The 52,598-nt window shown below is 39.0% G+C and overlaps 3 protein-coding genes across 3 annotated transcripts; 2 read left to right on the top strand and 1 right to left on the bottom strand.

The window, feature by feature from the left end:
• The first annotated feature begins 2,616 nt into the window (after positions 1-2,616).
• EFCAB14 (EF-hand calcium binding domain 14) lies at positions 2,617-29,148 on the top strand. The gene is made up of 11 exons (XM_072997596.2): positions 2,617-3,017; positions 5,519-5,667; positions 6,250-6,395; positions 10,239-10,337; positions 11,658-11,768; positions 12,345-12,446; positions 13,258-13,452; positions 14,657-14,737; positions 15,757-15,865; positions 22,833-22,961; positions 24,570-29,148. The coding sequence occupies exons 1-11, from the start codon at positions 2,770-2,772 to the stop codon at positions 24,743-24,745; spliced, it is 1,545 nt and encodes a 514-aa protein (XP_072853697.2). The 5' UTR covers positions 2,617-2,769; the 3' UTR covers positions 24,746-29,148.
• TEX38 (testis expressed 38) lies at positions 27,230-31,518 on the bottom strand. Its single transcript, XM_020807508.3, has 2 exons — positions 31,385-31,518; positions 27,230-29,879 (listed from the first exon to the last, which is right to left on the bottom strand). The coding sequence occupies exons 1-2, from the start codon at positions 31,398-31,400 to the stop codon at positions 29,380-29,382; spliced, it is 516 nt and encodes a 171-aa protein (XP_020663167.3). The 5' UTR covers positions 31,401-31,518; the 3' UTR covers positions 27,230-29,379.
• A 1,707-nt stretch (positions 31,519-33,225) lies between these two features.
• ATPAF1 (ATP synthase mitochondrial F1 complex assembly factor 1) lies at positions 33,226-50,613 on the top strand. The gene is made up of 9 exons (XM_020807506.3): positions 33,226-34,001; positions 34,837-34,945; positions 39,404-39,445; positions 40,067-40,129; positions 41,010-41,060; positions 42,279-42,326; positions 44,224-44,319; positions 46,597-46,704; positions 48,261-50,613. The coding sequence occupies exons 1-9, from the start codon at positions 33,640-33,642 to the stop codon at positions 48,459-48,461; spliced, it is 1,080 nt and encodes a 359-aa protein (XP_020663165.3). The 5' UTR covers positions 33,226-33,639; the 3' UTR covers positions 48,462-50,613.
• The last annotated feature ends 1,985 nt before the right edge of the window (positions 50,614-52,598 follow it).

The following is a 52,598-nucleotide window of genomic DNA, read 5'->3' as shown; positions in this document are numbered from 1 at the left end:
CATTTCAGCCCTTGCACTCCATTTCACTCTTGACACTTTTTCCTTCTTCTACTGGGATGCTTGAAATTGCTGGGTAATGTGAGAACACTCCTCAGGCTGAGAAGTAGCTTGTTTCACCTATACTCCATCTTGGGAGAAGTCTTTTATCTACTGAGCCTGACTCAGGTCTATTTAAGCTCCTAAAGCAACAGGTAAAGAAGCAGAACCTGCAGAACAGGTGTTATGATAGTCGCAGTGCCCATATCCAGTACTAACCTTCCAGGTAGACCAGGTACGTCTCTGAACATCCCTCATGGGCCTTTCATCCTCTTTTTGTTTTACACTCTCTCCTCCTTTTCCTTCTTTAGGCAAGGGGTGGGGGGGAGAGATAACGTTTGTGGGTGCAAGTGCTCAACAAACCAATCAGGAACAACATATTTAATAAAACAAGAAGAACATGATAAGTAAAATGAAAATTATCAACAAGAAACAAGATTGCCAAACCATCAATGCTAGTCTTCCTAAGATAAATTTGTCAGGGTCCTCTCGCAGGAGTTCTGATTGATGTCAACCTGAGTGGAGAGGATGACATCAAAGAGGACATTTTGCCAAGTTCAAAGAAGCTTATGATTAAGAATGGATGTAACTGAGGCATAAAATAAGTAAAGAAAATAAATTTCAAATTTAAAAATAATTTTAAAATGTACGAATACAAGAAAGAACTGGGCATGTTCAGCCTTGAGAAAAGAAACCTGAGGGGAGTAAAAATAGCACTTTTCAAGTGCATGAAAGATAAATCATACAATGGAGCGGCAGGATCTGTTCTTGATCATCCCAGACTGCAGGACACATAATAATGGGCTCAAGTTACAGAAAGACAGATTTCAGTTGAAGATGAGAGAAAACTTTCTAACTGTTAAAGCAGTATGGCAATGAATCCTTAAATGCCTGAGGCATTCAAGAGAAAATTGGGCAACCATCATCAGAGCTGCTTTGATTTGGATTCCTGCATTGAGCCGGGGATTCGACAATGGCCTTATAGGCACCTGTCAACTCAGTTATTCTATAACTGCATGGAAAGACTGCATCCATACAATTTAAATCGTCTTCTGGAGCAAAAAAGGAGGGAGGGAGGGAGGGAGAGAACCATCACAAAGCCTGGCAATCCAAATGTAGGTAAATTCCTCAGTGCAGTGGTCCCCAACCTTGGGCCTCCAGATGTTCTTGGACTTCAACTCCCAGAAATACTGGCCAGCAGAGGTGATGGTGAAGGCTTCTGGGACTTGTAGTCCAAGAACATCTGTAGGCCAAGGTTGGGGAACACTGCCTCAGTGGGACTAAACTTCACTTTGCTCTGTGGATCAGCACCATTTGCAGGGCATCTTGAAATACCAGAGTATTTCTTGCTTGGCTTAAAGCAATGGTCCCCAACCTTGGGCCTCCAGATGTTCTTGGACTTCAACTCCCAGAAATCCTGGCCAGCAGAGGTGGTGGTGAAGGCTTCTGGGAGTTGTAGTCGAAGAAGGAAGGCGGCACATCTGTGGCAGAGTAGTTTGGATGGCTGAATAAACTTAGAAATGCAGAGCCAGAAGGGACCCTATGGGTGATCGGGTCCAGTCCCTGTCCAGGAGGCACAGCAGTGCCCTCCTCCTCCTCCTCCTCCTCCTTGGCAGCTGCAGCTCCCGCGGTGCCAAAATGAGGACCCTAAAGGGGAAATCTCTCCGGGTTCTTCTTTCCTGAGCTGCCTCCGCTCTGGAAAGAAACCTCTGCCCCTCGGAATCGCCAACCTCGCCAGACTGGAGGAGGATCGTTGAGGCAGTTGACGGAGAAACTGCCGAGCGGCTTAAAGCCGCCTTAAAAGCCGGGGTCACCTCCCAAGATTGCTATCTTTCCTCAACGGTGTCTTCCTGTTCTCACAATAATCCCCGGGTCTTATCCTACCCAAATGGGATTGACTTCCCATTCCAAACTGCCATGCAAAGAATATTTAATTAAAGACGGTTTAGCCGCAGCAGGCACATCAGCAACGAGTCCCATCCGGGCAGCTCGTTTCTATAGTCGGCTTCCCTGGAAGTTTGTTTGTTTATTTGATGTGATTTGTATCCCGCCCATCTGGTCTATGCGACCACTCTGTTAAGACCCCGTGCTCTCCATCAGACAGGAGGGCTTGCCGTGCGCTGGTCCATGGGGGTCACGAAGAGTCGGACACGACTGAACGACAAAACGACAACACTCTCCATCATGGCCTAGGAAGGCACCCTGGCCCTTTAATGTTTTTTCCGCGACCGGGCTACGCGCCGGAACAGAAAGATCCACCAACACACGAGCCGGCAGCCAATTGAAAATAAAGTGTCGGTGTCTTTAAGGGAGAAGGTGGGGGGATGCGGGGGGGTGAGAGTAGTGCTTTTTTTATCCTATAGCAGTGGTCGATACTCGTAGGCCACAGCCAACCGCGTAAGGGCAAAAAAAGCCGTCTAGCCGGTTTCCTCTATGTCGCCAGCCAATGACAGCGGCCTACGTTGGTCGGAGGGCGCTGAGGGCAAGAGGAAGCGATGTTCCCATAGCTGTCATGGCTCGGGCAGCTGTGGCAAGTGTCGCGGCCGGTAGGAAGCAGCAACGACGGCCCCACCGGCGCCTGAGAGTGTCTGGCCGGCCGAGTTGAGACCCCAGGGCTGACGCTGAAGCCCCGAAACGCCGAAGCTGGCGAGCCGGGGCCCGGAGTTAGGAGCCCCTCCCGCGTCGCGGGGCTCGGCCGCCCCGAATCCTGCCCGGACCCAGCAACAGAAGAGGATGAAGAAGCGAAAGGAGCTCAACGCCCTCATCGGCCTGGGCGGCGGGAGCGGCGACCGGGGGAGCGGCGGCGGCGGCGGCGGTGGCGGCGGGGGGTCGCGCAAAAAGAGGCATCCGAGGAAAGGCTCCGCCTCGGGCCACCGGCTTCTCCGCACCGAGTCCGCCGAGAGCAGCAGCAGCAGCAGCTCCTCGGACTTGGGTTACGGGAACGCCTTTGGCTTGTCAGGCACCCGCTCCCGCTTTTCGAAGTGAGGCCCGGGAGAGGAAACCGGGGCGCGGGGCATGTGTGTGTGTGTGTTCGCCGAGGAAGCCGGGGGGGGGGTTGGCTCGCTGGGGCTGGGCGAAGCGCTCGCTGGGCGCCGTCCACGAAGTTACGTCGAGGCCAAAGGCCAGAAGAGCAGAGGGCGAGGAGGGCCCCTCGCACTGGCGGGGTCGTCGTTCGTTTTCAAGCAGGGGTTTATCATGAGTGAGAAAAGCGTTTCCGAGGGTCGCTTGCGGGTCTGAGACGGATGGGATATGAGGGGGCCCCTGAGGGAAGGGGTCCGATTCCTAGTACGCATACAAGTGTTTGCATGGCATTGTGTTTATAAGATAGCAATCTCTCATGTCCTGGTGCCCTCCATGCCTTTTTTTTTTTTTGTCTACAACACGACTCCAGACAACACTGGTGGCTGGGGTGATGAAAGTTGTAGTCCTGGAGATGGTAATAGGTACCCGGTGGGGAAAGCTGCAGGGCAGCTGAGAGGCAGGTGGGTGTGGGATGGACAATGGACCTGACCCAGACAGGACTGGTGCTATAGTTAAGGAAGCAGAAGTGGAAAAACTGTAGCAGGAAGGTGCCTTTGTGAGTTGTTAGGTCTGTTACAGATGCACAGCACATATTTGGGTTTTGTCTTTCTGGGAGGGTCAGTCAGCATTGACAGGTGAACACACTGGGTGTGTTTTCTGGTATAACTTGTCCTGCTGTTGCATGTGTCCTAACCATAATATTGCACTCTGACTGTTAGTGTCATTTTTTCTGAGTCTTGTTGTCTATGTTTGGTTTAGGACTCTGGCTGTGGAGTCAGAGGTTAGGAGTTCAATTCCCCACGAGGACTCATTGACACGGGCTGGACTCGATAATCCATAGGCTCCCTTCAAGTTCTGCGGTTCAAAGATTAGTCTGCATATCTGTGCTAGGATTCCTGTTTGATAATAACGGTTAACTTAATGATAGATGCACGTTCTGTATTTCAGTTGCCCCACATTTGCCAAGTACCCAAGCCTGAATGTAAATATCTGCCACCTAAGGCAGCACTCTGGTGAACTGGACTTTATGTCAATTTGAGATAGGCTTGATTGAAACAAATTATTCTGAATTCTGGCCAAGCACATTTCTAAAAGACGGAATCCTTGATAAGATGGGTTCCTAAAGTTAACTATAAGTAACTTGATTAATTAATTGAGCATTAATTAGTGTTTGCTTTTTTAAGATGAGGGAATTTTTTTAGGCTTTGCAAAACCAAAGTACTTCTAATATATAAATGTGTAGTTTTGTATACATAGTCTTGTTAGTATTTGAAGATAATACTGTAACATGTCTAATTTAGTAGATAACTCATGAAGATTGTCAATTTGACGAATGCAATTATAGTACTGGTGTTTCTAACCTGTGTTCAGTCACAATATATGTGGATTAAAATGATGTGGAAGAGGCAATTTCTACCTTCTTTGAAACATCTAGGACATCATTGGAGTGGGGCTATACAGTGGAGTGGCCAGCTTTGACCGTCCAGACTACAGTTCCCCGCATCCTTCACCACTTGCTGTTCTGGTTAAGTCTACAAGACTTCCAGCTGAAGAAATTCTGTATAGCCACATGTTACCTTCATCAGGTTATTAAAAATTATCCAGTCAGTGTTTTTAAGTTTTGTAGAGAGCTCCTTGAAGAAAATTTAGAAGTGTGCAGAGGCTAGGATTTAAGAACGAATATTACATCATTCAGAGAATATAGAAAGCTAGATTTAAGATACTATGGCCACAATTTTGTTTGTCTGGGTGTAGTGTAACATTACACTGTTGTAAATGTGCTGTCTAGGCAATGACAATAGCACAGTTTGATTGCACAATTGGTCACATACCCTAAGAGCCCTATAGAAATTTGTAGACCTCTAGGGAAAAACCAGAAGCCTGTGTTCATCACAGCTAGCATTTTATCTCAATTAAAGGTTAATTCCAGAATGAAACCTGACAGTTGTATCAAAATTCATCTGGGTATTATGGTATGAGTCTTCTCATTGTTACAGTGATTCCAGGTAACCTTAATTTGTCTAATTTGACAAGCCTTATTTATCTGCATTGCTTCTTTGTTCCCTAAATGCAAACTACTTCAAAAAGTAAGAAGTTAACATGTATTGAATACATACTTGCTATTGAGAGAAAAACTGTAAACACAATTGTTTGAATGAATGAATGAATGAATGAATAAGCTTTATTATGAACACTGACCAGCACACATGTCCAATGTAACTATAACACAAAAAATGTTTGGAAATATATGAAAACTCAGTGATAATGTTGAATGCTTCTGACTATACTCTTTCTTGGAGCATAGTTGTAAAATTTTTAGGAGTTGCTTTGCATCTGCCAGGTTTCACAGTGAGAGAATAACATTTAATTTCATTTTGAATTTAATTAAGTGCTAGTTTTATGTGGTACTTGCAAGTTAAAAGTTGGCAAATGAAGAATGACTTATTTTTATTATTTTTAGGGGTGACTACCTGCGATGTTGCAAACTCTGCTATCCATTATGTGCTTTTGTAATTCTGGCTGCTTGTGTAGTAGCTTGTGTCGGCTTGGTGTGGATGCAGATTGCTCTCAAGGAAGACCTAGATGAGTTAAAGGAAAGGTTACGAACCAGTAAGTACTGATCCTAAGCATTTGTCTTCTTTATAATGAGTGACAGCAGAAAATTGCAGTCCTGTATAGAGAATTAGTGCAGGGAAATCACAGCTGTGATACAAGGATATCTGCAAGTGGGATATCTGCAAGCGATCTGAAGGCTTTAGGAATGGACCTCAACAGATGGGAAACCTTGACATCTGACCATTCACCCTGGAGGCAGGCGCTGCATCATGGCCTCTCCCATTTTGAAGAGACACGTGTCCAGCAGGCCAAGGCAAAGAGACAGTCCCGGAACAAGCAAAATCAGGGAACTGGACAGGGGAAAGATTGTATTTGTTTCAGTGTGGAAGGAATTGTCACTTTTGAATTGGCCTTCTCAGCCACACTAGACACTGTTCCAAGTCCTCCATACAGAGCACGTTACCATAGTTTCTTGAGACTGAAGGATGCCTAAATCACACTTTGAAAATTTTAGTAAAATCAGTGGAATTTATGAAAACAATGTAGATATCTTTAAGTGGGAGAAGGCAATACTCTACATACAGTTTCAAATCTTATTATTATTGGCTAAGTTTGGCTTCACATTTTCTTTTTCAGTGGAGTCTAATCAAAAATCCTCATTTCAAGAAATTCCTCAATTGACTGAAGATATGCTTAATAAAGAAAAGGAACTGGAAAAAATTAAGGATGGAGAAATGGGACTGAATAAAATTTGGGTAAACATCACTGAAATAAGCAAACAGGTAAAATGATCAAGCATATATTCAAGGAAAGTTGTACTTAAAGCAGTCAGTTGCTATTAATAGTAAACTTGTGCATGAATATTGCTAAGTACACAAAATCAATCTTGTTTTACCAAATAGATTTTAAGACATAATGCTAGAAGTGGGTCTCTGTGGAACTGTAGCTAACTCCTTATTGATACTTTGTTCCACCTTTCTCTTTGTTCATTTGTTGTCGCAAAATAAATGAATATTTGTCTAATATGTTCATCTTCACAACTGTGGTTTCTAAAGAAATAATAAGGAGAACATGAATAAAGTATATGCTTCTAATAGAGAGGTGGACAATCTGGCCAGTACACAATCCAGTTTTCTATCCCAAGGACCCTCTGGGAATATAATAGACTGACAAATGCAAAAAAAAGGTAGAAAGTGAAATCAAAAGTAGCTAGAAGTCCAGTCTTCTACTTTGAAAAAGTGGTATGCTAGTGAGTTAAAGGTGGGGCTGAGGGACTGTGAGCAATTTAAATTTAATTACTATCCCTAGAAACTTCCATAAGCTGGAGATCCCCTCCATTTTGTGGGAGGGGGGCTAGAAAAAGGCAGCTGGAAGAGGGCTGGGGGCAGCAAAACCAGCCAAGTTGTTGGCATATCGCCCTATGATTATAATTTGCTGATAACTCTTCTGAAGCCACATCGAATGTCACACAAATGTGATACTTGAGTATTGGGTGCTTGTTTTGTAGTTATAGATTGTCTTAAAAGGACTGTATGTGAAAGTGGAGCACTTCCACATCATGTGTGTTTCTTGTTGCTTGTATAAAGATTTAGAATGTCTACTGCTAATTGATTGTTGTTTGTGTGGGTAATTTGGCTGCAATAAACTTTAAATGAATTAATTGCTTGCTCAAAAATATAAACTGTTTTTGTGAGCTGAAAAGGATTTTGTGGTATTATCAGTGAATTGTGCTTGGAATTGTTCTGAAGATTGCCTTACTGCTCTCCTTCATCTTGAATCAAAACAATTTGTTCATCAAGAACAGCTAGTTGCATTTAAAGTTAGTGTGGGTGCACTTCATAATTATACAGAACTTTCTATGAGAGCAGATTGGGAGATTTTCTATATATTTTATGTTATCAGACACCAGATGTAGGAACCTTATACAGCTTTCTTAAGTCATAACATTGTGGTGCCTTCAGTAAATCTTATCTTGATATGCAATTGTTGACTCTTCTGTTCACTTTATCTTAGCAAATGGTAGCTATGCAACTTGCATAAACTATAGGGTTGCCAGTTGATTAAGGCTTTTCATTTCCAAGTAGTCTGACATTTGACAGAACAATGATTTAGACTCAATATTTACCTATTGCAAAATGTCAGTGAAAGTGCTTTCTGAGGCTATTGAACTGTTTTTATAAGAACAGATTTCCAGTTAAGCAAAACAAAAGGTATATTCTGGGAGATGGAAGATCATCTTCAATATTTTTATGCAAAGTCTGAGACGAGATTATTTGAAGTGTCACAATGGGGAGCAAATTGCTTGCATTAGGCAACTCAAGTTCCTAGAGTAGAATCCTCATGTTTAAAACATGTTGGCCAAATCGTACTTGTGTAACTTATGCCAGCATTGGGGAAATTATGTCTTTGGGATAAGCTCAGTGAGTTGGATATTGGGCAAGTACACAATCAGAGGGCATCCCCAGAAGAAGGTAGCAGTAAATAAGTTCTGAGTACTCTCTACCTAGAAAACCCTGGGAAGGGTCACCATAAGTCAGAATTGACTTGATGACATGTAATTATTATTAGCAGTAGATCCCCACTAATTAGTTCCTCATCTGATTCTCCTTACATTCAAATTGCGTGAGAACTGGCTTGGATTCTGAGTTGGGTGCAGTTAGGAATCCCATGAGAAATAGTAATCAAGGACATAAATTTGTGATATTTTGCTGTTGCAGTGGTATCATTAACTCAACACAAGTATGGGATCATAGAGTAATGGAGGGGCCTATAAGGTCAGCAAGTCCAACCTGCTCAATGCAGGAATCCAAAAGAAAGTATATGTGGTGATGGTTGTCTAGTCTTCTCTTAAATGTCTCCAGTGTTGGAGCGTTCACCACCTCCTGAGGTAATTGGTCCCATTGGTCCCATACTGCTTTAACAGTTTCAAAGTTTTTTCCTGATTTTCAGCTGAAATACAGCTTCCTGTAACTTGAGCCTATTATTATGTGTCCTGCACTCTAGGATGGCCAAGAACAGATCCTGCACCTCTGTGTGAACCTTTCAAGTATTTGAAGAGTGCTATTATATCACCTCCTCAGACTTCTTTTCTTAAGGCTAAACATACTCAATTCTTTCAGTCTTTCCACATAGGGCTTTGTTTCGTCCCCTGATCATCCTTGTTGCCCTCCTCTAAATTTGTTTCAGTTTATTGGCTTTCTTCTTGAAGTGTGGTGTCCAATTATATATAGATACCAGAGACTGTGTGGTTTATGGTCCTCTTTCCTTCATACATTCTAATGAAGCCTATTATTGGGCCTCACTAGAGCTATTTGCTCTGTTCCTGTTATTATGCATAAGCCTTCATCAATCTTTACCTCTCAGTTTGCATCTCCCTCCCCCTTCCACTTCAATTTAAAGTTCTCCTGATGAAGTTTTTCATGCTGTGGCCAAATATATTCTTCCAAGTCCTTGTGAGGTGCAATCTATCACTGCCAACAGGCCATCTGCCAGAAAATGTAGCCCATGGCCCCAAAATCAAAGACCCTTATGTTAATACTGTATGTTCGTGGCCATTGAGATGGATTATTTTCTTTTCCCTTTCTATTCCTCCTCCTGTGGGATGGATGAGGAGACTATAGTAGCTGTCCCACTAAAGGAAGATTTCTGTTTGCCAGCCCGCATAATGGTGTGCTAGTTGTAGAAGCTGTACTTTTCACTTGTTCTGAACTTTTCTGATTAATTGGAAGCAAATTCTTTTCTCTGATAAACCTACATTTTGTATATCTAACAAATTGTAGCTTAGACAAATATGATGACTTATCTGTACTGCAGTAAAGTAGAGATGGGATATTCATATTTCTCTCCCACAGAGACAAAAATAAATACCGTCAACACAGGTAGCTGGTCTGATTGGACCCTTCTCCCCAGAACTGGGCCATCCAGACAGCCCGGTTCTGGGGAGAGGGTCCAATCGGCCCAGCCATCTGTGGTGGTGATGTTCATTTTTGTCTCCCCCAGGAGACAAATAGAATATCCCATCACTAGAGTAAGCTATAGAACATATTGAATTTTCTTTGTATTTAATTTGTGTGGGTTATCATAGGCAGGTGTGTCAGTAGTATATTTTTGTTGTTGCTGCTAAATTCAGATGGAGATGTGCTTAAACTTGTTAAGGATGACATGTCTCTAAAAGCTGCATGATACAGGAAGAGTGAATGTATTGATTTTTTTTGCATACTTAATGCATTTCTGTGGTTGAAATATGTGCAATATCTAATGATAGCTGTTGAAAATCTTTAGCATTAAAAAAGCTGCCAGTTTTTACCTATAGCAAGACATGACTATGTATGATTTTCTGTGAATCTGCAGATAGACTAAGATCAGATTTTTACCATGGAGAGAAAGATCCCAAGGGATAGAGAAATTTCACACAAATTATTGCTAGCTCAAAAAAAATCAAAAATATTAAAGAAAAGTTTGTGTATTGGCTAAAGATGTTTTGTTTGTGTCATTTTAGATGTTACTTAATATGAGTTGTCTTATTTGCATTCCAGTTATTTATCTGGAATGTCTCCTAAGAATGAAGACATATAAAATAAGCTATGACCCTGTTCATTAATGCATTTGCTTGTTTTGGGTTTCAGATATCTTTGCTGATGGGGGCAGTAAATCATCTGAAAGCGAACATTAAATCTGCTTCTGATTTGATTAACCTTCCTGTTACAGTGGAAGATCTTCAGAAAGTATGTACCACATTGAATGTCTTATCTAAAGTCATAACTTTATATGTTTCTACCATTTAGATGTTTTTAGATATACTTATCACTACTTTTCATGACTCATTCTGTTTGCAAACAATATTTATTTCTGTAAAATATTTTTACTGCACCCTTCAACTGTATTCTGAAATGTATCAGGATGTGTAAGTTTGCACTTGCTAAAACTTGAAAAGATGCTTCCCATTTAATGGGAATAGCCCCTGAAAAATGCTGCCTTCTACAGTATCGTAAACCATTTTAAAGTGTATATGCAGGTAGTGCTTGGCTCAATTACATTGCAGTGTCAGAACTTGCAAGCAAGTGGTTGGATTTATTGGATGTGTTTGCTATAGTTCTCCCATGTTTTAGGTAAGTGTTTCCCAACCATGTTCTTGGACTAAAATTCTCAGAAGCCTTCAGCACTAGCTGTCCTGTCTAGGATTTCTGGGAGTTGCAGTCCAAGAACATCTGAAGGCGCAAGGTTCTAAGTAGTGAAGTTAAATGGCAATATGGCTTGGATAGCAGCCAAAATGGATTTATGCTGATCTTCCTAGAAGCCAGTTCCTGGCTCCCAATGAGGTATTTATGTTTCTAAGATTTCATACTTTCCCCCCTTCCTAAAACTGTATCTGTAATCTTTCTAGGAAGGCAGCATCAATATCAAAATCTTTATTGGTTTGTTTGCTTTGGGTAAAATTAATGTAAGCATTTATATCCAGTAACCTGCTCTTCTTTGGCATACACTTCTCACTGTATTGAAGGAAATGAAGAAAACTCAGAAGGTGTATGTATGTGTGGGAGTGTATAATCCAGCCTATAAAGTACCTTCCGGCCTTCCCAGTTGAACAAACAGTATTGCCAAGTTTGCAACTCTAAAATCTCTTTCTTTAGTGGCCTTCAGGTGTTGTTCCTTAAAGGAAACTGTAACACATCTTGCTTTCATATTTGCATTCAGAGTGAAAATGCAATTAACTGTAGCTATACAAGTTGTTTGAACTTCTTATATGTAATTGTGTGCACACAGAGTATAGCTTCTTTTCTTATGCTCTGGTGGTATCTGTGTAGGAAACAGTGTCCTTGGAAGTAATCCTCAGTTGCTTCTGATTATTGTATTCTATATGTGTGTTTAGCACTGGTTAATAGAATGTCTGACTATCAACAAAATTTTTACATAGATATAAGTTGTTTAGGTGCCTTTTCTGTTTAATGCATACAGCTCTTCTTTAGAATTAATGCATTTGAATCTCAAGTATTTAGTCCATCAGTGAGTATTACAATATTATTACTAATGTGTTTTTCCTCCAGAGTGTTGCCACGATAGGTAGCACTGTAACCAGTGTTCATCATGATGTTGAGACGATGCAGGCAGCAATTGAAGAACATAAGAAAACTATAGAAACACTCCAAAATGAAATGGTAAGAATAGGTACAGATTTGATAGAATCACATTGTGTGACAAGTTTGCCTGTACTCATATTTGCTTTGTAATTCGAAGATGGCAAAAAAGTCCTTTTAAATGGTGCCTGTTGTGGAAGTAGTTATTTTTCAGTTATTGTTTCAGAACTCTGCATCTGTTAAACTTCAACTTCTGTGGAGGAGGAAAATGTGAACACTAACAAGCAATTTTAAGCAAGAAATAAATATCCAGTCACTCAGGATTTTCTAATCCCACCTTTCTTCATAAACCCCTTGTGTTGTAAATAAGAAAGCTTAGGACAATAGTAATAAATTGAGCAAGGCAGGTCAATTTGAACCTTTATGATGGTAAGATTTTCTGAGCATGTGCTTAGGGAGAATTACACTACATTGTTGTTTCTTGGCTCCCATCCTGCTACATTTTCCTCTGTGTGAAGCATTTAAATACATTGACATTTAGAGCCAATATACTTGCATCTCTTGAATTTCGTATGGCTTTGATCATCTCCCTAGTTCAGTATTCATGTATGTTTAATTCTTTTATTTGGAATTTAACAGGATGACATTATATTTCAGAGTGAACATGTAGAAGATATTAGAGGAAAGCAACTGCCTTCACTTTCTTCTTCCCCTGTTCCCCAAGTAAATGAGAAGAATCTGACATACAGTTGTAAGCAGGTGATTTGTTTGATGCCTTACAGATCAGTATTACAGTATCATATCTTAAAACAAAGTTTTCTAGTATCACACACCTTGATGTTGCTATTTGGAGCAGAACTGTATTGCATTTGTGCATAGTGCACCTGTCCTGAAGAAAGAAATAATCCAGAGAAGGGGAGTTAAATATCACATCTCAATCTGAAATAAGAAAAGACTGCAATTGATTTGAAATAAGCCCTGCTCTAAATACAATACAATTCTTTAAAAGGTTCTCCTAGCTTTTTTGCTATCTATTCAACCTTGAAATAGTTCTCCTAGCCCCATTTGAACACAAGAAGCTGCCACACCTACTTGTCAAGCTTCTTCACTAGACACACACATTACAGGCTGGTTTACTATAAAATGTAAGCCCTACCCTTCAATATAGTTGCTAAGTGGTTGTAAAACATATCTCATAAAAATACTGTGGCATTTAAGGACAGATAAGTAAAGAAATTATTTTCTTGATGTGTTGGGCTAGAATTGGTGAGCATTTCATATGGAAATTCCTCATGATGATCACAAGGCTATGTTTGTTATCGATGTTGAATCTACTTGCAGGTTTCAGAAAATGAACATGAACATATTTTCTTTTTTCAGTTCTATTCTGGCTCCCATTTCATGACAACTGGAGCAAGTCCAGTTGAACTCAGGGAAGCTTAATTCTGGACAAAACAGTTTTAGGGTAGTGAAATGTTCCTGGAATGACAAAAATAGTTGCACTGATAGTACAAACTGTGTATCCTTAGCTGAGCAATATAATTAAAGGTTTTGTATGTGTCTTAAACAGGAAAGTCAATATCTACATACCTCTATAGAGGAGGTAAACTCTACCCTGATGTTGTACCAGAAACTGAATGATTTGAAATTTTTAAGTTTGGATTTCACTATCAGCAATATAAGCTGGAGAGTTACTTCATTAGAAAATCATATGACTTTACATGTGAATACACTGGAAAAGAGAGAAAACATCACCACTGGTGTGGTAAGTGTCCAAGTGTTTGGGAAATTAATCTTTCAAAGCAGAGATGTGTGCCATGTGCTAGGTAAATTACATACGGCAAACAGTGGGTCAGTACTTGTGAAAACGTTTGTTGCAAAAGGTGCTGCAAGTCACATTTGTCTTGGTAAACTGTAAAATCAAGGGTGGGAACAGTGTGATTTGTCTAGATGTTTGTTGAACTTATAAGTGCCATCATTCATTCATACCACATTTGGAAATCTGTTTGGTTGGCTTCCAGACTTAATAGGGTTTCAAGTGTTTTCGCAATGCATTTTGTTATGCTACAGATGCATGTACTTAAATATGTATAATTCAAGCCAGAAATTGTAATACAGGACTTATACGACTCAACTTCTTTTTATTTTTCATAAGCTTTTGTGTATCTAAACACATTTCTTCAAATGGTCATGTGAGCAGAATAGAAAACTCTTGGTAGTTTAAAATCATAGATAGCAGTTCTAAGTTGTCAACAGTTTAAAACTAGATATTTAATAGACAATAGGAATTTATAAATTCTATCACAATGGTGGTGATTAGGTTTGATGGGATTACAAAGGTTTAGATAATTAGATTAGAATATATGAAACCCTTGTTAAGGCCTAAAGAGAGCATGCTCAACTTTCTGATGCATTCCTGCTCAGTAGCCTCTCCTTGGAATCTGCCCCTGAAGTATTATTTGTTCAAATACTGTAGCACTGAGACCCGAAAAGAGTGTTGAGGAAGGATGAAGTGTTTCCCTGCTGGTTTCTGTATATTTCTATTCTTGATGTCTGCTTTATGTTCATTTACTCTGTTATGTACAGCTTGGCTTTTTCGTCTTATACATAATACAGTAGGGCATTGCTGACAAAAGATGGCATAAATCATATTAGACGAGGAGCAAATGCATGAGCCCCTCGTATTATGAATTATGTTGTTTGGTCCTCTGATGGTGTTTTCTATTTAAATATATGGACAAAGCTGGGTTTGTTTCTTTTATCAGTGCCTCTGGTTGACAGTCAATATGAGTTAGAATTCTCTTTAGATTGGGTCGCTGTCTGTATACCAGAATAAGTTGCCCACCTAGGCTTGCTAGAGATTTGTCATTAGCTCAAATAGGCTGGAGGTCTCTGATGTGCTTGAGTGGTTTCAACTGAGAACTGTCTGCCACTACTAGTAAACTTTATACATGTACTGTCATTCACAGGTGAGTGATGTGGCTACCTCAGCAAATGTAGAACATGAAGCAAAGAATGAAACTGCTGCTGAAATTGTAGAAAATATTGAGGTAATTTGAGGGGAAAGGACCCATGACATTTTTGGTCAACATGCTGAGTACTTTGCAATTTTCTCCATTCTTCTTCTCCTTCTCCTTCTCCATTCTTCTTCTTTGTTCTCCTCCTCCTCTTTCCTCCTCCTCCTCCTTCAGAATGTTGGCATCTTAAATGCTGACATGGTGAATAAGTTCCCTATAAACATTGTTTATTGTTTGCTGTTTTCAAACAATAAACACAGGCACAATGAGGTATTTTAATTTACAATTTTAAAAAAAATTGGAGAGTAAGATAACTAGAATAGTTGGGACTCACATTCTTAAAGTATGCAGTCTCTGGGTGTAGTTTGTCAGTATAGCTTCCTGAATAACATGAAAATGCAGTAATGCTGGGAAATGTTAAAGGCAGCAGGAAAAGAGGAAGACCAAACATGAGGTAGGCTCTAGAAATACCATATTTTTCCATTTATAACACCATGCCCCCCACTTTTCTAACCCCAAAATTAAGAAAAGGTAGCTTTGAGTATTCAGCTTCTGGGCTCAGAATGTCAGACATTATGTCTGAGCCTACAGGTTCCACCTCCAATGAGGTGTGTTCCAGTTGGTTCAGCATCAGCTGACATCAGTTCCATTATGCTTGTGATTGGAGGAAGCTAAGTCTCCTGACTGTAGGAAGCTAAACCTTGTGGCTGAAGGAAGCCTGTTTGCAGAGACAAGGTACGGTCCGTTTTGTTCTCTCCTCAGATACAGTTTTTGTGTGTGGATAGCCTAAAACAGCTCAACATCTTCTCATGATGGGTTTAGCAGCATTTGAGTTTTGATTATATTTGCAACTTTCTCTTTTTTTCATATTTACCTTGCATAATCGGCCAACATCTTAGTAACAGCAGTAGTCCCATACAACAAGTTAATAATATATAAAATAACATTATTTGACTTCTGAATTTGTAGTATATTAAGAGCTTATTGTTACAGCCAGCAGTGAATTAAGCAAGATTTGTTTATTCTTTTTTAAAATGTTGATATTTGTACAGAAAATAGAAGATGTAGAGTCTCAGGTATCCAAATTAAGAGAGAAGCTGCAACAGATCAGTCGTCTGTCAGTCAAATCAGAAAATGACCCATTGGAATCAATGAAAAAAGGTGAACATTCCATACCATTATAGTTTTATTTAGTATTACATTACAATGGTCTTTCACTTTTGCTACATTAATTTTCATTCTTCTCCTGTAACAGTGATTTTGTTTAATACTGCAGTTGCACTATAGTGTCAGAATGTATAAGAATATATTTTGTTGTTGACTTCACATTTGATCTAAGCCTTAAATTTCATCCTTGAGTATTTGTCTCCAAGGAGATAAATAGCAATTTAAAAGCTCTTAAAATGTGTAGTCTAGAATTTATTAGTAGGGCAACATTCTTAATAGGATGGTGTGAATTTGATTTCCTGTTTGCTTATATTCTTAGGAAAAAAATTCATAATTTTTATTGAGTACAATTTTCTTTTTAGTTCAATATTTTCTGAAAGAGTATGATAGTGCAAGTTAGAATTGTAGTACAATACTGTCATATTGCTTACACAGTCTATCAGCACATTATCTTTCTTTACACATCTACTAGTTCATAGTTTAACATACTTGATTAATTCTTTTACATCCCAGCAATCCAAATTACTTCCCATTTTACATTCTTCTTTTCTTAAGCTAATTCCATATGTTAATAATGGTTGCCAGGTTTTCATAAATTTATCTTGCTTTATTTCCCCTCTATATATTTTAATTTGATTGGTCAACTTTTCCATTTATACATTTGCCAAATTCTGTTCCCAGTTTTTGTACTGAAAGATCTTGAACATGTCTTGAGTTTTGTGCAATTTCAGATCTTTCTTTCTTGCTACACAATGATATGCAATTAAGGTAAAGGTTCCCCTTGACATTTAGTCCAGTTGTGTCCGACTCTAGTGGTACTCATCCAGGCCATGGAGCCAGTGTTTGTCTGTAGACAGTTTCCGTGGTCACATGGCCGCGCAACTAGGCACGGAATGCCGTTACATTCCCACCATGGTGGTACCTATTTATCTACTTGCATTTACATGCTTTTGAACTGCTAGGTTGGCAGGAGCTGGGACAAGCGATGGGAGCTCCCTCCATTGCGTGGATTCGATCTTAGAACTGCTGGTCTTCTGACCTTGCAGCACCACCACGTCAATATGCAATTAGATCTTTATTAAATAATGTTTCATTTCCATCCTTAAATATTGAAAATAATAATAAAGCTTCATTTTTAATTGTTTTTTTTTTATTCAACAGTGTTTCTATGCATTTAATTATTTCCCACCAATATGCTTCCACTTTGGGGCAAGAGATCCACATGTATTCTAGTGTGCCTTTATTTCCACAGTTTCTCTAGCACCTGCCTGAGATTTCTCCATTAATTTTGTGTAATTTTGTGGGGTGCCAATACCATATATGAACTACCTTCAAAACCATTTCTTTCATTTTAACTGATATTGATTTTTATAGATATGTGGTCCATATTTCCATCCATTTTTTCTCTGATATATTGATATTTAAATTTGTTTTCTGTCATTTTAGATCTCATAACCCTGGGAAATGCTTTCTCAACCAAATGTTTATATATTATTGAAGTTATTCTCTTCCTTTTATTTCGATCTTTTTCTATACTATATTGTTCTAGTTCCGTCAGCATTCTTATAGGTCCAGAACTGTGGTATAAATGAATTGAAAAATTTCTTACCTGTCTTAATTGTAGCCAATTAGTTTTTATTTCCTTTGTTTTGTCCTCTGTCTAATTGTTATTGTTATTGGTTACCTTGCATCAAATAGGTCTTTCATTCTATAAATTCCAATTCTATTCCAATTTCTGAATTGTACATATTTCTTGATTTAAATTTCAGATAATTCAGCAAGGAGCATAGAGAGGATATAGGCAGAGCAAATAATCTCATGTATTTACACCATATTTTCAATGCCTCCCATGTGTAAGGATTTTGTACTTGCTCTTTCCTTCTAGTTTGTTCCATTATGTAAATACAAGTGTTAATTACACCAATATCCTCATCTCTTTCCATTTCAATCCAATCTGGGATTTCTTCTGTCCGTATAAACTTTATTAAATTTATACATTTATTACATTACATTTTATATTATGTAAACCAGTGGTCCCGAACCTTGGGCTTCCAGATGTTCTTGGACTACAACTTCCAGAAGCCTTCACCACTACCTCTGTTGGCCAGAATTTCTGGGATTTGAAGTCCAAAAATATCTGGAGCCCCAAGGTTGGGGACCACTGATGTAAACCACCCAGAGTAGACACGTTCTAGATGGGCGGTAAATAAATAAATGAATGAATGAATGAATGAATGAATGAATGAATGAATGAATGAATGAATGAATAAATGAATAAATAAATAAATAAATAAATAAATAAATAAATAAATAAATAAATAAATAAATAAATAAAATAAAATATTACTAGAGTAATTTGAAACACTTCATAATACTTTATTAATTGTGATATCCTTAGCCCTCCCTTTATGCTCTGACCATATTTAACACTGCTTATGAACCTTAGCTTTTCCCCCTTTCCACCAATAAACCTTTCCAGGTTTTTTTGCCATAATTTAATTTTTTAAATTTCAGGTTGTAGTGGTATATTTTGAAATAAAAATAAACATTTTGGTTATATATGTGCTTTAACTAATGGTATTCTCCCTAGCAATGATATATTCAATTCAGTCCAACTTCTGATTTTTTCTTTTACTGATTTGAATAATTTTTTGTAATTTCTATTTAATAACTGGTTTATACTTTTTGTTATCCAAATTCCCAAATATTTGAAACTTGAATAGCATAAATCCAGATTTGACTTCTTTTTTAATTTCCCTTTGTTCTGCTATAGAGATATTTATACATAACAATTTGGATTTTTGATAGTTGATTTTTAGTCCCTTATCATAACAATGTTCTTATAATATTTGTTTTAGTGATTCTATGCTTTTTATTGGATTCTCCAGAAATAGAAGCATGTAATCTGTGTAAAAGTTTATTTTATGTTTTCTATTTTTAAACACCAAGCCTTTCATATTTTCATTTTCTCTTATTTGTGCAAGGTGGTTCTATTGCTTTTGCAAATTTAATTGGAGATAATGAGTCTCCTTGCCTCTTTCCTTTAAATAGAGTAAATTTATCTGATTCTATTCCGTTAATGAGTGCTTTAGCTTCCGCCTCTATATATAGATTCTTTAAGACATTAATACATTTTTGCCCACATTTATTTTTTCTAATAATTCAAACATATAATGCCATTCTACATGATCAAAGGCCTTAAGCGTGTCTGAGAGTATTGCTAATTTCTCTTCTTCTTTATTTGCTATATTTATGACATTCAGAACTCTGCGGATGGCATCCTGCATCTGCCTTCCTGGCATAAACCCATGTTGAATGTATTTAGTGAGAAAACTATTAATTCTCTGTGCCAATATTGAGGAAAAAATCTTTTTGTCTTGGTTTTGTAATGTTACTGATGAGGGGAGTACTGGGTCCTTTTCTGGTTTTAATATAGTTATTATCCTAGCTGTTCTCCATGATTTTGTTATTTTTTCACCTTCCAGTATTAAATTAAACAATTTTAACAAATCCCCTATCATGTTATCTTCCCAAAATTTATAAAATTCTGCTGTAAACCCATCACAACCTGATGATTTACCCTTTTTAATATTTTTAATAACTGATTTTATTTCCATTTTTGTTGTTGTTGAATTCAGTAGTTCTTATGATTTACTATAATTTAGACATTTCTTAATATGGTATTTGTATCTGGTGTTAATTCTGGCTCATACTCCATAAATGTTGTTACTATTTGTTATTGTGAAGTTACTATTGTTTCTTCCTTTGTTTTGACAGAGACAGTTGCCGTCTTTATTGCTTTATTTTTACTACATATGATAACAGAACTCTTATTCCCATGCTCATAACAATTTCTCTTTAGATAATTCATAGCTGCCTGGGTCTTACTTGTTTCTGGTGCCTCTAATTCAGTTCTGGCTCTTGTTAGTTCATTACAAACCTTGTTTGATCCAGATTTGTTATGCTGCTCTATTAGATTTTTTATTTTATTTTCCACTTTTTCTTGTAAACTATTCCTTTTTCTAATCTAGAACTTTCCATAATAAACTCTCCTCGTAAGACTTCTTTTAGAGTATCCGACAATAATGCAGGTTTCATTCCTTCTTTATCATTTGTTTCATAAAACATCTTTATATTTTCCTTTATTTTTCTAATATTTTCTGTATTTAAACATATATTAGAACTTAATTTTCAGATTCTAGGGGTTTTTTGTACTTTATTTTTGAACTTCTATTGGTGCATGATCAGAGGTCATGATAGGAGCAAACTGTATAGTCACTATATGGGATACCAAATTTTCTAAAATAAAAATATGATCTAGTCTTGAATACGTGGCATATTTTTTTTGAAAAGAATGTATAATCTTTCATTTTACAATTTAAATATCTCCATCCATCTATGGATGGACGTGGTGGCGCTGCGGATTAAACTGCAGAAGCCTCTGTGCTGCAAGGTCAGAAGATCAAGCAGTCGTAAGATCGAATCCATGCGATGGAGTGAGCTCCCATTGCTTGTCCCAGCTCCTGCCGACCTAGCAGTTTGAAAGCATGTAAATGCGAGTAGATAAATAGGTACCACCTTGGTGGGAAGGTAACGGCATTCTGGGTCTAGTCGTGCTGGCCATGTGACCACGGAAACTCTTCGGACAAAACGCTTTATTGCTTGGAAATGGAGATGAGCACTGCGCTCTGGAGTTGGACACGACTGGACTAAATGTCAAGGGCAACCTTTATCTTTACTTTATCCATCTATTAAGCCAACTTTTTAAACTAATTTTCTTATTTTTATTCTATCCCTTGACACCTTTCTTTCTTTTTTTTTTTGATGTTGTATCCAACTTTTATCTTAAAATGCAATTTGTATCCCCTCCCAAAATAATAACACCCCATGCAAAAAAATTTTTCCTCCCTCAACAGTTTTTGCATACATTTTGCTTGCCCTATATTAGGGGCATAATAAGAACCTAAAATCAGCAATTTATTTTCTAACTTTTCTTTCAGTAGAATATATCTTTCCTCATGATCTCGTAATTGGTCCGTCACTTCAAATTGTAAATTCTTCCTATGGATTATAGCCACTCCTCTCAATTTAGTTGTCCAATTTGCAATATACTGATCTCCTAGCATCGGGTGCTTAATGATACCTTTTTTTGCTTTTTTGATGTGTTTCCTGTAAAAACAACATCTACCCCCAGTTTTTGAATAGTTTTCATAACTCTGTACCTTTTAACTGTTGAGCCGTGACCATTTGTGTTACGTATAAGATAATATAGTGGTGCCTCGACATATGAACGTCCCATCCAGACTTACGACCATTTCGAGTTATGACCAACTCCATCCGCAAACTTTTGTTTCGACTTGTGGCCGGAGCTTTCAGTTACAAACACAAAAAAGGCAGGAAATTCAGATTGCTAACTGCCATACCAAATAATCGGTTTAAAAGGAAAACCCCATATATATTTAATTTTCCTCTCCTGTAGAATTCTTGTGTACTGTCACCATTGTTTACATCTCTCTACTGTCTCTGGTGCAAGATCCTGGTACAGTTCCACTTTTTGCTCTTCAAATGCCATTTTTTAATGTTATTCAAAGCATGGAATATGTCGGCTTTCACTGCATACGAAGCAAATCCCACAATTATATCTCTCTTTCTTGATTGTTATTTTGGTCCAATTCGATGGATACAGTCCACATTTCTATCTTTTATCTCTATGTTGGGGCAAAGTTCCCGAATTCAGTTCAAAACTATTTGTTTCAAGTCACTGTCCTTCTCACTCTCATTTTCTTTAAAAAAAAAACCTCAGATGAATGTTCTGATGTCTTTGTTTATTCTCTTGCTAAACCACTCTGTCCTTTAATTGTCCCATCTCTTTTTCCAACTCAGCATTTCTAGATTGTAGATTTTGTGCCAACTCGAAAGCAACGTCAGCAGTTTGTTCTACCTTACTGATGCTCGCTTTAACCTCCAAAAGGGTTTGTTTTAGGGGTGAGATAAGACTTTTCATATCATTCTGTAAGTCCTTAATTGTTTTATAAGCAGCTTCATCTCATCATTTGCTCCATTAGCTTTTTTCCGCCCTTTCCCTTTTTTCTTACCACACTCCTCCACTTTACTCTCAGACTCCTCCGATGTCTCAGTCAGACCTCTTTTGTACTCTTCATCAGAGGTGGCTCGGCTTATTTTTTCCTGGCGTCTTCTTTGGCTTTCCCGTATCTATTCAATTCAAAGTGTTTTCTTTCTCAATTTACAAACTTTCACATATATTTCCTGGGCTTAAAACAGATTTGATCTTCTATGCTGCCATTTTCATCCGCAGCAAACCACACCCCCTGCTTATATTCTTAGGATGAGCCATTAGTCACTTTGCATTTGAACTCCTTTGAATGTTTGGATAGCTGTTTATAACATTCTTGCTATGAATTGATGGGGGGGAAACAGTGGTAGCATAGACCTTTCCCAAGCTTCCAGTGAATGGTTGGTATAAATATGACTTTAGCTTGTATTTTGGTATAGATACATCCCTACCAAATCATTTCAGGAAATATGCTGAAACATGATGGAAGATTTTCTGTCTGATGTATTAAAGCATGTACATATGTATTTGTCAATTAGATATCTGGATTGTGGTGTCTGGATAGCTCAGTGGTTTGGGTATCTGGCTACAGTGCCAGAGGTTGGGACTTCAGTTTACTACTGTTCAGCCCAGACAGAGCAAACTGCACAGTCCCAAATGCTCCCAGAAAAGGGGAATGATAAACCACTTCTGGATATTCTCTGCCTAGAAAACCTGAACAGGGTCCATATAAGTTAGAATTGACTTGACAGCACATGATTCAAAGTATCCTGTTCCACTGCATACCATTAAGATGCAGTCCCCTTTGTAAAGTGCAGTTATTTTCCAACTGCTACTGCTAGTATCAGAAAAGAAAGCTAAAACTGCTGTAAATTTTCTTGATGGCAGGAAAGCTCCAAAGCACCACATCAGAGCCTACAAAACATCCAAGAGTGTCTTCAAGATCAGTTGGCAACAGTTATATGGGAAATAGACACCCAAGGGGCTTGTCTTTACCTGGAATATCCAACATTGAAGGTAATCCTGTATCTTTTTGTTAGTAGTAAATAATTATTTTCCCTGATGCTAAGAGAAATAACACTTCAGAGGCAGCTAGAACCAAAGAGAGCTGAGTTAATAGGGGATGGATTGTCTGCAGAGCATTCGCTTCCTAAACTTAAATGAGGGCTCCAGCAGGTGATTTTTCAAAGAACAAAGACAATCAGGAATTGATACTTCGGCATCCAGCTACCCAACACAGTAAACACAGCCCTTGAAGTTGTGCCTGTCTTTTGGACAATATAACTAGCATCTTGTGACGGGACTCTTTGGATTGAAACTGCAGAGGATAGCAGTTCCCATACCTTGCTCCTGACATATTGCTTCTTCACTCCTGAACTACTGTTTGGCATGTGGAGGGCTTCTGCCTATGCACAACAGTAGCTTACATCAGTTTGATGCTTGTCTGGATAGGAGCATCATGGCACAGTGGTTAAATAGCTATACTGCAGTCAAAACTGTGCTCACGACATGGGATTCAATCCCAGGTAGCCAGCTCAAGGTTGACTCGGCCTTCTATCCTTCTGAGGTTGGTAAAATAAGTACCCAGCTTGCTGGGGCGGGGGGCAATGTGTAGCCTGCATAATTAATTGTAAACTGCCCAGAGAGTGCTATGGGGTGGGATATAAGCCACCCACTTTCCACCTTCTTTCTTTCTTTTTTTCTTTTTTACTCCAGAACAAATAATCACTGGCTTCTGGTTCAGCCTGGCATGCGTTTTATTGACGTTTAGTCATAAACACTGCCATGTTTGTAAAGCTGCTTCAGGTCTCTTTGTTTTCATAAATTATTGATCTTTTATTTGTTTTATTGAGCTGAGAATGAATGTCTGTGTTCCATTCCTGTCTCCTCTATCCTTTCCTTGCATGAGGCACAAACATTTGTATTGTGCTTTGTTAGAATCAGTTACCCACTACATTTTAATCTCATTTTACTAACCAGGATATGAAACCAGATCCTGTTTCTGGATAGTAAGCTAAAATTAAATCACAGTATTACTCATGATTCAGATTTATCAGGATGCTGCAGCTTAAACAAGCCATGATAGAATACCACTACACAAGGAATTTGGGGTATTATATTAAGGATATTACAAGAAGCCAGGATTCTTTAGAATGAGCCAGTGTGCTGATGCATGCAGCTTGTTCATTCCCACTTGGATCCTTATCTAATAAGAGAATGGCATATGACTCTGGCTTGTTAAGGGAGAGACAGGTCAGAGTTCATGGTTTGCACATCATGCTAAACAAAGAAAGAATGGAGGGTTCATAATTTGTTTAGCTATTTGTGCTATTAGATTATGGAACTTGCATTGGAACTCCAGATTAATATGATGTGCATGTTGTGTTGCTCTGATAATAAGCTACTGTTGCGGATGTGCTCAGATACAGGAACTCTGAGAACTGCACAGAATTCATATGTAGCCCTGCCTAGAAATACCTGATATGTCTGGTGGTCTTTCATCCAAGTAATAAAAAGGACTGACTCTCTGTATTTCCAAAATTGGATATGGTCAGTTGTGTTCAGTGTGGTATGGCAGCATGAATTTATTTATTTTTTCTTTAAACCATGTTTTCCTTATTGCAGACCTTCAGAATTTGTTCAGGGCTGCCAATCAAGGCACTGATGGCAAGCTGTCTTATGAAGACCTGCGAAATCTGGTTGGTTTTACATGGAATGATTCACAGAACTTCAAGGAATTTGACGCAGATGGGGATGAGAAGTATTCTCTCCCAGAACTGAGGACAGCACTTGGTGTATAGTATCCCTACCTAAATACAGTATTGAATGACTTACAGTAGCTACAACTATCACAACAAGAAACTTGATAAGTAAAAGCTACATCCAGCACTTTCCCCAGTGATGTACTAATCTTTGCAGCTAACATCGTGTACTTGTTGACACCTTTTAAATTTTGTGTTCTTTAGAAAATACTCAAAAGCTTTTATATTTTTATCTGTAACTTAAGAGATGTTGATTCCTGAAAAGATTTTCACCTCTGAATCTGAAATGCAGAGATAATTAGACACAATGAGGTCCTTTCGACCCAAACAAGGCAATTGGTTGCCAAAGATTTGCTGCATTCCTTTCCTTTCCATTTTCATAGAACTGAGGTGCATCTAATTTTCTCTGACTCAGAGCCAGAGGATGATACCCTGCCATCACGTTTCACAACTGTGGGGGTAATTATTCTTGCATTGAAATAATATATTCATAGCAGGATAGGGTAACTGCACCTTAAACTATGCTAAGAATTTAGCTCAATGTGTTATTTCCCTTATAAGGGAAGCGCTTGTTTTCAAATTAGAATATGTGTGTAAATATTGAGAAAAATTATTTTATATTTCAGATCTGCCTTAAATTAGCTGCACTTTAGAATAAAAACATAAAAGAATCTGACTTTGTGGGATAAGACTCATCTACTTGCAAATATTTAAAATAAAACTATCTGGGTCGTCTTTGCATAGTAATTAATAAATATTCAATATGCATTAGGGAATATTTGAGGCTGAGCAGGTATATCTTTTTTCTAGGAATTATCCTTCTACATAACATACTTTCAATAGTGGCCTGGGAAAATGCAGTTGTCAAATATTCAGAATATGAATTCTGGGGACGGACTGTAAAGAGGACTTCTACTCTTAATGCTTCTGATTTTTAAAAAATCAAATTTATATTATACTCTCAACATGTTATAGAAGTAATTAGTTATTTCCTTTAAAAATAATATAGATTTTGTCTGATGTTGTATTGTTAGAGAAAATAATAGTTGATAAAAAAACACTTCAATAAGCTAGATATTCACTGCGGCATTTCTCCTTTATTTTGGCTCACTGAAAAAAATAAACTTCACCACCTTAATTGGGTATCTCACAGGATCAGAAGTAGTGTGACAGTCATTACTTTTATTCTAGTTTAGAGCTTCTTCCTTTATTTGTGTCAGGAACAAGTGAGGGGTGACCAAATTCCATGTTATGTGCATCTTTGCATTTGCACTTCGTAGTGTGATTTTTTTTCCCCCTATGGCAGCTGTAGCAGTAGTCTTGGGACTTGTAATGTGCAGCCTGGCCATCATTTATACATTATTGACATGTTATGCTATTGTTTGTTTTTACCATTAGAAATTCTTGATATGTTAACCTACTGTATGTTTATGCCATTAGAAAAAACAGGCAGAGATGAATGTTGATATTTGAGTTTTTTTTAAAGTAAATGTCAGTGTTTATTCTCTAGATATTGACTTGAGAACAAAATCCAACATGCTTTAAATATTGTGTCTCTAAATCTGAAGTGACATTAGCAGTTTTCAAGAACATTTTACAAAGCCATCAGCTTTCCCCCAGGTTTTAGTTTAATAAGTTAAATTTGTAATAAAGTCGCACCCAACAAAAGGGTGACCTTTTAGACCTTTGAATGTGATTGACATGGATCATGACAGCAGTTGCTGTCAGAATGCCAGCATGTCAGGAGTAAATAACTTGAAATAAATAGAACAGACTCCTCCAAAAATATTTAATGAGAAGCCTTGAAAAACCATTTCCATCATAGGTTGCTTCAGGATTTTTCTCTTTTACTTGTTTCCTAACATGAGTATGTTGACTTTGTCCAGCAGTTAAAAGAGTTCAGACAAGTTTCTATCACTTTCATATACTTTCTGTATAAAATTATAGACCAAATAAAGCAATAAAATATACTAGTATTTATTTGTTCTAATATAATGATTGTATGCCAAAAATTTAAAGTATTTTTGGAAAGTTGGTTTGCTAGCATTAGTTTATATAGCAGAGAGCTCATGTCTAATCCTGCTGCTAACCTACTGACTTAAAGCACTTTCTGGTTTATTTTGAGACTTATTTCTACTGTAGAAACATTTAGTTGTCAAAAAAAGAAACATTTATTTTTAAAAACAGTGTGACTCATGGCTAATTCAGATGCTCAGCTACTGAGATTGTATTTCTGAAGCTTTACTGTACTACCTTAGTAGTAATGGAGGTCTCAATCCTAATTCAATAGTGACTGCAGTAGCAAGTCCAGGAAGGAACTTTATTGGCTGTCTGAATTCCTTTCCACACCAAGTATTTCTTAGCTTCTCCATGACATAGAAAGGTGGAAATGTTACAAGCATGTAGGATATCTGAAATGTTCAGGTGCTAAATAATTGTAGACTTAAATGTTCAGCATTTCACATGGTCTGTGGCCCTCTAATTCTGGCATTGAAGTTAGCCGTCATATAACAAACTGTGTGGTGGTCCACTTTATGTTATTGACAGTAATTTGGTTTTCATAGTCCCTTTGCTGTTCCTGTGGAGTGTCTTACATGTTTACATGTTATTCTGATAGCAGTTGTGTATGAGGAACACCCAAGGGATTGTGGCAGCCACTAACAATTGGCCCATATTATACACTCTAGTAGCTTCAGTTTCAGAGCAGGTGAATAGGCTGCTGCTTGTGATTTTACATTAGTAAAAGGGAACATGCAACTGAATGCTGTGTAGTGAATCAGCAGTAGTGGCATAGCCAGTGTAGCAAATTCAGCCTTATATAGGAGAGCTGTAGTATCTTACAACTCCCTGTGACTTTTTCTTTACTTAGGAAAAAAGTCTGTTCTATTTGGAACTACTCGGGGATGACAAGTTTCCTCTCTTTCTCCCCTACAAATAGCAGTTAAGAGATAGTGAAAACATGTCATTAGTGCTGGTGATGTAAGCTGTCTGTATTTTAGAATTGCATCTCAACTCATTCTGTACCATTGGTTTTGTGAGCTAGGACTGCAGGAAGATTTGGTCCAGCAACATTGGTGTGGCACAGTGGCCCATCACAGTTGCCCATCTTCTCTCCTACTGTGGTCCCAGTCTGGATCCAGCCACCCTTCTTCCTTTACTGTTAAAAAAATACATGATGTTTTTGACAAACAACACATCATGTATTTACTATACCAAGTAATTTAACCCTCACATACTTTCGTAAGTTAATGTTTCATCACTCACATTTTGGGGTTAGCTTTTCAGATCTGAACCATACCTGAGCAATAAAGTACTCCCCAATGGTTGGTAACAGGAAAATTAGCCAGGCCACTGATTTAAGCCAATTGTCCTGTCACCTTTTAGCATCACTGGCATTTTGATGTTGTATTCTGTAATAGGGAAGACAGGTCAGACCATCCTTCTCCAATCCTCTGATGTTTTGGCATAAATATTATCATCTCTGATCATTGGCCATGTTGGTCTGTGCTAAGGAAGGTGTTGCCCAAAACACTTGTAGAGTACTAGGTTAGGAACTGGTTAGTGCTTTCAGTACTGCTGGTGAATTAAAATTGTCCTTGAGAGAATTTTAAGTTTGTATGTCAATGTTTTCGGAATGTTTTAATTAGTATGATAATCTGTAAAAACTGTAGTTAACCTATGTTAAAATCAGGAATACAATAGTTCAGAATCAACAGGGAGAGTGTAACATATTAACAGCAAATTTACTTGTGGTAAAAAATGATATATTTTTTCAAAGCATGAGTGACTTGAATACATGCCTTTTTGTTCGGGGTGATTCTGTTGGAAAGGTTTGATATAAACACAACTTGACAGAAGTAGAAGTGGAGAAAATTCCCTTTTTTAGAATGATGAACCAGTAAGCTTCAAGAAAGAACTAAATTTTAATATGGGTTTCAAGATAGTGTATTAAAGCCTCCATCTTTTGCTTTGGAGGAGGTGTAGTTGCCTATACTTTTGCTGATAATGACATTTGTGAAGTAGCAACTGTGCAACTATCCTATTTTGTAAAACAAACAAACAAGCTAGTAAAAGTTGAGCTCTTTTGAACATGCATCTCCAGAGAAAAAAAATGCAACTCCTTTGTTTTACTGCCTTAGGAGAAATTATTCCAAGTATGCTGGGTTTCGGTCCTTGGCATAGGAATGCTTACAGAATTATTGGCTGTGAATCTTGGTTTTCATCTATTGTCAATTTGTTTTAAAATTTACTGTCCTTTATTTAAGCTGACCTTCAATACAAAATAGCTGAAATGTATAGAAAGATAAAACAGATTGGACATCTTTTAGAAATGTATAAAAGTTTGTATGAAGTGGGTTAAAGCAGTTTATAGCAACTGAGTTTTGCACCTATCCTGCACTGCGAATGTTAAATGTAAATAAAACACTTTATATGGGGTGTAACTATTTTTATTTCAGAGTGGATTTTTATAGCTAGAAAATAGTTTGCAGCAGAAGCTGAACTATTTGTCCTCCATTGGCTGGTCTTCAAAACTTGCAACTTGACAGCATTTTAAATTCTGTATTTTTAATCCTATGATGCACACAATTGGACAGATCAGCAAGTAGCAAATTTACTTTCGAGAATGTCTTTGCTTCCCCAGTTTCATCTTACTCTGTCCATTAAATTTGCTGTTAAGAAGAGATGCTGCTACCAATATTGAATGGCCCATTTTTCAACGTGACAGATTTCACAATTGAAATGTATGGTGTGCTTCTGACTGGAATTTTAGAGCATGGATAAGATGCTGAATGCTCAAGCAGTGGTGGCAGGTGAGAGAGAACACAAGCACAAGGTACTTCTTGAAACACTGGTTTGCATGGGTCTGGGTCTGGAATTGAAGGAATGGAACAACCATTACTATTTGCCATGGTCTCATTGGATCGGGAACTGTCATGTAGCTTTGGGATGCTATCGAATGCAAGATTGTATACTTCCACTTTTGCTCCAGGCTGGGTTTTCTTAGCTGTGTGATCCAGTGCACGCTGGAAATATGTTTCAGCTTTTAACTGTTTCACCCAGGCTCTTGCACGTCGTTTCCCATGGATTCGTTTTCTCCAATGAAAAAGTAGCATGCAACCAAATACCAGGACATACCAAAGTCCTAGACATCCAAAATAGGTGGGCAGTAAATCTGCAAATAAGAGTTAACATTTTAGTAGAAGTTCTACAACTGCTACGTTTCACTGAAGTCAAAATCTGAGTATATGCTGTGCAGTGTTTTGCATTTTTAATTTTTTAAAAATGGGTGTTCTCATTCACTGTCACTGAGTCCTATTTTTAAGGGGAAAAAACTCACCTGGAAGAGGAGAGAAGCAGGAAGACTGTGAGTTGCCTCCTGAATCCAAAATGACTCTCCAGATAATTTTTATATTTCAAAAATTTAATATTAGGACAATCATCTTTTCAAACAGAGCTATTCTATTCAAATTATTCAAAGAGCAACATGGAATAAAAATTTTAATAGCACTTAATAGGGTTAGTGGGCAACATTCAGCCAAAGCTGTGTACAGGGCTTCCTGGACACTGCAGCCACCTGAACTTCCAGGTATGATATTGTATCAAGAAACATCTTGAAGCTGTGAAACAGATTCCTCAGAGGAAGCTCACCCAGCCAGAACAGGCCTGAAATTTCTTGCCCATTCACAAACAGCGATTCCACTTTCTCCAGTACTAGGGGCAGTATGCCTTTATACATGAGATGTGCAGGAATACCGGTGGGAGTGCTCTGAGCAGAACTGTAGACTGGATAGGCTTTTAATCTGCTCCAACATAGCTATTAGGTTCTTGCATACAGTTAATTAGTGCACCTTAATAAATGTTCAAGACTACAAAAATTCTAGATTGTGATCCAAAAGGGAGATATGCACGAGCAGTGCTCTGGTGTGGAGTTTTTCATGATGATGCTACACAGGCACAATCCCTGCTGCAGAAGGAAACACCATTCTTATCACAAACCTAGTACTTTATTAGTTAAGAAGTTAAGCAATAACTCAACTCCATCTCCAGTATCATCTTAACCTGTTACAACAGCATTCAAAACAATATGCACATTCTGTGCTAGACCTAGCAGTGCAAAATCAATGTTGAAAGGATTTTTTTATCTTGTAATAGAATATGTGATAGAAAAGTGGTTGTCAACATAGCATGAATCCTGTTACTGGAGCAATGTCCAAAGTGAGAGTTTGTCATGCATATGAACTGCTTAAATGTATTTGTGGCCAAATATATATATTTATATCCATATTATTCCCATCCACTTCATTAACACATTCATGTTATAATATGTAAAGCTGAAATGGACAGTTCATTAACAGATATTCACAAGTAACTGGAATGGAAGGCCTCTGATTATGAAGAGCCTTTAAATATAAAAATAAATAACAGAATAATTCACATTTTGGGGGTTAAAGCTATGGGACAATCTGAAAGCTGACATAAGTTAGGACCTCAAGATGTCCTGATTCAGACATTTCAGGTATTATTGAACAGCAATTCTCCTCCTTCTCTAACAGGCATGCTAGCTAAGATCATTTGGTGTTTTGGTTCAATAATATTTGGAGAGTCACAAACCCTATTCTTGATCTGCATAATTTTTTAATAAAAACACTAATAATTTGGAAAGAAAATGTTCCTTACCACTGGATATAGTCATTACTTCTTCATATACTCTTTGAAACTTATCAAGTGGATGCCTTCACAAGATCAGTTCACTTTCTTGTTTTGCAGAGGAAGTAGAGCTAAACTAAAAAGCTCTGTGGTTGACGCTACCATCACTGGAACAGAATGACAGAAAGAGTAAGGTTCCAAAGCTTACAATGAGATAATGGCTGCTAGGATACAATTATCGGTGTCAAAAGAACACTCTCTACAACCCAGGGCCTTTAGTATTTGATTGAAAACCTTAATGTACAAGAATGGATAACTAAGTTCAGAACAGAGTCAAGTTCTAACCATCACAACACCCAAAGAATTTTGCTAGTCACCTTTGCCTTTGTTAGTATTTTGAAAAAAATTAAAAGCCTTTCCTTGCCTCTTGTTGAGTTGCCAAAAGCTGCAGCCAGAAATGTTTCTTCCTGACAATGTAAGCCTTTGTGTTTTATTTACTATATGTTTGTTTGATTTATATACTGCCCATCTGACCAGTGGTCATTCTGGGAGGTTTACAAGTGATCAAAGAGCATAAAAACAGTCAAAATCCATTAATTAAACTCAAAACAAATATTAAAGGTAAAAATGGCTATAGGATAAAAGGCTGTTTAAAGTGCCCAGTAAAACTCCTTGTGGTTTCTGCTACAAATACGTATTTCACATTTAAATTAAACTGTTTAATGAAACCATTGTAAGTTATTTTTTAATTTTCCAAACGGCATAAAAGCCTGTGGGCCTTCAGGAGGTATAGGGCAGTGGTATCAATTGAGAAAAAGAGAGATGCAAACTTTAAAAGACAAAAATTAGGCACATTGTAGCCTGATGCAGACTCTCCTCCCTTCCTTTGGACAAATGTGTAACCCCAACTCCGCAAAATACTACCAGTGTATTTGTATGTATTGGATTATATTCGTGAATGCCAGCAGAGCACACACTGCTCCTTTCTCATGTTTAAACTATTCTTCTGCTTTTATGTATGTAAGAGATTTATGTGTTTGTATATAAATGCACAACAATTCCAATTGTTGAATTGGAATTGTTTTGATGGTATTCTGCAATAATACTTATAGCAATGGCTGGAATACATTTCATTTTTTTTAGTGCCATGCTAGTGTGTGTTTAAATGTGCATGCATTCATTTCACCAGCAGAAACCATGCAAACTAATTTTAATGACATTTACTACATAACAATATTGTAGTTATATGCTATCAAAGTTCTTCCAGTTTATGAAGATCCAAAAAATTATTAGCCTCCAAAAGATCCTATCATTAACAGTTCTCAGGTTTTGCAAACTGAATGTTGTGTGTTCATTTCTTGGTCAATCTATCTTCTATTTGGTCATCTTATTTCCCTGTTGCCTTCAACTTTTCCCAGCATTATTGTCTTCTTCCAGTGAGTCATACCTTCTTATTAAATGCCCAAAATTTGACAGCCTCAGTTTAATCATTTTAGCTTTTGTTGATGTAAGTGCCTCTACTTGATTGTCTTTCTAATGCTGTATAAAATCTGTCAAGCTCTTCTCCAACACCACATTCCAATTTCATATGAATCTCCCTGGCAGCTTTCTTCCCTCTTGAGCTTTCACACATACAGTACAATCAGGAATAGCATAGTACAGTATATGATCTTGCCATGGGTTCTGTGGAACACATTCTTTCACTTGAGGATATTCTGTAACTTCTTCATAGCTTGCCCTTTCAAGACTTATTTCTCCTTCTGCAGTCTCAATTCCAACTGATGATTTAACTGAAGTATAGAAAATATCTTACTATTGAAACTTCATTGTAAAAAAAATTATGAATATAACATAGTTTTTGACTTCTCACTAGTCTTCATCAGGATGAGCATTACAGTGCTGGGGGTGGCGGAGAAAAAACAAATATCCAACATTGTTGGCTAGATGTGCAGGCTGGATTGAAACAAATTCAAAAAATACGAGGTGGTACATTTCAGTATGGATTAGAATGTGGCGGTTAATACAAAGCCCCATGTATTCAATAGGGCTTACTCCCAGTTAAAGGCGGACAGGACCCCAACCCAGCTGAGGAACGAAGGATGGGCGCTCCATTTGGGAGTCGGCTATGTAGTGTATATCTGAGAGCAACTCGGGTTCTGGCGGCATCCCTCTTTAAATGTATTCGGTAGGACCGAGAAAGCAACGTGGGATATAGTTCACATCCTCTGAAATCGGACGGCTCTCCAGCTATTTCTTTCGTCCACCCCATTCATTATAGCCAATTCATGTACAACTTTCGATGCAGCCACGGAAAGCAGCTAACGGGGCTGTTCCCTGTTCGAGGCGGAACCTTGGTGTTGGGCTGTGTGGAGAAGGAGGGAGGTGTTACGCGTTACTCTCGGCGGAAACGGGCGGACGAGGGCGGAATGGCAGCGGGGCATTTGCAGCAATTATGGGGGGCAGCGGGACTCGGGCTGTGCCGAGGGGCGCTGGTGGGTCGTTTTGCCGCTCTTCGCCCTCTTGGCCTGTTGCTTCCCCCGCAGCCTCGACTCTTGGTGGTGGCAGTTCGGGGGGCTGCAGGCGATGGCGGCCTGGAGGCGAACCCCTTCTTTGAGAAATACCAAAGCAAGATCGACGCGCTTCGCAGGTAACGGGGGCCGTGCGTCTTTTGGTTTCGGCCACAGGTGTGTGTGTGGGGGAGGGCACGGATCCCCCACCTCCTGGTAGTTTTGTCGTTTCTGGAAGAAACAAACGCAAATCTGATGTAACTCTTCGAGCCCCAGACTTAGCAACGCGGCCCCGTCCTCGGGCGAGCTCTCTCTGTTTTGACCCTTGGGAGGCTGGGCTGCGTCCTCTGCACGTCTCTGAAGAGGAGAAAGTTCCACAGAACTTGGTTGGACTTTCTTGCGAGTAAATATAAACAGGATCCGGTTGTCCCACACGTGTTGAGATTGAGGCGAAACCACAAAGAAGCCCACGAGTGTTTGTTCGTTGTAAGCTTTGGTAGGTGCCTCCACTTTGACACAGACAGCTGGTCATAGGTTGCAGTCTAGGCAGACTTATGCCAGATGTGTTAATATTTAAGGTACCACAAATGCGACTCTTGTTTTGGTACAATAGTTTGACATACCCAAGCAGTGGAAGTTATTAAATACGTAGTTCTGTCAGAAAGCTCCACCTGTGGCTCTTAATTTTCAACTTACTGTATTTGCATGAATGCAAATTCCGGTGATTTGGGAGCTGCTGTAAATAAAGTGGTATCAGTTGGCATTCTTATAAATGAAGATGTGTTCTTTGACATGTGCTCCTCAGCTTTGGACTTGCTGAATAAACGTGGCCAAGTTGCTTTTATCATCCTAAACTGGTTTCCAGAATGTGTTTTGAAAAGTTGGAATAAGTGTAGTTCTCAAGCTTTTCTGAGGCAGAGGGGGTAACTTACAGTTGTTATTCAATAACTGTAAATTGATCTAACTTTGATCCAGATCAAATCCAGATATTTTTGAATCCCGAATGGAGAAGAAGGATGATGTGAAAAAGCAACCACTGGGATACTCACAACAAGCAGAGTTTGTCAAACACATGGAGGAAAAGGCAAGGCCAATTTTTTAGACATACCTTATATGGTGCTTTGTTATCTGTCAGAAGTCTGGGGTATTAAATGTTGATGGAAATACAGAAAACATGTATATCCATCAGGTTTTGTTTTTCACAATGGGCTAGTTACTTAGCTGAGATGAAGGGATATAAAATGTTTCAGAGCAATTCTGCACACTAGGTTTTTTAAATCACATACCTTTTATATGAACTGCAATTCTGGAAGGAAGAGGACATACAGATATATTACAAATAAAATACAGGAGACACCTATAATTTCCATACATGTTTATATTGCTGTTTTTAAATCTGTTTACCTGGGATGCATTTTAATAGATCAGAATATTTTTTCATTAATAAATTTAGCTAGCTAATTTATTAAAAATTGCAATCTGACTTTTATTGTACCAATGTACTCTTTTATAGCAAAAAAATATCATACATAAACTAGTCTTCCCAGATTACTGTAGAGGTTGTTAAATTACAGACAGACATTTAAATTTAACCTTGGACTTTACATGACAAAAAATTGGGTTTTATGATACTCCATTTTTCCCCATTGTCAGACATCTCTCTACTAGTTTCTCATAAACATAAATGTTTCTCCCTATTTCCAGCAGGGTGGATAAAAATCAGATTTTTTAAAATTTAAATTGTGATTTAAGTAATGATTTAGATTTTAGATTGATTTGATTTAAATCAGTCCACCCTAAGAGTCATGCAACTTTAAGTAATGTTATTTCTACAGACACTCTGCCTAAACAGAAGAATTTCCAGTGGATGTTTTGCCAATATTTTAGTTACTCATTTTTGGTGTATCTCTTCATCATTTATGTAAATTAGCTGAATTCATGTCACTTGAAGTGTTACCATGGGGTAAGTAGTTATATGAAAAAGCCTTAAGTACAGCACTAAGGGATGACCCAGATTTCTTTCCTCAAGTATAATCAACAGACATGTTGGTGGATTTAATTTAGTCTTCAGCTGGGTTGTTGCTCAACATCAGCGTTGAACTGAATGTTCATAGTAATGTCTTGGGCACATTAAAAATATATTTGGCATAAACTTTCCATGGTCACTAGCCTACTTTACATGGATCTGATAAATTAGGCTGTAATGTATAAAAGCTTATGCCAAATCAAACTCCTTTGCATATAAGGTGATGTAAGATTCCTTGTTATTTTTTTTAATAAAAGCAATGTTTTGTTAAATACACCATTTACTATCCAGAAAAATGGTTCCAATTACTTGTGTAGAATTCTCAATGAATGATAAATCAGAAGTATACAGTGGTACCTCGACTTACGAACTTAATCCGTATCGGAACGGCGTTCGTACATCGAAAAGTTCGTAAGTCAAAGCACCATTTCCCATTGAAATGCATGGGAACAGGATTAATCTGTTCCAGCATTTCAAAAAAAATACCAAAAATACAAATAAACAGAGCAAGTCCCATGCTGGGACTGCAAACACACACACACACACACACACACACACACACACACACACAAATCCAAAAACAAGACAACATAGCACAGAAACATAAAACCCCAGTCCAAACCAACCCTCCAAAACATACCTAGAACAGTTTTTTAAAGAAGGACTTACCAGTCCGAAGCCTCCTCAGTCTCCTGGCACTATGCTGCCTCCGCCATGGCCGGGGACGAGCGGCCAAGCACCCGGCCAGCTCAAGCCTGCCAGTGCTGGGTGACTGCTGCCTCCAATTGCTGTGGTGGGGGACCCCTGGGAAGTCTCCCAGGACTTCCCCACTGCCATTGGAGACCTCCTGGGGGTCCCCGCCGCCGTGATCAGACCCCCAGGAGGCCTCTGGAGGCCTCCTGGGAGTCCCATCATGGTGGCGGTGGACTCCCAGGAGGTCTCCAATAGTGGCAGGGAAGCCCTGTGAAGTCTCCTAGGGCTTCCCTGCCACCATTGGAGACATCCTGGGGTCCCCCACCACCGCAGTCGGCGCCTTCAGAGGTCTCTGGAGCCCTTTTGGGCATCCAATTGTGGCAGCGGGGGATCCCCAGGAGGTCTCTGATGGTGGTGGGGAAGCCCTGTGAGGTCTCCCAGGGCTTCCCTGCTGCCATCGGAGGCCTCCTGGGGGTTCCTTTTCCTAACTGTTGGGGCAAAAGAGCAGCTTCTTTGCCACCAACAGTTTGAATGGAATGGAAAAAAGGCAGGGAAATTTGAATTGTTCGCCCTTTTCCCCTGCCTTTTTTCATTCGCAGGTCAAGGGTCCGTTTGCAAGTTGATGCAAACTTTTGCTAACGGAGCCGTTTGTAGGTCGACATGTTCGTAGGTAGGGACGTTCGTAAGTCAAGGTACCACTGTATACACATGTCTTTCTTGGATTTGTTCACTTTCAGGCACAAGAAAAAAGAGAATAACAATTTTATCACTGATTAGATTATGCCAGTGTAGACTTTGCTGTTTAGTCGTTAAGTCGTGTCCAACTCTTAGAGGACAAAGATGTTGTGCTTCTTAAAGACTAATGTGATCTTTTGTGGGCAAAACCACTTCCTCAGACTTGAAAAGTCACCTTAAAGACTAACTGCTACATTGTATTGTGACAGGAAAGCTCACAGTACAATGTAGCAGTTAGTCTTTAAGGTGCCACAACATTTTTCTCTTGTTTTTCTTTTGTGTTTGATCTATTTTGCCAGCAAAGACTAAGACACCTGCTTTTTCTACAACTACATCCATGAAAGAATACTGTGCAGTTCATAAGTCATTCTGTGCTAAGTACTTCTACATTACTGAGGAACGGGGCATTTCTGTGCTGGAATGGTTGTGTATGCACATTCCTTGAAAGATATTTAGTGTGGTGAACTTTCCAGTTTTCAATATGCTCGCAGGCTTCTGGGAATTGCAGTCCAAGAACACCTGGATTACCCAAGATGGGCAACCACTGCATTAGAAGATGCAGGCAGGGCTGTTGTTGTTTAGTAGTTAAGTTGTATCTGGCTCTTTGTGACCCGATGGATCAGAGCATGCCAGGCCCTCCTGTCTTCCACTGCCTCCTGGAGTTGGGTCAAATTCATGTTGGTAGCTTTGATGACACATTTCATCCTCTGATGTCCCCTTCTCCTCTTGCCTTCTCCCAACATCAGGGTCTTTTCCATGGAGTCTTCTCATGAGATGGCCAAAGTATTGGAGCCTCAGCTTCAGGATCTGTCCTTCCAGTGAGCACTCAGGGTTGATTTCTTTCAGAATTGACAGGTTTGTTCTCCTTGCAGTTGAGGGGACTCTCAAGAGTCTCCTCCAGCACCACAGTTCAAAAGCATCAATTCTTCGGCGGTCAGCATTGTTTATGGTCCAGCTTTCACTTCCATACATCGCTACTGGAAATACCATAGCTTTGAATATGCGGGCTGTTGTCAACAAAGTGATGTCTCTACTTTTTAAAATGTTGTCAAGGTTTGTCATCGCTTTCCTCCCAAAAAGCAGACATCTTTTAATTTTGTGGCTGCTGTCACCATCTGCAATGATCATGGAGCCCAAGAAAGTAAAATCTGTCACTACCTCTATATCTTCTCCTTCTATTTGCCAGGAAGCGATGGGACCAGTGGCCATGATCTTAGTTTTTTTGATGTTGAGCCTCAGACCATTTTTTGCGCTCTCCTGTTTCACCCTCATTAAGAGGTTCTTTAATTCCTCTTCACTTTCTGCCATCAGAGTGGTATCGTATGCATATTTGAGGTTATTGAAATTCCTCTGTGTATTCTTGCCACCTCTTCTTGATGTCTTCTGCTTCTGTGAGGTCCCTACCATTTTTGTCCTTTATCATGTCCATCTTTGCACAATATGTTCCTTTAAAATCTCCAATTTTTGTTGCTGCAGTGTTACAAGCCTCCATCCATAGTTCTTCAGGCACTCTGTCCACCAAATCTAGTTCCTGAAATCTGTTATTCACTTCCACTGGATTCATAAGGGATTTGGTTTAGATTATACCTGACTAGCCCAGTGGGTTTTCCTACTTTCTTCAGTTTAAACTTGAGTTTTGCTATAAGAACCTGATGATCAGAGCCACAATCAGCTCCAGGTCTTGTTTTTGCTGACTGTATAGAGCTTCTCCATCTTTTGGATGCAGAGAATATAATCAATCAGATTTCAGTACTGCCCATCTGGTGATGTCCATGTGTAGAGTTGCCTCTTGTGTTGTTGGAAAAGAGTGTTTGTGATGGCCAGCTTGTTCTCTTCACAAAACTCTATTAGCCTTTGCCCTGCTTCGTTTTGAATTCCAAGGTCAAATTTACCTGTTGTTCCTTTTATCTCTTGACTTTAGTTTTCGGGTCCCCTATAATGAGAAGAACATCTTTCTTTGGAGTCAGTGTCACTGATTGGTCAATTTCAGCCTCTTCAGCATCAGTGGTTGGTGCATTAACTTGGATTACTGTGATGTTGAAAGGTTTTACAGGGGCACAATTTTAAAAAACTGTTTATTAATTTCAGGCCAAAGATGAAACCCAAAAAACCCAATTCACAAAAAATAAGGTATGTTGTCCTTACTTTACTTGTATTTATTGTACAGTATTTCTCTTGTAATTTGATGTGGGAGTGAATGTAAGCTGTTTAAAACAGAAATGGCTGACTTTGGAGAGTTTCTGCCTTGGAAAAAGAGTGGCTTATGGCTGGGATGGAGCATCCTATGATCTGTTACTATTTTGATTTTCCTCCCAGTCATTCCAAACTCAGTGGTCTTGACAGGAGCCTGATGAATTATATGGTGTCAAGTTGATTCTAACTCATGGCAACCCTTTCCAGGGTTTTCTAGGTATAAAATATTCAGAAGTGCTTTACCATTCTCTTCTTTTGGGGTTACTCTGGGACTTTTGTTTTTCCAGGAAGCACAGTGGGGATTTGAACTTCCATCCCCTGGTTCTGCAGCTAGGTATCCAACTCACTGAATTATTCGGACAGCTGCCATACATCTACTCTTTTTTGGGGGGGGGGTGGAGATCAATTGAAATGCTATCCTATCTGTATGTTAAATTCTCCTGTTAAAGGTCAAGGGTTTATGGATGGAGAGTTTATGGATTTCATTGTTTTTGTTTGTTTTATTGTTGCTTTTAATGATGATTTACCATACAAGTGTTACTTGGTAATTTGTTTCAGACACTTGATTCCATAGTCAACGTTGAGATGATAAAACGGAAGAAGCCAGAAGAAATAAAGCAGGTGTGAAAATTGTACATACATTTTGTGAAAGCTTACCAGGATTCACTCTCATTATTCTTTATAAATATGTGAAAGTTTGTATGGCCAAAGGTAAACAATGCTAATAAGCTACGTATCATATAGGCCATTTCATGCAGCGCTGTTTCTTTCATGGAAATAACTGAATAAATGAACTCATTTACCATTGTGGGAGGTATGATGCAAGTATCTTTTCTGCATGGCATGTAGAAGCTGTATAATCACTTCATAGCAATTAATTTATACCTTTTCTATACACCAATTTCCATGACAGACATAGTAATAGGTCCATACTGTCAAAATATCTGCCTTTGCATTGAAATTGTCAGTGTTTGACTGCCCTGGCCTTCTGAGATGAGCTGACTGGTGAGGGACCATGGCTTTTTTGGCAGTGGTGCCTGGTGTGAGGTGTATTGGCTCCAGAGAGACTCTCCTTCTGTCCACTTTCATGTCCTTTACTTTGTGCCAGTGGAGGACATTTTACAAATTTTCCTAGGTCTTTTTAAACAGCATCAGTTTACTAATCTCCCTGTGATGATGTGATTCTAAGTTCTTTTTTTGCAGCTTTGTGATGTATCTGCATTTTGTTTTGGTTGTCATTAGTTTTTGTTAATCAGCCATGAGAGTGGTGTTGAGGGGGTGGGGCAGGAATTAACACAATAAATGAAATGTCATTTCTGCCCTGACCTTCCTTTTTTCCAAATGAAGGGCATACTGAAGCCACCAAAGTAAAAGATGCATTAACCAAGGTTGAATGATAATTCAGTTCTAATCAGACATACACACAGTATGATAAATGTGAGATTATGTTCATTGTTTTATGATGAGCCATGAAGTAAATGTAGTGATTTGTTTCTTCCAGATATGGAAGCAATATTTTTCTGGAGAAGACACAGTTTATGCAGTTATTCCTGTAAGTACAGCTAGAGGTATTGTATTATGTTGTAGCTGATATATAATGGTATGAGTGTTGTTGAGATTGAAGCACAGACGTTTGCTAAGCATATGACCTTTTCTTTCAGGTCGTATGCTTAGCAAACGTCTGTGAAACTAGTGATATAATAGGAGTGGACTGTTCTGTAAAAGCCTAGATATACTTTGGCTTTAAAAGGGAAAAGACTGTTAATATATGGTTGTTGTGGGTTTTTTGGGCTCTTTGGTCGTGTTCTGATGGTTGTTCTTCCTAACGTTTTCCCAGTCTCTGTGGCTGGCATCTTCAGAGGACAGCACTCTGTGCTCATCTTCAGAGGACATCTTCAGAGGACAGAGTGCTGTCCTCTGAAGATGCCGGCCACAGAGACTGGCAAAACTCTAGGAAGAACAACCTTCAAAACACAGCCAAAGAGCCCGAAAAACCCACAACAACCATTAGATCCTGGCCATGAAAGCCTTCGCAAATACACTGTTAATATATCTTATTATTTATTTGACCAGGTCGTATACACAGGTTTGTCTGGATTACCACTGAACAGTTGGATGTTTGTATGTTTTGTGATAACTGTTTAGACAGTTTTATCTACTTACAATTTGCACATTACAAAACTCCATCACTATGCTGTAACATTGGTATCTCTATTACACTTCTGAGCTATATTGTATTTCTGAGATATATTTGTCTGTCTATTGAGCCTATTTTCTTTACGTCTTAAGAAGCTGGCTATAATCCTTGAAAGCTTGTGCTAAATAAATCATGTTAATCTTTAAGGTGCCAGAAGATGATGATGGCTTTTTATGTACATGAGCATTTTGAAGCTATCTTATAGATTGACATTAAACCATTAAAATTTTGAGCTTTTCAGTAGTCACCTCAAAAAATGAACATCTTTTTGGAAAAACTTAATTTTACCACTCAAATCAGTCCTGTTTGGTTTTGTCTCCTTCAGAAATTAAGACAGTGTTTTTATTATTGGTTCTTTTCTAGGGTTGATATTGATTGAAAATGTGGTTTATTGTCTATAAAATTTATATTTGATTTTTAGAAGTTCAGTCATTATGATGCATTATTTTGGAAGTGACAAAAAGTGATTAAAAGGTGTGAGTGCAGAAGTTTTAAATAGATAGTATCCTTGAAACACTTTACATCCGAGGAGTGAAGGCAACGCAAGTATATTTTCCCACTTTCTTTTCTAAGGGGAAAACTTTTGATGTGATGTGGAAACGAATTCAGAACTGCCCATCTGTAAGTATTGTGCATGTATCTTGCCAGCTCTCATGTGCCTAGACCAGTATTGGTTCCCGTATTCTTTTCCTTTTGATACTGACTGTGTAAATTGGGTTTTATTTGGATGAACTCTCCATGAAATGTTTTAGGCAGGGGTAATAGTTATAAAGTACAGCTTCTGTATTAGCAGATCTTGAATTCTTGTACTCTTGACCTTATGAGAACTTCAGCTCAGTACAACAGCAGGTCAGAGAACAATTGTGATTTTTTTTCTGGAACAAGTTCAGGCATACTTACCGGTAATTGTTTTATAGAAAAATTTGCGGAAAATTCACTGAAAGCAGGTAAAGGTTTACAGTACCCTGTTTCCCTGAAAATAAGACCTAACCTGAAAAATAAGCCCTAGTATGATTTTTCAGGATGCTCGTAATATACCCTCCCAAATAAGCCCTAGTTAAGTGAAACCCTGCCTTGCACAATTGTGCAGCAACCAGAAGAAGATGACATGACTGTATTCGAAGATTGTAAATTGTTTACATAGGGGGAAAAAACATCCCCTGAAAATAAGCCCTAATGCATTTTGGAGCAAAATTTAATATAAAATTCTGTTTTATTTTCGGGGAAACACGGTAGTAGCAGGCCTATGATGAGATAAGATGTATCTGTCTGCAAAAGGTTACTTCCTAGGCAGCAGTTAACAGAGCCAGGAGAACAGTCTGGGGAAACCCCTAAATTCTGCTCTAGAAACTGATGGATCCTGCATGTTGTCAGCACTGCTGGTAAGTGTTATGGATAAATGCTCTACGAAAGTCATCTGCAATTGTTTCTTTCTTCTGGCTGCTATTGTTGAGATGCTTATTTATTTCATTTCATTTACATTTGCCTTTCTCCGATTCAGACACCCAAGGCAGAACGTGATTGCTGCTTTGATTACCTCAGCATAGCGTGCAATTATTCATAGGCCTGTCCTGATTATTTTGGGAGAACCTGAGTAGAGAACTTAGCAGAACACATTTCTGAGGGTCAAACAAATTAAAGTAATCACAAAGGTGTCTTAGAAAGCTGAGGATCTCTGAAGGGATTGACATGATACTTAAAAAGGTTTATAAATAATGGAATGAGTCTCGTTCATGGCATGGCTACAAGTTCTCCCAATCCTTTTTGACTGGAATGCTGAAAGAATGAATTTTGGAACTATTGGGCATTTTAGCCTCCATATCATGCTTTCCAACCCATTCATCCACACAAAATTCCCAGTAAGATATGGTGAATAGCATGTTGGATTTTGAGCAGGGAGGCCTGAATTAAAATTTACAGTGAACCATGAAGCTCAGATTCTGGAGATCTTGGGTCAGGTTCTGTGTTTCAGGCTAACCTACTTTACAGGTTTGAGACCCTGTGCAGTTTTCTGACGCTCTTGCGGCAAAGGCAGAATAGCGCGGTATAAGTCTTGAATACATCCAGTGAACCCTCCCTAGATATACTGTACAAGCTACAGTACAGACCTGTCAGTCAGATTTGGGAGCAAATAGTGACTTTTAAAACTCTGGAATTTAATGCTGAATTTATTTGATGAAAGCAGCCCCCCCCCCCCCCGATGTTGTTGGAGTGCAATTCACGTCAGCACCAGCCATCATACAGAAGCCATCATATTCAGCGGTGAGAGAGGATGGTAGTTGTAGTCCCAACAACATCTGAAGGGCTACTCATCCTTGTTGTACCTTAAAAGACAGACTTTAAAAGATGAACCTGCTTGGAACCACAGTACTGCACACTAAGCAGTCACATGCTCTGTAATCCAGTCTTCTCACTGATGATGGCTGCAGACTTTTTTTTCTTGAAGCCTGTGTAGTTCTGATTTCTTCCTGATCTGTGACAAAATAAGTCTTTGTGATTTCCCTCGCCCTCCCACCAGTTCCTGTATGCATTGCCAAGGAAGGAAGGCTATGAGTTTTTCATGGGACAGTGGTCAGGACCAGAACTCCACTTCACTTCTCTGATAAATATTCAGGTAGGTACGTTTTGAGACGCAGGGTACAGATGAAAGATGGTTTTTGAATTATCTGGGTGTTTAAAAATTACATAAAATGTAGCAGTTCATTGGCCAAAATCCTGTTGTTTAGCATAGTAAATTGCAACAGAGTAAATTCAGGATATTGGCGGTTGTTACATGTGTAAGCTGATATTGCTGGTTTGTGGGTTCTTTTTTTTTTCTATGTTGAGTCTTTTACTACATTTTTACATTTGTACGCTCAAGTAAAGCAAAATACACCTTTTATTTATGTTGGTCCTTGAGTACCAGCTTCATAAAGCAGTTGTTCCTTCCATGCTTGATTCAGGGAAGGAAATATTCCTTTCCAGACATTGAAGCCCTGGCATTCTCTACCTTACCCTCATCCTCAGTGTTAACTTTCTTCTTCACTGGAGAGCTGCTCTATTAGTCCTTCTGGAAACTGAACCTAACTAGAAGATGAGAAGAGCCGTTCTGGAGAAGAGTAAAGGGCTGTTTAGTATTTTATTCCCATAATTGTCTATGCATTGCTTATAGGATTCCCACAAGCTGCTTACAAACAGCTCATGTTGCACTTCAACTCTTACTGAGAAGCATGCTGCCTCTTTATCTTGGAGGGGACAAATAGCCATTGTGACTAGTAGCCACTGATAACTTTATCCTCCATGAATTTGTCTACTCTCCTTTTAACACTATCTACATGTTTGTGCCTAACCATATAAACTGAATGATTAAGCAGTGATTTTCCATTCAGTTAAACATAGTTTAACAATCAGAAATATAAATGAGAGTGCCATTGGCGTATGAAGCTCCTTTGTTTCTCCTTTGCTGCAAGAAGTATTTTATCTAAACCAGGAACCTACAGTTAACATCTTCAGAACAAGCCAGGCTGGACCTATACTTTGAAGTTGGTCTAAGATCTTGATTTACTTTGAAGCTGGTAATCCCCTGTCCCATTCTGAGAAACGTATTAGTTAAAATCCCCCTGGGTTGATTGTCCTGCCCCAGACCAAAGAGGGTGGCCAAAAGGCTATTCATCTCAACTTTTTCACCGACTAAGATATTATTGTCTGAGCATTCCCAGTAAACAGGCTGGATAATGATGGTTGCTCTTGGCACCAGTTCTGGCCTGCAATAAAATATGAGCATTGAACATTCATTCAGGTGCGTTGAGAAATTCAGTCCTCTACCAACACTTTCTCATTCTGGCTTCTTTGCTTAAACTTTCATCTTCTTTTAATTCCTCTGTGTCCTCTTTATCTTCACACATAGGGCAGGATCCAGTGACCCTTAAAATGGATTGAAGGGACTGCATGTACATACTGAGCTTTCCATATTTTATTCCCAAATGGCAGCCCATGGTATGCTACCATTTCAAGTTCACTTTTAAAATTCTGTGGGAGAGAAAAAGGATGCTGTTTGAACAAAGAAGACCAAAAACTGACATGCTTCTCTTGAGTAGTACCTACTGTCCATTAAATGGAATTTGTTTTTAATTTTGGGAAACATGAACTTTGGAGGTTTATGTTTCTGTGATGTGATCATAGTATTTTAGAGGATGGCAAATCCATTCCTCTAGGTGTGATCCTTTTTTTGTTGTAACATACTAATCCAGCAAGAAGATTATACATAATCTTCAATTTGACATAGGAGAGAGAAATGAAGGAGTTGGAAGGGTTTCATTTTGATCTGCATTTCTATGCATGTTTGCTTCATCTTGTTCTAGAAAGCTTCTAGCCATAGCATTTCAGATATATGTGTAAGAGGATCTTACCACCACCACCACCATCCTAATAGTGATCTCAGTTCTCTGTCTGCCATTACTTATCTGCTGAAAACATCTTTATGCAAGGGGAAAGTAACCAGTAGACTAGAAATCCCTAAGGATTTGCTTGTCTCAACAAGAGTAGACTCATTGAATGAACTGCTGAGTCAACACTTATATAAATCCCTTTGATTCAGTGGGTGTGCTCTAATTGGGGGCACCAGTTGGAAAATCCCCAAAATATCCCAATGAGGACCGAGTATAGTCAGTGGTCATGAAATCCTGACCGATTGTTTGCATTGATGATGTCCACCTCTGACTTCACCTTGAAGATGGCACTTGTTAGGATTATTTGTTTTTGTATTTCATTCTTATACCTCTTGAGTGCCCTTTGTGTTTGCTTGAAGTTTTGAAAATATTTGTTTGTTGGTTAAGAGCCATGTTTTGATATTAGTGGTAGGTTCACGGTTCATATACTACTTGATCACAATGATAATTTTTCTTTGATGTAGACTCTGGGTGAAGCTGCTCCTAGCCAGTTGGTCTTGTATCATTATCCTGAACTTCAAGAGGAAAAGGGAATTGTACTCATGACAGCAGAAATGGACTCTAAATTTTTGGTAAGCACAGCTACTTAGGGTAAAAAGATGGTATTCCTTTGCTTTCTATGGGTAGAATCAGTAGAATAGTTTGTGAAACTGTTATTTTGTTTAATAAATACAAGAGAAGGATAAACATTTTTGAGCATGGTGTTTCTTTCATGTTCCATCAAATATTTTGCTTGAGGTTTGATGTAACAACAGTATCATCCTACTCCAGAAATCAGCAAAGATCAGAAAGATAACTTTTATTACTGGCTCTGTTTGATCTTGCAGAGGGATTCATGACTCTGGATTCAAGACAAAGTCACTGACCTCTTCACCATAGGTTCAGTTTGACTTTCCTCTGTTAAAGGAACAGTGTGATGTGGTCTTTATTGACGCTGGTAATGCAACAAAACATAAAAGTGGATCTGTCCTACTTTCACAGCATGTTCTTTTCTTGTGCTTTAATATTATATTAGTTTGAAGGCCGGAATCCAAGTGAATATTTATGCTGAGTAAGTGCAACGTGGACGTGTAACTTGGAGTGGTGAATACACACTAATAAAAGAAGTCCCCAGTTGAATTCTTAGTAGTGCACAAGCATGGGACTAGGAATTCAATCAGGGACTTGTTAGTTAGCAGTGTTTCCCCACTCCAAGTTATATTTACTTGGGTGTAAATATTCAGTTGGATTCTGGCCATTGAGTGAATGAACAGGTGCTGGCCTTACAGTAGTTCTGGCACTATAGATCAGTGAGAAGATGCTCCTGCGATAATAAGCACAAGACAGAAGATCTAGCTTAGAATTGTTGCACTTAAGAGGCTAGAATTAAGACATCACTCTTCATTTTCATGTGCATATGGATGCTCCCTCCCCCAGTGCATGCTTTAAATCAAGACTGAGGGATCTCAAGCCCTCCAAGTATTGATGAACTACTGCTCTCATCATCATTGGCCAGGCTAGCTAGAGCTGATGGGAATTGGAGTTCAGCAACGTGTGGAGAGCCACAGGTCCACTGGCCATGCTTTAAATGAGTACCTAATGTATGATAAAACATAACATTCTGTAGTATTTTATTGGAGGATTAAAGGCTAGACCTTTTCTTCCAGCCATTCTAGTTTTCTGCATGTTGGAGATACTGTTTGTCTGTTTGTATATGAGGGCACAGTTACTCATGACCTCCCGCCAGTTTTACATAGTGAGAGAGCAAGGTCAGTGTGGTATGTCACTTTGTTTGATAATCAAGTTTATGGTGGGGCTAACATTCACACTAAGCTTTGTGTGTTCATGTGTGGTCAGCATTGCATCAGTCCCACACAGGCAGATCAATGCTGCTGCCCATTTACTTCTGGTTGCTGCCAGAAGCCCACCTGAAGGAACCTGACTGAAGTCTCATCACAAACGCTTGCCTTTATGTTGCGGCTGGATTGGCCAACAGTAAAGCCAAGACAGAAGAGTTCTGAAATGGATCCGTGGCTCAACTCATGCTTTAATACATTTGCGCTAAACAGATGTTTAGAGCCCGAGTAGTCCTGTAAGTCTTCTGATAAACTGCCTTGTGTTTTGTTTTGTTTTGTTCTTAAATTTACAGAGTGTGCAAGAAGCTCAGTGCCTAGCCAGCCAGGTGCAGCTGTTTTATGCCACAGAGCGCGAGGAGACCTACCGCTTAGTGGAAACGTTTAACCACTGTCCCGACCAGTTTAAGTACATGTCTGTAATAAGTGAGCTTGAGCAAAGCAGAGTTGGGCAAGAACTGAGGCCTCAGCTGGACCCTGCACAGCCTAGTGCTTGAAAGGTGCAGCAGCATCAAGCAAAGAGAGTAGATATGGCATTGATCTTGCCTTGGAGTTGCTGTCGTAGACAACGACAATCCCTACGGGGGGAAAAAGCTGCTTTTGTCTTTGATTATGTGAAGAAATGATCACATCAAGTGGGCTATGCAGTACGATAGGAATGTGGAGGCTTTTGCATAGCATCATTTATTTCTGAATGGTAAATGAAATGATAAAATGAATAAGCATTTATAATTACTGTGGGTTTCTTTTCAAATTGCTCTCCTCCATTACACACTGCTTAGTGCCTTTTTGTACTTATGAAGATCCTGAATGTCAAGCAAAGTATCAGGGGTTAGCTAGGAACTACTGGAGGTAGAGTTCCTACACAGTCTTTGTGTGTGTGTTTGTGTGCGTGTGTGTGTTTGTGCGCGTGCGTGCATAATCTCATCAGTGGGCATCATTGACTAGACCAGGGGTCAGATTTTCAACCCAGCACCTATTTTGGGTTGCACCCAAGAGATAGCCCCCAAATAATTAAAATAAAATTAAAAATACCACAAAAATTAAGAATGACAGGACATGCTCTAGTAGTTTTGATTATGTGGGACTCAGGGTTTTTTTTTCAGCATTGGGCAGGTTGCATGTTGCTTTAGGCTGCATTTTGCCTGCTCCTGAGTAAGAGCCTAAGAGCTAAAACTAAAACTAAAAAATACAGACATAGAAAAACAGCAAATGTGAAAGACATATCTTGAAAAGAATATAAGTAGAGATGGGCATGAAACTGGGTTTGGAGATTCCCCTGCCTCCCCGGCTGAATCCCTGACTCACCAGCCAGCGCACACTGCTCTCTTCCTCCTCTTTGGCTGTTCAACCAGTCTCCGGCAGGGGCATGGGCTTCCCTTCCCTGCTTCCTTGGCTGATCGCCCACTCAGACAAGAACAGGGAAACTCGAGCTCCTGCCGGGGAACTGGTCGAACAGCTGAAGAGGAGGAAGAGAGGAATGTGCTCTGACTGGTGGAGTGGGTCATTGGCATACAAACCAGCATGAACCTCTGGTCTGAGGTCCATGCCCATCTCTAAACATAAACATAAAAACTATTTCATGAGTAAAACCAAAAAACATGAGCTGATTTGATTTGAGGCTAGCTTGACTATGAAGGGATGAGTGTTTACCACAATGTTTTGTCCTGTGAGGGCAGGGGGCGAGATGGGAAGCTGTTGCCTTTTTTCTCCAAAAGGAGAGAGAGAGACTATTTTTTTCTAATTCTGGCAATACATCCAGGCCTAAAGAAAAGGTACAGACCTCCTACATAAAAGCAGAAAGGAAGGGAGAAAATAAGATATTTGGCATATAATTTAACAAATGAATTAGGAGGAAAATGTTTGTATAACCTGGCTCTAACATCTGTGAAATTATCAGTATCTTACAATACTTCCTGCTTCAAACAAAACTAATATATCTCTCTGTTAATTTTTCTTTGAAGCAGGAAGGATCATAAAATACTGCTAATCTCACAGATGTTAGAGCCGGGTCATGTACAAATTTTCCACATAATTCATTTGTTAAACTATGTAACAATTGCCTTCTGTTTTGCTTTTGTGTAAGAGGTCTGTACTTTTTCTTTAGGCCTCCATGTTTATTTCTGAATCCGGTATGAGCAGATGTAGCTGGTTCAGAATCTTCTGTCTGCATAAAAAGCTGGTATTGCACAGGCACCTAGACTTGATCTGGAGGACAGAAGGCAGATTTTAGCCTCTGCCTAACAGACTCTCTTGTCAGAGTGTATTCAGAGAAGATCTGCCTGTTGCCCCAGGGCAAAAGGGCAGTGACACTGTTATGGTTAAGGAAAGAGAGCCAGTGTATGTCTGTGTCCTAAAAAAAGTTGTGAGTTTGAATACTTCACTGCCCAACTCTGTTAATAGATAGGTGCAGGCCTATCTCTGAGTGACTCAAAACCTGATCCTTTGTAAGTGTATTTGCCTGTTTTTGTGTATTTTCTCATCCTCTGAAAACCAAAGTATTGTAATTAATTCAAGATAACTGGCTTAGAAAGGGGGAAAGAAAGGAGACAAGTATGGGTGATAATTGATTGAAAAAAGTGATTCAGCAATTGTGTGTTGTTTGAGATCTGTATACATTTACATATGAATAAAATAATATCTCTGAAAGGAAGACTTTTTTGTATTTAAATAAGGCACATGCATGTCACAAGAGGCAGCACCTGCAGAAGAGGCATCCAGTCAAGTGAGCAGTAAGTGGCATTTATAAACATTGCTAGTGGCATGCTGAAAGTATTAACATTAAACTTGTTTCAGAAAATTTGTTAATCTGCTAATGACTGCTTCCCTTTTATCCAAAAGTTATCTTGTTTCTAAAGCTTCCACCTGTTGTTGTTGTTCAGTCCTTAAGTCCTGTCAATTCTTCGTGACCCCATGGACCAGAGCACACTAGGCCCTCCTTCTTCCACCACCTCCCAGCGTTTGGTCAAATTCATGTTGGTAGCTTCGATGACACTGCCCAGCCATCTCATCCTCTGTCATTGCCTTCTCCTCTTGCCTTCACATTTTCCCAACATCAGGGTCTTTTCCAGGGAGTCTTCTCTTCCCATGAGATGGCCAAAGTATTGGAGCCTCAGTTTCAGGATCTGTCCTTCCAGTGAGCACTCTGGATTGATTTCCTTTAGAATGGATAGGTTTGTTCTCCTTGCAGTCCAGGGGACTCTCAAGTGTCTCCTCCAACACCACAATTCAAAAGCATCAATTCTTTGGCCGTCAGCCTTCTTTATGGTCCAGCTATCACTTCCATACATCGCTACTGGAAAAACCATAGCTTTGAGTATGTGGACCTTTGTCGGCAAGGTGATGTCTCTGCATTTTAAGATGCTGTCTAGGTTTGTAATCGCTTTCCTCCCAAGAAGCAGGTGTCTTTTAATTTCGTGGCTGCTGTCACAATCTGCAGTGATCATGGAGCCCAAGAAAGTAAAATCTGTCACTGCCTCCATATCTTCCCCTTCTATTTCCCAGGAGGTGATGGGACCAGTGGCCATGATCTTAGTTTTTTTGATGTTGAGCTTCAGGCCATTTTTTGCGCTCTCCTCTTTCACCCTCATTAAGAGGTTCTTTAATTCCTCCTCACTTTCTGCCATCCGAGTGGTATCATCTGCATATCAGGTTGTTCATATTCTGCCAATCTTAATTTTGTCTTGGGATTCATCCAATCCTGCCTTTCGCGTGATGTATTCTGCATATAAGTTAAATAAGCAGGGGAACAATATACGGCCTTTGTCATACTCCTTTACCAATCTTGAACCAATCAGTTGTTCCATATCCAGTTCTAACTGTTGCTTCCTGCCCCACATATAGATTTCTCAGGAGATAGGTAAGGTGGTCAGGCACTCCCATTTCTTTAAGAACATGCCATAGTTTGCACCTGTACACATTTGCAAATAATTAAATGGTAAGAGCCGTCTTCCCTGTTGTATGTGCACAGACCAAATTCAAGTTTTGTATTATCCTCTGAATTTAGACAAGAATCTCAGGAGTTTTCATGATTTTGAGTAACTTGTGCATATATCAGAATATGTCACTAGTTTTCCCTGCCCAAGTTTGGTTCCAGTGAAGGCGTGCAAATATCAGGTACTGTACACGGGTAGAAGAAGGATCATACATATAAGCTGCCTCTATTCTTACTCCTCAGTCCTGTTGTTCATGTGTTGTCATGGAAACAGTGAATCAGTGCCCCAGAGAGGCCTAAAGCAGAAGAGTGGAAAGCACTAGTGACAGTCCGTGGGTGGAAAAGTGCATCTTCCTTCTCTTAACTACAAATAAAGAGAACCTGGTGGTGAAGACTGGACTTTATTATTTTATTCAAAATGTTTTAAGACCATATTTTAAGGCAGAGTGTTTTTTTCCTTTGGAACTCTTCCCAGAGGGTCACAGATCTTGAGCCTTTGTTTTCACCATATGCTGGCTTTTGTCTACTCACTGTGCTGCTCAATGTATCTCAGCATTTTTATTTTATTCAGAATTTACACATGAAAGGTCTTTTGAACTGAAGTCAAAGGGAATTAAGTTACAAGCAAACACTGGTTAAAACAGAATCTGCACAGCTCTCTATTTCTGTTTCTTTTCTAACATACTCTTGGCCAAGTTCT

The sequence above is a fragment of the Pogona vitticeps genome, chromosome 4 (genome assembly GCF_051106095.1).
Source record: "Pogona vitticeps strain Pit_001003342236 chromosome 4, PviZW2.1, whole genome shotgun sequence".
Lineage (NCBI taxonomy): Eukaryota > Metazoa > Chordata > Lepidosauria > Squamata > Agamidae > Pogona > Pogona vitticeps.
The sequence above is the reverse complement of the archived record's forward strand: the minus strand, read 5'-3'. Positions and strand labels throughout refer to the sequence as shown.

Excerpts from the sequence above, each read along its gene's own strand:
- EFCAB14 (XM_072997596.2), top strand. The coding sequence starts at position 2,770 with ATGAAGAAGCGAAAGGAGCTCAACGCCCTCATCGGCCTGGGCGGCGGG. Across the intron at positions 14,738-15,756 it reads AAATTGTAGAAAATATTGAG|AAAATAGAAGATGTAGAGTC; the intron begins GTAATTTGAGGG and ends ATATTTGTACAG. Across the intron at positions 15,866-22,832 it reads ATTGGAATCAATGAAAAAAG|GAAAGCTCCAAAGCACCACA; the intron begins GTGAACATTCCA and ends TCTTGATGGCAG.
- ATPAF1 (XM_020807506.3), top strand. The coding sequence starts at position 33,640 with ATGTACAACTTTCGATGCAGCCACGGAAAGCAGCTAACGGGGCTGTTC. Across the intron at positions 34,002-34,836 it reads AAGATCGACGCGCTTCGCAG|ATCAAATCCAGATATTTTTG; the intron begins GTAACGGGGGCC and ends ACTTTGATCCAG. Across the intron at positions 46,705-48,260 it reads AAATGGACTCTAAATTTTTG|AGTGTGCAAGAAGCTCAGTG; the intron begins GTAAGCACAGCT and ends TTAAATTTACAG.